A 71,914-nucleotide genomic window follows, 5' to 3' on the forward strand; every position below is an offset into this window, starting at 1 on the left:
CCTCCCTCATTGAGTGTTTTTCCTTCCCTGGAATCTGGTAGTCTGTGATTCAACATGTTGCCACAGGCAGCTGAGTCTGTTTTCACTCCCCCCATAATCCAGTGTGTGAACACACCACACTGTGCGCCTTGCCCTGCCAAAGGGCGCTCGCTCTCCAGCTTGGTAATTATGAGCAAGGCAAGTACGCACATTCCTGCACGGGTTTCTTGGTCTATGGATATATACGCTTGCGTCTCCATACCCTGAATTTGCACTGAATCACCAGCTCCCCAGGTGATTCAGACATAAGAAGCACAGAGATCAGAATCTGCTTTTTAACAAGGTCCCCAGAGTGTCACGTTGGCTTTATTAGTTCACACTCTCGTCCACACGTTATTTTAAATGAAAAAGAAACTAGTTGGGGGGCTGGTGAGGTAGTTAGGGGCTTTGTAAAAGTCTTTACCCCCAAGCCTGACAGAGTTCAATCGTCAGAAAACCCACAAGAGAGAACCAACCCCACAAAGGTGTCCTCTGACCTCCACATACACAGTGTGGCATGCATGTACCCCACACTCCCACATAATAAATAAATAAATAAATAAATAATTTTAAAAAGTGGCTGCTCGGGCTGGTGATGTGGCTCAGTTGGTAGAGCGCTTGCCTAGCATGCCCAAAGCCCTGGGTTCCATCCCCAGCATGGAATGAACTGGTACCTCACAGCTGTAATCTCCAACCCAGGAGATGGAGGCAGTGGGGATCATGAGTTCAAGGCTATCCTTGGCTACCTAGAGACTCCAAAGCCAACCTCAGCTACCGGAGACCTTGTCTCAAAAATAAAGAAACCCCCCCCCCCCATACAGCACAGCTTTTAAGAGAGTAGAGGACATATCCTTAGCTAACAAGGGGAAAAGTGGGGAGCAGGTGTGAGGTGCTTTGTGTGGTCCTCTGGACTTGATTAAATTGCCCTGTCCTCCTCTGTCCCGTCAGCTGAGGTAGGAATGTTTGCTTTCCTTCAAAATCATACCTTGAGAAGGAAAGTGATTAGGTCGTGGGGGTGGGACCCTACTGAATGGATTAGTGTCCTTCTAAAGGAGACCCCAGGGGCAGTGGGCATGCTCAAGGCACATTGTATAAGTGCATGGAATTTTCAAGGAATAATTAAAAATATCATTCAAGGTAAAGAAGAGACGAGAAACACCAGGTGAGGACGAAGTTAGAAGATGTGTCTGTGAGCAGACAATCTTTCCAACATGCCTGCATCTGCCCTGGGGCTTGCTTCAGCCTGACCTCCTGGTCTCTAGACTTATGAGAAAGATCTTCTGTTGTTTGGAAGCTAACCAGTCTATGGCACTTTACTATACCTTACCTAAACAGACTAAGGTGCCCCGCTTAGAATCTAGACGTATTCATCTCAAGGCAGGCCCCTTGCCTGATTTGGGGAGGTGACATCATCACTCCTGGCCTGACAGAACATGGACATCTTGACAGGACAGCAGAGGCAGAGGAGTGGTCGTGCCTAGAGGATGGAAAGAGTTACCACCTACAGAAGTTCACTGTGGGCTAGGGATGGCTTGAAAACACATTTTACTTGTGCTTGTATTTCCAGAATTTGGCTCCCATTGTGTGTGTGTGATGCTGGGAATTGAACCCAGGACCTTACACATTCTAGGCAAGGGCTCTACCACTGAGCTATACTCCCAGCTCCTCCTTAACTTCCCTGAGCCCAGGTTCTTCATCTGTAAAATGTTTTGCTTTTTTTCCTTAAATGTTAAGAGGAAATGTATCTGGCTGGAGAGTTTGCTCAGTGGTTAGAGCACTGGCTTGGCTGCTCTTTCAGAGGATTGGAGTTAGGTTCCCAGCACCCACATGGAGGCTCACAACTGTCTGTAACTCCAGTTCCAGGGGTCCTCTTCTGATCTCCATAGGCACTGCATACATGTGGTGCATAAACATACATGCAGGCAAAACAAACACATGCCTTTTTGTTTGTTTTTGAGACAGAATTTCTCTGTGCAGCCCTGGAACTCCCTCTGCAGATCCGCCTGCCTCTACCTCCTGAGTGCTGGGATTAAAGGCGTGTGCCACTACTGCCTGGCTAAAAATATCTGATTTTAATAAAAAGGAAAATATATGGGAGGGACCAACAGAAACTAATCCAGAATATTAGTTCCCATTCCTGCTGGGACCACCAACCTTCCTCTCCTTGTACTCTAATACTTTCTTCGTCTGTTGTGAAACAGAGAAATAATCGTGGTGAGCTGTCTAATTTTAGTGGGCATATACACTGTGCCAGGCACGCTAGAAATACTTTGGTAAAGAAGTCAGATTTGGGGGTTGGACAGGCGGCTCAGTGGCTGAGCGCTCTTACTGTTCTTGCAGGGGACCTCAGTTTAGTTTCTAACATCACAGGGTGGCTTGTAACCCTCAAGAGCTCCAGGTCCAGGGTGTCCAGTGCCGTCCTCTTCTGGTCTCCACAGGTACTGCATGCACATGGTGCACAGTGGTGCACGCAGTCAAAACACATACACATAAAAGCAAATAAATATTTAAGAAAAAAAAGAGAGCTGGATGGCAGTGGCGCACACCTTTAATCCCAGCACTTGGGAGGCAGAGCCAGGCAGATCTCTGTGAGTTTGAGGCCAGCCTGGTCCACAGAGCAAGATCCAGGACGGGCACCAAAACTCCACAGAGAAACCCTGTCTTGAAAAAACAACAACAACAACAACAAAAAAAAAAAAAAAAAAAAGAAAAAAAAGAAAAAGAAAAGAAAACAAAAAGAAAAAGAAAAAAGAAAAAGAAAAACAAAATCCAAACAAAGCCAAAACCAGGCCTGGCAGGATGGCGTGGTGGTTAAGGCACCTGCTGCCTAGCTTGATAACTTGAATTGGATTTTTCCCTGAGTTGGAGGGCGAGAGCTGCAAATTGTCCTCTGACCACCACTGGGTGCTGTGACGCATGGGAAGCACCCCCACCTACATACACACTGCTGTGGGATAATCCTTCTGTACGCTGTGAATATGTAGCACTCTCATTGGTTGATAATAAAGCTGATTTGGCCAATAGCAAGGCAGAATAAGGCCTGGTGGGAAAGCCAAACTGAAAATACAGAGAGAAGGGTGGAGTCGGAGGGAGAGAGGAACCAGCTGCTGGGGAGGAAGATGCTAGAGGACAGGTACAGCCATGAGCTGTGTGGCAAAATACAGATGAATAGAAATGGGTTAATTTAAGTTGTAAGAGCTAGTTAGTAATAAACCTGAGCTATAGGCTGAACGTTTTATAGTTAATATAAACTTTTGTGTGATTATTTGGGACCCGGCAGTTGGGACAAAAGAAGAGCTCTGCCTCCATTTACACACACAAAATAAATAATTACAAACCCCACATACTTTCCAAGTCACATTCTCAGACCCAAACCATAAACATTAGAGAGCAGAAACAAAACATCCCTTCCCAAATTTGAACTACTTAAAAACTGGGGAACATGGGGGCTGGAGAGATGGCTCAGTAGTTAAGAACACTGCTTGCTCTTCCAGAAGTCCTGAGTTCAATTCCCTGCAACCATCTGTAGTGAGATCTGGTGCCCTCTTCTGGCCTGCAGGCATACATGCAGGTAGAATACTGTATACATAATAAATAAATAAATAAATAAATAAATAAATAACAACAACAACAACAATTCCCCCTCAAAAAAGCTAGGGAACACGGCTTTAGCCCCTGGATTTCATTTCTTCCAAACAACTCCCAATGATAGCAAGGTAGCTGGACATTAGGAGATGACGTTTAATGACATTTAACTTTACAGGTGTGGCCAGGCAGTGGTGGCATACTCCTTTAATCCCAGCACTCGGGAGGCAGAGCCAGGCGGATTTCTGTGAGTCCGAGGCCAGCCTGGTCTACAGAGTGAGATTCAGGACAGGCACCAGAACTACATGGAGAAACCCTGTCTCGAAAAAAACCAAAAAGAAAAAAGAAAAAAGTTACAGGTGTGAATGTGAGGGAAGCAGGCCAATGGATTCCTAATCTTGTATGCTGTGGGATTTCCTGTGTTTTATACACATTAAAATAAGGAAGGCATTATTATTGCTCATATGAAAATAGAGTTTCTGGCCAGGAGCGGAGACCCAGAAGTAATAGGAATTGCTCAGCTATCAAGGACCCGAGAAAACAAAGGAAGGAGACAAACCCAGCTCTAAGGCAGGGCTCTCTGCGAGATTCCAACTTTGCATTTAAGGGTGAGTTGTCCCGTCCCTCACCCCCAGCTTGGCCTTCAACTTGCTACATGCTTCAGGTTAACCTTGAACTTCTGATCCTCCTGCTTCTAATTCCAGACCTCTGAGATCACAAGCATGCACCACGGGGTGGGCGTGGGGATGATGGAGCCAGATCTTCCCCATGTCAGGCCAGCACACTACTGACTCAGCCCAAAACACCACTGTTTTGTGTTTTCCCAGTTTATTACTCAAAACAAATCATCTCTTCAAGTGAGATGATTGCACGACCACTTTTATTAAATGAATTCATGTAGCTGAAGGAAGAAAGTAGGCAGTTCTGGCCATGATGTGACTAAGCAGTCCCACTCCAAGATGCCTTTTTTGGGGTTTTTTGAGACAGGGTTTCTCTGTGTAGCCCTGGCTCTCACTCTGTGTTCTAGAATTCACTCTGTAAACCAGGCTGGCCTCGAACTCACAGAGATCCGCCTGCCTCTGCCTCCCAAGTGCTGGGATTAAAGTCATGTGCCACCACCTCCCAGCTCTAAAATGATTTTTTTTTTTTCTTCTAATAGTGACTGACCTTTCCTTATCTGTCAGTCCTGGCAGACACTGGAACCAGAGACAACATTTAACATCTTTTAACATCTTTGGTCATTCTGGCTTGCTCTTTGTCGCCACCTAATGACCAAATGTCATTTCAATTCAAAAGGGAAGTTTGGATTTCTCTCAGTGTGGCTCTTGCTTCTCAACAAGGTAAGTGCTTCTCTCATTTAGACCCTGAGCAGAGATGGATGTTTAAGAAACCACATCCAAACAAACAAACAAACAAAAAAAAAAAAAAAAAAGAGAAAAAAAAAAGAAAAAAAGAAATCACATTTTAGGAAACCCTGCCGAACCTTACTAGGCTCCTACACCCTATTTACATATAAACAGAAATGTCAGAACCGTCATGAGGTCTGAAGTTTCAAATAACCAGCTGTTATTTGAAACTTCAGACCTCGGCATGACGGTTCTGACACAGCCACATGTTGTGAGCATCTCGAAGGCCTGTAATCCCAGGAGGCCTGTAATCCGAGGAGGCAGAAGGCTAATCCTTCTGGGTCTTGAATTTGAGGCCAGCCTGGGCTACAGAGCGAGACCTTGTCTCAAAAACAAAAAAGACCCCAAACCCCCAAGCCCTGCTGTTCCAAGTTCCCTCTGGTTACGGAACAGTTAAAGGGCTGGGGACAGGGGTACACAGTCTAGGGTGCGTGTGCTGCTCCTGCAGAGGACCCAAGTTTGTCTCCTGGAACCCAAACCAGCTCATAACCACTGATAACTCCAGCTCCAGGGGGATCTGACGCCCTCCCTGGTCTCTCTGGGTACCTGCACTCATGTGCACAAGCTCACGCACACGCGCACGCACACACACACACACACACACACACACACACACACACAATAAATCTTTACAAAATAAACTTCACAACCATTCCCCTCCTTAATCATATCTTGAACTGTAACAGAATATCATTCCTCAGTATATTTTAACTGGGTGGTAGGGCACTGTTCCTTTAGGATGTCCATCTCCAACACTCTCGCTAGAAAATGGTCCGTCACAGATTGGATCTATGGAGGGACAAATAGGGATCTATGTAGTACACAAGTACTGCACACTCTCTGTCTCTCTCTCTGTATAATTCTGGAAAGGGACTCCAGAAAAGCTAAGAAGTACCATCTACTATACAAACTGAATGCAAGAGAAACCCCAAACCCAAACACCTTTATTCCAGTTGGAAAATCAAATCTGGAACATGGAAAGTCAAACTGTAAACAAACAAACGCATCCAGTCCCTAATGCAGTGAATTCCAACTCCTATGGGAACCAGCCTTGCGAACTTTTAAGACAGAGGAACGGCTTGAAGGAGGCATTAGGTAGGTCTCCACGTTGTTTCCCCATTAAAAAATTACATAAACCGTATAAAATACAATTTATTACAAGGGACCAGGAGCCTCTTACAACATTCCTCTTGTCGTTTCTCCGACAGCACCCGTCCCCCTCCAGAATGTATCTGAAGCACTAATCGGGTATGGAATCAGCCGGGCAGAGCAGGGCAGGGTGTGCGGCCCCGTGGATGATGGAGTAAGTCTGCTTGGGCAGTTCTTGTTGAGAGGAGAATATGGGCGGTGCCGTGGTGGCCACGGCGATGCTCTGGCCTCCATCGCTCACCACTGTCACCTCCGCAGTGCCCTCCTGAATCAGGGCGTTAAGGCCTTCGAAGTCCGAGCACGTGATACCCGAACTGGCAATGAACGTCTGGTTTCCCGTGCCTTCCTGGGTCCCGGCTGGGGTGGTGGGGATCAGAGTCTGTTGCAGGGTGGCCCCCGCCGCCTGTTCATGGGTGGTCAGCAGAACAGTTGGCTGACTCAGGGTACCTGCTTCTCCAGGACACCCGGGGGCCTGAGGAGGGGTGATGAGACTGACCTGGCGTAGGATCTGCAGCCGGCCGTTCCCCGGGAGCTCCTCTGGGGTCTGGGCTACCAGGGTGGGGGGCACAATGTTGACAGCGGCGGCGGCCGCTTGGACGATGGTGTTCGCCTGAGGTACCTGATGGCCCACGATGATCTTGACCCTCCCCTCGCTGAACTGAGACACCTGGCCGGACTGGAGGGGGACCTGGAGATGGCCCACGGTGAGGGGCGCAGCCGGCTGCTTGCTGGCGTCAAGGTGAAGCTGCACGACGGTCACATCCGAGTTCTTACTGTCGTGGTACTCACTGTGCTGCCTCTTGTGGCTGCGGAGGGAGTCCTCCCGCATGAAGGAGGCCTCACAGATGTCACAGTGGAACGTCTTCTTGGCATCCAGCTTGGTCACCTGCCGGCTGCTCTGCCTGCCGGTGTCCTTCCTCTCCGGGGCCTCGGTCTTGAGCATGTCGGCGTGGAACTTCTTCATGTGCTTGCTCAGGTTACTGGGCTGCTTGGTGTCGAAGCTGCAGTAGTTGCACTTGAACGGGCGCTCCGTGCAATGGATGCGCTCGTGCACGCGCAGCGCGGCCTTGCTGGAACAGGAGTAGCTGCACTCCGGGCACTTCTCCGGGTGCTCCGACTGGTGCAGGCGGCTGTGCTTCCGCAGGGTGGATTTGCTGTCACCCAGGAAGTCGCAGTGCGGACACTTGAAGTTATTCCCGCTGTGCTTGATGCGGATGTGCGACTTGAGGTTCCCCTTCATGGTGCAGCGGACATTGCAGAACTCGCACTTGAAAGGCTTCTCCCCCGAGTGCACACGCATGTGCCTTTTCAAGTCTGAGCTGATTTTGAACTTGGCACTACAGAGCCAGCACTGGAAGGGGGCGTCCCCTGTCAACACAAGGTGAGTTTCCATAAGAACAGGCAGGTTAAAAACGACAACAAGGATCAACAAGGATCCCCCCGAAGCACACACCAGAAAACGGCTTATAGCAAGGCAGGAGGCTGGCCCCCTCCTCACCGAAGCTCCCAGCGGCCCTTGGGATTCTGTTTGGTATCCAAACCCCAGTCATCACCATGAGTGCTGGCACAGCCCCACCCCTAGAAAACCCAGAAGCGGGGTGGGGTGGTGGTGGTGGGTAGATGGGGGTGGTGATTTTTGAAAAGAGCCATTTAACTGTCCTGAATAGGATCTGCAATTCTACTCCTTACAGCTTTTTATTTTATTTTATTTTATTTTATTTTATTTTTTTTGAGACAGGGTCTATGTAGTCCTGGCTGTCCTAGAACTCACTATGTAGACCAGGCTGGCCTCTAACTCACAGAGATCTGCCTGCCTCTGTCTCCCTAGTGCTGGGATTAAGGGCGTGTGCCACTACACCTGGCTTCCTTATAATTGTCTTTAAAAATGATTTCATTTCTAATTTTACACACACACACACACACACACACACACGCGTGTGCGTATGTGCATGCCAATGCAGGTGTCTGTGGAGGCCAAGAGGACTGGATCTCCTGTGAGCTGCCTGGAGGGCGTGCTGGGAATTGAACCCAGGAAGAGAGACTGCTGAGCCGTCTCTCCAGCCTCTTTCGTAGCCCAGTTGGAAGCCGACGGCTGCATGACTTTGCATCCTTCTGGATTTTGATTGAACTGAGCGTTGTCACAGACTTGTTAACACATTTCCAACGGTCAGTGCCAGGCTGCATCCGTGAGAGGCCCCCACCCCCACGTGACGGATACGCCGAGGATAGTTCTTGCCGATTTTTATTAATAGAGACGTGTTTATTGCACAAGACTTACTTTTCCCTTACTGCCAGCCATGCTCTCTGCTTGGGAAGAAGTTACGGAATCCAGCTGCTTGAGTTTTTGGTTTTTTAATTTGTATTTGCTGAAAGGTCAACGGGGAGAGCGAAACTACAAACACCTCAGTGGATGTGACATCCGGGTCCAGATTAGTGGAGGCAGCGGTCACCAAGCAAGCAGCTTGCTCTCCAGAGTAGTGTTTCCATGTGCACTGCTGTGTACATGCTGTGTGTATGTGTGTGTGTGCACGTGTGTGTGCGTGTGCAAGTGGGTATGTCTAAGGACAACCTGGGGTGACACTCCCAGGAATGCTGTCCACCTCCTTTGAGACAGGGTCTCTCATTGGCCTGGAGTTCACAAACTGGGCCAGGCTGGCCACCAAGCCCCAGGGATCCACCTGTCTCTGCCAGCCCAGTGCTGGGATCACAACGGCGCACCATGGCTGACATTTTCATGGGACATCTAGGAGCCGAGCTATTAGTGAAGCATTTCCCCAGCAATCCAACGATTGTTCAAGCAAGTGAGCTAACAGCGGTTCAGAGGTTAGGTTGGTCCTGGATGGTAGGAGCCATGCCAGGCACACTACAGGGTGGTCTTGTCCTTGCTGGCAACACCCTACAAGGTAGGAGCCCTTACTAACTCTGTTCTGAGCATTGCTATGCAAATGAGTGGCTCCAAGCCACGCTGACTCCAAAGCCAGGCAACGAGTCGTACACGTAACCCGTGCTCACTTTCTCAGGGCGTGCTCTCTGAAGACCGTGATCACGCTTCACGTGTTGGTAGCTGGCCAATGACGTCATCCTGAACTGCCTAATGCATTCAACTAGAGCCTGCAGGGATCAGCTGAACACAGTCCCAGAAGACCAAGATGCCTGAACTGGACGTGGGAAGCTCCAGCCTGGGGCCCAAACCCTGGCCACTGGTGGTTTTATAAATAAAGCTTATTGGACCAGGGCCACTCTCCTCTGCCGAAGACTGAACCCAGGCTTCATCCACGCTAGGGCAGCACAGCTGTTCCAACCTGGTTACTGTCCCACGGCCATTTTCCCGGTTAGTTCTTAGTGTCAACTCGACACAATCCAGAGTCACCTGCGTACCTCAGCTGAAGAATGGCCATGCCTGTGAGGAACTGTCTCACAGAGAATTGATGGGGAGGGCCTGGCATCACTGTCCTAGGCAGGTGAATCTGAACTGTGTAAGAGAGCTAGGAGAAAACAAGCCAGGGAGAGCCGGCCAGCAGCGTCCTCTGCTCTCTGCTTCAGCCCTGGCTTTCCTCAGCGACGGGCTGTGACCTGGGAAGGGCAAGTCCTCTCTCCTCTCAAGCTGCCTCAGACCAGATGTGCATCACAGCGACAGAAAGACAAGGAAAGCGACCACGGGTAGACAGTTGCTGTGTCGGCGGCCACTTGGCCCCTAAAGCCCAAGGTATTTCCTAAGTAGCCTTTTTAATTAATAAAAATGGAGTGTGTGTGGCAGATGTGGACACCAGAGACCAACCTCAAGCACTGTTCCTCAGGAGCGGTCTACTCTGTGTTTTTGTTTTTTTCGAGACAGGGTTTCTATGTAGCCCTGGCTGTCCTGGAACTTGCTCTGCATACCAGGCTGGCCTTGAACTCGGAGATCCACCTTTCTCTGTCTCCCAAGTGCTGGGATTAAAGAGGTGGACTACCACCGCCAGGCCCTACTTTGTGACAGGGTCTCTCATTGGCCTGGGGTAGACTAGGCTAGCTGCCAGTGAGCCTTGGGGATCCTCCTGACTCCGCTCCCATGCCACCATTAGAGGTGTCTGCCACTATGCCACTTCTTACAGGAGTTCTAGCAATCCACTCAGGTCCCCATGCTTGAGTGGTAAGCACAGACTGAACCATATCCCCAGCCCCAAGTGTTTTTCAGTAAACGTTAGCCCCCCCCTCTTCAAACAACATCGTCCCCTTGCGGCAGTTTGTCAAAGCTCACAGAACCCTTCTACAGGAAGCTTCAAATGCACAAAACAAGCTAAAACAAAAACAATAGGAATACAGAAGAAACCAATTGCATTGAGACGGCTGTTAAAACCACTGTAAGAATCACGGAGAGCAACGTGTACCTTAGCGGGGATTACACAGCCACCTAGCGGCGGGTCTCGGAACTACAGCAGCTTCTAGACTGGTTTTCACACAATGTACACTCACCCAACTGCCATGATTGCTTTGAAACCCGAGAGCTCCCCCGGGCGACAAGTTCATAGTATTTGCTCAAAGCGGAATAACAGACATTTCCTTTTGTTCTTCTTTCATCAATTCCATTAGTGACAAAATCCAGAAAACAAAAACAAAAACCCATAACCAAATCTCATAGCTAGGGTGCAGAGTTAACATCACTTTTCTAGAGGTTGAGATCTTTTGAGACAGGGTCTCTTGTAGCTCAGGCTAGCCTCTAACTTCTCATGTAGCTGAATGTGACCTTGAAATTCCTGTTTTCACTCCCCCAAGTGCTGGGATTACAGGTGTGTACCACTGTACCCCGCCTATTCTTTCTTTTTTTAATCACAAATATTTTTTAAAATTATTTGATTATTTTGTGTGTATAGGTGTTGTATCTGCATGTGTGTGTGTGTGCGATGCCCACAGAAGGAGGATCCGGACCCCCAGGACTGGAGTCACATGGTGGTGAGTCACCACATGCACACTGTGGATGAGACCCGGTCCTCCACAAGGGCAGCAGGTGATCCTAACAGCTGGGTCATCAGTCTGACCCCACGACTATTTCCCAGTTTTTCTTTTTAGTATATCTGGATGCTTTAAAATCATACTAGTTACTTATTTATTTACCGATTGAGCGACTCTGTGTGTGTGTGTGTGTGTGTGTGTGTGTGTGTGTGTGTGTGTGTGTGGTGTATGCATGGACATACGACAGCACGTGTGTGGTGCTCAGGACAACTTGTGGGAGTGTGTCTCTCCTCTCACCATGTGGGTCCCGAGGACTGAGCTCATGAAAACAAGCCCTTTCAGCCACGGAGCCATCTCTCTAGACCTAAATTTATCCCTTCCCTCCTTCCTTTTTTTCTTTTCTTTCCTTTTTTTTCTTAGACAAGGTTTCATCGTGTAACCTTGGCTGTCCTGGAACTCGCTCTGTAGTCCAGACTGGCCTCTAGCTTGAAGCAATCCACCTGCCTCAGCTTCCCCAGTGTTGGGATTAAAGGTGTGCGCCACCACTGCCCGGCTCTGAATTTTTTTTTTTTTTTAAAGATTTATTTATTTAGTACAGTGTTCTGTCTGCATGTATGCCTACATGTCAGAAGCGGGCACCAGATCTCATTACAGATGGTTGTGAGCCACCATGTGGTTGCTGGGAATTGAACTCAGGACCCCTGGAAGAGCAGCCAGTGCTCTTAACCTCTGAGCCATCTCTCCAGCCCTCTGAATTTATTTCTTAAATGGAGTGTGCTGGCCAAAGCTCTGGTGTAAGTTCTGCAGTACCAGTGACTGCACCCTCCGCCCCTAGCATCCCACGGAGCAGGGTTTAAGGATGCTGCAGAGTGATTGACAGACAGTTGTAATGAAACTGACAGCGCTTTCCTAACTTTCGGTTGTAACTAAAATGATCGGCGGCACAGAGCCTCAGCCTGGCCGGCAGGTGAAACAGTGCTATTAATGTGAAGTTGTCCAAGTGTCACAAGCAGATAGAAAACAAAATGAATACTCCACGGAGACGACACATAACTGGCACACATTTCAAATGCTAGGAAACACGCCTTCCTACAGCAATCTAAAGATGCCACTAACATGACTGAGTTCCACCCCGTAAGCCCAAGTGGGCCTCTGATGGTGTTGTGTGGATTGGGCACCGCTATGTAGCCCTGGTTGGCTCTGAACTCTTCAATTTCATCTTCTTTTTGTACATATGTTTATTTTTCTTATGTGTGCTCACATGTGTGTGAGTGCACATGGAGGCCGGAGGTTGACGTCAGTGTCTTCCTCCATCACGCTCAGTACGTTTTACTTACTGAGGCAGGGTCTCTGGATGAACTTGAGGCTTGCCTAGTTAGTCTGGCTAGTCAACTTGTCCCAGGGACTCCCCACCTCCTCCCGAGTGCGGGAATCACAGGCAGGCCACCATCCTTACCCACCCTGTGTTATGTCCTTAGCATGGCAAGCAGTTTTTCTACTGAGCTATCTCCTTAGCCCAGGCTATGAACTCTTGATCGTCCTGCCTCAGCTGGGTACTTGGCTTTGGGGTGTGAGCCACCAGGCCTGGAAGAACCAGATTGAGGAAGTGGAGCTGAAAACAGAACAGACTCCAGACAAGAGGCTGGGGACCAGTTATATCAGTGTCTTAGCCTGCTGCAAGAGATCACTCAGATATCCCCCATCTCCCACCTCCCGTTCTTTGTAGCCTCTGAGTCCTAAATTACACAAGCTCTTTGGACAAGGGCAGGGTGATGGGCTGTGACCTACATCAGGCTCAAAGGTCACTGGATTTGGCCAATACTGTTCAGCAGGATCAACCAGACTTGACGCAAAAGTTTATTTGTTGTTGTTGTTGTTTTGTTTGGTAGGGGGTTGCTGAGAAAGGGTCTCATGTAGCCCAGGATGGCCTCAGACTGGTTACATAGCAGAGGCTGACCCTGAACTAATGATCCTCCTGCTTCTACCTCCTGAGTGCTGGGATGACAGAAAACAAGTCCTGACAGGCACTTTGGAATGGCTCTGTCTTTGGGAGTGTCTCGCTCACACATCATGAGAAGGTTGCTTCTGGCTAGCCTGCTGGTCCCAGGAGAATGACGACAGACGTGTGTGCACAGGTAGATCACTCCAGCCCAGGGTGCAGTGACTTCTCGTCACAGCCAGTGGCCTCTCAGACTTAAAACGCACCCGAGGACAGAGAGTTACCTACAGGGGCCTCAGCTGATGCTAACTCAGCATGTGGATGGAGGAGGCTGCTGCATTTATAGAGGTTTCGGGGAGGGGAGGTTACTAGGGAACCAAAACCTTGCCTCAAAAACGTAATTCACACTTTACAGCAAACATCTATCAGTTAAACTTAGTCACCCCGCACACTGGGAAACAGATACCCAGGCAGCTTGGGCTTGGAGGGTACAATCAATGATTGATAGCAGAAGAGACGTTCACTAAAGAGCCCAGTGGGCCCTGAGCAGAGTGTGGAGGGGAAGGCAATGTAAAAAATTTACTTCAGTCAGGCATGGTGGCACACGCCCTTAATCCTAGCACTTGGGAGGCAGAGGCAGGAGGATCTACATGGTGAAACCTTGTTTCCGAACAAAACAGAACACTGGAGTTTTTACTTATGAGTATGTATCTGTGTGTGTATGAAGTGTGTGTGTGTGTGTGTGTGTGTGTGTGTGTGTGTGTGTGTGAACCATGGAGTCCAGATAAGGTCCATGGATTCCCTAAAGCTAGAGTACAGGTGGCCAGTTGCAAGCTGCCCGATGTTTGTGCTAGACTTTGGTTCTCTGGGAGAGTAGCAAGCACCCTAAACCACTGAGTCATCTCTCCAGCTCCCCTAGCTAGGTTTTTATAATTTATTTACTTTCATTTTATGTGCATTGGTATTTTGCCTGCAGGTATGTCTGTGTGAGGGTGTCGGATCTTGACCTTACAGAAGTGAGCTGCCATGTGGGTACTGGGAATTGAACCCGGGTCCTCTGGAAGAGCAGCCAGTGCTTTTAACCACTGAGCTTTCTAGTCTCCCTCCAACTATCTTTTTAAAGTTAGACAAAAGCATGGGGACCAAGATCGTGTCCAAGAAAATAACCTCTAAATGAAGACCAATGAGAAAGTGAGATCCTAACGTCCAAACCTCCAGAGGATTACCCTGGTGCCAGGAGGCCTCCCAGGTCCCTTGATTGTTAGAGGAAGAAATATCTACAGCTGAGTCGAGAAAGAGGAAGGATGCCCGCTCCCCAGCTAGACTTAAATCATATAATTATACAGGAAACCAAAGCATTTTTTCTCCTTTGGGACAAGGTTTCTCTCTGTAGACCAGGCTGGCCTTGAACCGCCTGCCTCTGCCTCCTGAGTGCTGGGATTAAAGGTATGTGCCACCATTCCCAGCTCAGGAAACTCAAAAGTTTCAAAGGCAGATCCAGTAGCAAAAGGGACGCCAGCCTACACTAAAACAAAAGAGAGAAAGCCCCTTCTCTGGCCTTTGCATGCATGTGTACCTGCACAGCGCCCTCTGCAGGCAGCAGGGGCAGTTCCTCCCAAGTCTTTATTCTTTCTTTCTTTCTTTCTTTCTTTCTTTCTTTCTTTCTTTCTTTCTTTCTTTCTTTCTTTCTTTCTTTCTTTCTTTCTTTCTTTCTTTCTTTCTTTCTATCTATCTATCTATCTATCTATCTATCTATCTATCTATCTATCTATCTATCTATTTGGTTTTTTGAGACAGGGTTTCTCTGTGTAGCTTTGTGCCTTTCCTGGATCTCGCTGGCCTCGAACTCCACAGAGATCCGCCTGGCTCTGCCTCCCGAGTGCTGGGATTAAAGGCGTGCACCACCACTGCCCGGTGGTCCTCCCAAGTCTTTAGAAGTGGTCCAGAATGTAACCAGAAAGGATGTCCCAAGTGGGCAGGGCTATGAGCCAGAACTAGACACTACCCACCCCTCAACCAACCCTGAACAAAGGGGGGATATGCCAAGAGAGACTTCAGACATGCGTGGGACCAGTCACAGGTAGGGCTCTCACCTTCCCCATTCCCAAAACCAGAATTATTGTCAATGTTGGGGCTCCAGAATGTCACAACCAGACCTCTTATCCTTTTCTGACCTGACGGGCCTCACTCAATCCCTGATCCTATGGCTGGGTGAGATTTATGGGGGTCCTGGAGATGGTGTGAATGTCAGAAATGAGCCTGATGGTGGGACAAACGTGGTCTGTGACTGTTTGCATGAATGGTCCTAAATCTTCATCCCTCTCCTCTCCCTAACCTTTGCCATGCAGTCTTGTTGTGGAATATTAGTTGAAGATGTGTTACATTTGCTTATGCTGTGGAACACTGTTTTAATGATGCAAAGATGTGTTTATGTTGCATTTGTTTAACTCTGTGAAGCTGTGTTACTGTGCCTGTCTAAAACACCTGATGGTCTAATAAGGAGCTGAATGGCCAATAGCAAGGCAGGAGAAAGGATAGGTGGGGCTGGCAGGAAGAGAGAATAAATAAGGAGGAGAAATCTGGGAGGAAAAGATCGAGGAATGAGAAAAGGAGGAGAGGAGAACTCCAGGGGCCAGCCATCCAGCTACACAGCAAGTCACGGAGTAAGAAGTAAAGAAAGAAAAAAAAAAAAAAGTAAAGAAAGGTATGCAGAAATAGAGAAAGACAGAGAAAGCTAAAAGCCCAGAGGCAAAAGATAGATGGATAGTTTAAGAAAAGCTGACTAGAAACAAGCCAAGCTAAGGTGGGACATTTATAAGAAATAATACACCTCCATGTGTAATTTATTTGGGAGCTGGGTGGTGGGCCCCCCAAAGAGCCAAGGAGTAAAAACCACCAACTACATAATCTGGTGGTGGCTTGTCCCCTGGGTGAGCTCAGTTCCATCCCTGACACCAGATCCAACCTGTGACTCACTTTAGGCACCAATGTGCTGATTGTGGACACATGCAATCAGAGGCTTCTTCAGTGGGCCTCCACATTGGGCTTGCCTGCCTGTTCCTCTGTGGAGATCATGACAAAGCCAAGCCTGGGCTAGCCCATGGGTCGGAGAAGAGAATCAGAAATAGATGGGGTGCAGCCTGATCACCTCAGGCGAGACCAGTGCATAGCCAAGAAACCCACATTCGGCTGCAGACACCTCCTCACGTGCGGTTAAGCTGAGCCAACCTAATAGCAACACCAACCTGCTGACCCGAAGCCTGTGAGTAACCTTGGCTGCCATACCCCATCGGGACAGGGGATGGCCCTTACGAAGCACCACTGTGCCATTCACTTGCTGATAGACATGCCAAAAAACTCCCACTATTACCTAACCTTAGCGGCCTGCTCTGCTCTGCTGTCTTTGCTGTGTGTGCATGTTTTGCAGTGCTGTGGAGACAACCCAGGACCTCCCACGCGCAGGGAAGAGCCTTACCCTAGTCCTTGCTGTGTGCTTTCTGATCAAGGCGCACTATTCTGAACACGTCCGTTCATCATTTAAAAATGACTGAACTAACTGACTGTAACTCGGACGATTGTTAAAAACGCATTGTCTGTATCTATTTCTTGGGATACATTCCCTCAACCCCGCGGGTATACAGTTACGTAAAAACACAGGAGGTGGCCAGCGGCCTGACAACCGCCTGGTGTCACTGGGACAGGCTCTTTCAGCAGATGCAAAGGAAAAACAAAACGTCGGTTGACTACCCCTGCTCCTTTAAAATTGTTTCTTTAAGACAGGGTCCCATGTAGCCCAGGCTGGCCCAGGCTGGCCTGGTACTCTGTATGCAGCTGAGGATGACCTTGAACTCCGGATCCTCCGGCCTCCACCTCTTGAATGTTGGGGTAACAAGTTCTTGCCCACCATGCCTGGTTTATGTGGTACTGGGGACTGAACCCAGGGTTTCACACATGCTAGGTAAGTGCTCTACCAAAGGAGCCACATCCCCAGCCAGAATTAAAAATTATAATAATAACAACAATAATGATTTTTTTTTTTCCAATTTAGTTTTTTAGAAACAGGGTTTCCTACAGCCCAGGTTGGCCTTGAACCTGATATGTGGCTGAGGATGATCTGAACTCCTGATCCTCCTGCCTCCACCTCTCCAGTGCTGAAATTTCAGGTTCTCCACACCTGGTTGATGTGGTACTGGGGATGGAACCCAGGACTTCATACTGTCAAATCAGTCACACCTCTAGGTCACGAATTAAAAAGAATTTACAAAGGTCAGTTAAGAGACCAGGTTGCATATAGCCCAGATTGTCCTCAAACTCCTGATTCTCCTTGCCTCCACTTCTCCAGCGTTGGGGTTACAGCCCTATGTATGCTGGGCAAATGCTCTACCCACCAGCCACACCCCCAGCTTTTCTCCCCGCTGCCCACGGACTGGCAGGTGCCCGCGCTGGGATTCGAGGCGGCAGAGCACGGCTTACCTGTGTGCGAGCGCAGGTGCACGGTGAGCTGGCTGGAGTTGCGGCTGGCGTAGGGGCAGATCTGGCACTTGAAGGGCCGCTCGTCCGAGTGGATGCGCAGGTGCTTGTTGAGGCTGCTGCTGTCCGCCGCCGCGTAGTCGCACGTCTTGCACTTGTAGGGCTTGACGCCCGTGTGGCAGCGCATGTGCGTCTTCAGCTTGTCCTTCCGGCTGAAGCACTTCCCGCACACCTCGCACTTGTGGGGTTTGTCACCTTTGGCGCACACGCAAGCCGCGGCGGGAAACAAGATTGGAGAGTTAACTTTTACGCCTGACACCTTCGGAGAGGACCAACCTGCAGGCTGCCCCAGGGGTGGTTTAGAAACCCCGGGGCATGGGGTGGAGTGGTGGTTCCTGCCGCTTTGCTTATTAGACTTTTCAAACAATCTTTCCCTAAGATGGATATGAATTCCTTATTAACTAAGACACACAGCAAGTAAAAAAATAAAACATTTTGTTGTTTCTGGACAGGGATCCCTATAGCTCAGGCTGGCCTCAAACTTGTTATGTAGCCCAGGCTGGCATTGAACTTCACTAGCCCCTCAATTTCTGAGTGCTGGTATTACGGGCATGCCTCACTACGCCAGACTTTAAAATAAGAATGTGGTAGTCTTTCTGCTTACCTTCTGGCTATTCTGCCCCCTTTACTTGCTCCCTGAGCCTTACAGGGCTGAGCACTCATCCGCCCGACTTCTATCATCTTATTAATTTTGATTGTGTTTTTTTTTTTTTTGAGACAGGATCTCACTACATAGCTGTCACTGTTCTGGAGCTTGCTCTGTAGACCAAGCTGGCCTTGAACTTATAAAGATCCTCCTGCCTCTGCCTCCCAAGAGCTGGGGTTAAAGGTGTGTGTCACTATACTTTTATCATATTTTCTTTTACCGCATTTTTTGATATTTAAATCGTTCCAATATTTTTCCCTTTTATTTTATTTTACAATACCATTTAGTTCTATCGTTCCAATATTAATGTATTATTTCATACTACAGACACAGACACTAATGTAATGTGAAGCAGCCCTCTCGTCTATCCATTCCTTTTACAGCCTGGGGCCAGAGTGGCCTGCCTTCTGAACGGCCTGAGCCCTCACAGTGGCCTGGGTGCTGTTTAGGTCTCCCGGCTAAGGCAGTGTAATCCAACCCCGGATGACACAGGTGAGCACGTGACCAAACTCACTTTTGATCTGGAGCACCCCTATTATTAAGTGGGTGTGTACTGTCATTTCTCTGTGTGGGCATGTGCATGCCACGGCACGTGTGGAGATCAGGGGGCAACTCGCACGCGTTGGTTCTCTCCCTCTACCGTGAGGGTCTTGGGAATTGAACTCGTTTATAATGTCTTTAGGCTTATCAGCAAGCACCTTTACCCACGAGCCAACTCGCCAGCCCGGTATTGTGTGTGTGTGTGTGTGTGTGAGCATATGTGTACATGAGTGTGTGTGTGTGGTGTGTGTGTAGAGAATAAACTAGGGTCTCGGGATTGCTAGGCAAGTGTTCTATAACTGGGCTACAGTCTCACCTCTTTTTAATCAATTTATCTTGGTGTATGTGTGTATTTTTCCTTTAGGACAAAAACCTCTGCCAGCTAATGTCTTTTTCTTTCCTTTTGACACAGAGTCTCAGGTTGGCTTTGAACTCGCTATGACCCTGAACTTCTGTCTCTACCTGCAGAGCACCGGGAATGCCAGCATGCACCACCGCGTCCCACTGATGCCAACCTGGGGGGAACCCAGAAGTTCGTGCATGGTAGGCGAGTGCTCTACCACTGAGCCACGCCCCAGCCCCTCACACTGATCCGGACACTCCACTCTTTGAATATCCTGCCCGTGGATCCTTTATTTCATCCTCTTTACAAAGCTGGGACTGGAATCCAGGGCCTCCTGCTTTCCTGGCAGGTTCTCCACCACTCCCCGCTGGCTTCCTTTGCTCATAGTCATTTCTGTCTTTTCCACATCATTAACAGCTAAGGTGGAGTGATTTTATTTTATGGATGGGCCATAAATTACTGAATCCATTTCCCACTGGCCAGGAAAAAGAATGGAGCGCGCGCGCACACACACACACACACACACACACACACACACACACACACACACTCACATGTGTGCGCACACACATGCGTGACTGCACAAAGACAGGTAATACTGAGATGGCTGTAGGGACTAAAGGCATCTATCTACCATCAAGTCTGAGGACCCCAGTTTAATTTCTGGGACCCACACGTGGCAGCAAAGAACAGATTATGATAGTTGACCTCTGACCTTCACAGGGACATGGTGTGCATGTGAGCATGTGCACACACACATGCACAAAATAAAGCTTAAAAATAATAAAGACATACAATATTAAATGGGAACAAGAATACCTTATTTACCTAGTAGGAGATGATAAAATTGTTTGTCTGGAGCTGGGCACAGTGGTTCATGCCTTTAATCCCAGCACTTAGGAGGCAGAGGCAGGCAGAACTCTGTGAGTTTGAGGCCAGCCTGGTCTATAGAGTGAATTTTAGGGCAGTGAGAGCTATATAGTGAGACTCTGACTCCCAAAAGCCCACCAAAAACAAACAAACAAAACCCCAAAATAAGTCTTAGGCCCTATATCTGCAGGCAAAAATTGAGAATATTGCAGCGTAGACTATAAAGGTGCCTTTGAGGTATACATTAGGAAGTGAGATGTCATTAGTAGGATCTTTACTCCTACCCTTCCTTCTGTTTTTGTCTTTTTTTGGGGCGGGGAGAGGAGGAGGGGACAGGATCTCTTTCCATAGCCCTGGCTGTCCTGAAACCCACTATGTAGACCAGGCCAGTCTTGAACTCACAGAGATCTACGTGCCTCTGCCTCTTAAGTGTTGGGATAACCACACCACTGAGATTTTCACTTTATCCTCTGTAGATCAAGTATGTACAGAGCCCGGCGCTGACACAGTGTGTCAAAGCTAATCACTATCATGTCAGAGTAAGGTTTGGCATTTAAGAATGCATCTTAATAAAGATGGGGGTAGGGGGTGGAGAGATGGCGCAGGGGTTAAGAGTACCACTGGCTACCCTTCAGAGGTCCTGAGTCCAATTCCTGGCAACCCACGGTGGCTCACAACCATCTGTAATGAAATCTGGTGCCCTCTATTGGCATTCAGGCATACATGCAAGCAGAACATTTTATACATAAAGAAGGAAAATATATCTGACAATTTCTTTTTTTTTTTCAGAGTTGAGGACCAAACCCAGGGCCTTGCGCTTGCTAGGCAAGTGCTCTACCACTGAACTAAATCCCCACCCCCTGATAATTTCTTAAAGACGGTCATTTTGTTGAGCTGGGCTCTAACTCGGCTGGTAGAGCACTTGCCTTGCATGCACACGGCCCAGGGTTTGACCCTCAACATTGCAAAAATAAAATCATTTTATCGAAACTGTTAGCAGTTGAGTTACAGATTCCTGGCTGGGTCATCTCGCAGCACTGTCTGCTGCCTGGTGCTGCCTGTGCCCACTGGATTGTCAGTTTGCACCAGGGGTGGTGCCTGTGGGTGGTGCAGGGGCCGGGTTCCAGCAGCTCTGCTGGGCAGAAACCGCATGGCTTCCTCGCCACCAGCCCCAACCACCCTCCTCAAAAGTGGCCAGTGAGACCCTCAGGTCGCCCTGCTGTCCAGCGGTGCCTTCAGAAGATGCATAGGGATGGACCTGTGATTGCTGCACCATGCGACTTCATCTCCACTGTCTTAGCTAGGAGAAAGCTAGGAGCCGCCTCTGAGCATGTCTGTAGAGAGGTTTAACTGAACGGGCATGGCACCATCCCTGGTCCTGAACTAAACAAAAAAGTGAGCTAAGCATCAGTGTTCATCTCTCTGCTTCCTGACTGTGGATGCCCTGTGACCAGCAGCCTCATGATCCTGCCACCATGGACTGTACCCTCAAGCCAGGAGCCAAAACAAATCCATCCTTCCTTCTTTTCTTCCTTCCTTCAAGTGGCATTGTTGGACGTCTCACAGCAACAATAAAGTAATGAATATGCCTTCGTTTACACTCTGACCTAGTTTTCCCAATTGACATGGATAATGAGAGCAATTTACTTGAGGAAATCTTAGCCCCCTGAGCCCATATGGGGGGGAGTCACTACTTGCTTATGAAATTTGGGTAATCAGAATAAATCCACGGGACCTGGCAGTGTGAGGTCCAGTGGACAGGATGGGGACCCCAGTGCCACCCATGGGTCACAGCTGATAACTGTTAGCTATGTGAGTTTCCACACAGCAGATGAAATATGAGAGGACCCGTTACTCCCTGGCTTCTGCATGCTTCCCTTTTGAATTTACACCCCTGTGTCAATTGACCAGGAACCTCTCAGACTTTCTCTAAAGCCGCCCGGCAGCAATTCTTTCTCTATCCAAAACATCTGGAAAACATCAGCATGCAAGCTGGCCTCTCTATCTCTAGGGGCCTGCAACTGTGCATCCAACTGGCTCCGGATCAAACAATATTTGAAGCATAAGCAATAGCCGCATTGAGAAGACTGAGGAGCTCTGTGTGCGGTTGGCATTCTGGCAGGATGGGGCAGCCAGCCACAGTGCAGCGCGGTGTCTGGAGGGCAAATGTGGGCCCTGTGCAGACACCGCTTCACCGTCTCTAGGGATGTTCACATTCTTAGTTTCTGGCATCTTTGGGGACCAGGGGCTCCCTGAAAGCAATCCCCTGAGGATCTAAAAGGATGACCGTATTAAGAAAATTAAAATACCCCACTTCATTTTCCTTTTTCTTTGCATTGATGTTTTCTCTCCTTTAAAAATCTGATTACATGCGGTGGTGGCGGCGGCGCACGCCTTTAATCCCAGCACTCAGGAGGCAGAGCCAGGCGGATCTCTGTGAGTTCGAGGCCAGCCTGGTCTCCAAAAGTGAGTTCCAGGAAAGGCGCAAAGCTACATAGAGAAACCCTGTCTCGAAAAACCAAAAAAAAACAAAAAACAAAAAAAACAAAAACAAAAACAAAAAAAAAATCTGATTACATTAAAAACTGTGTGTGTGTGGTGTGTCTGTGTGCTTGTGTTCACACTTGAGCATGTGGGTCACAAAGTGCACATGGAGGTCAGAGAACAATGCCCTAAAGTTCCAAAGTTGGTTCTCTCCTTCCAGCACATGGGTCCCCGGGAGTGAGCTCAGGGCATCAGGCTTGGTGGTACACTCCTTTTCCTGCTGAGCCCTCCCTCTGTTCTACAACAAACCACATCCTGCTCCGCTTTTGATATCGCAAAGATAACACACAGCCTTTGTGTCACAGGTAAAGACGGCAGATGTATGGGAGCTGCTCTCCTTGACCAGGTGTGGTGGTGTGCACCCAGGACCCCAGTGAGGCACGGGTATGGAGAAGTGGAAGCAAGCCTAGGCTACACAGTGGGTTCTAGTCTAGCCTATGCTACATAGTGAGATCTTTTCTAAACAATTAACATCAACAACAAATCAAACAAACAACCCAAACAAAACGTGTATCCTCTGGTTTGATCCCCAGCACTGAAAACAAACAAATAAAACAAAACCTTCTTCTCTCTCTACTAATGTGATGTGCCTACACAGACGTTTACATTTCCAACATGGATGCCGTCTGCATCTGGCGCTAATTAATCATGGCATGTCACTTCTCACATGGCTATGGCCAGTCACATGGCTATGGCAGTTCCTGGCCTTCCGGCTTAGCACTCACTTTCTCCACTGGCGGGTTTTTATTGCTTTGGATATGTTTCCGCCAAAACCACGTGTACAAACAGTATCTTTATCTACTTTCTACCCTTGTTCCTTTGACCTCTGTGAGGCTTGGCCCTTGTCATATGTCCGACATCTCTGGGTCCCCAGCTCCTTGCTGGGTGGGTGTTCAGGGTACCCTAGCTAATGACATGTCACTTACCCGTGTGGATCTTCAGATGTCGCTCCATGTCCTTCATGCCGTAGGCAGTCTTGAACTGGCAACCTGAAAAAGTCAAGAGAAGATAAAGTCCAGAGGGATTTGAAGTGGCAGAGACTTGCCTCACCACAGCGAGATGGCCAGCAACACAGGAAAGACACTGATGTCACATGCCAGACACAGTACAGCATCGCTGTGGCACAACCTCAAAACCGAAAGGAGCCATCAGAATGACGCATGAACTTACACTTTACAACAGTGGTTCTCAGCCTGTGGGTCACGACCCCGTGTGTGTGTGTGTGTGTGTGTGTGTGTGTGTGTGTGTGTGTGTGTGGTCAGTCACATATCAGATATTTACATTACGATTCATCACAGTAGCAAAGGTACAGTTATGAAGTAGCAGAGAGACAATTTTACGGTTGGGGGTCAGCACAGCATGAGGAACTGTATTAAAGGGTCGCAGCGTTAGGAAGGCTGAGAACCCCTGCTTTACAACATGGCCCGTAGGCTAGAAAGATGCTGTCGTGAACGGAAGAGACAGACAAATGCTTGACGGTCCTGTTCAGAGAAGACTGAAGATCCGTAAGAACCAGTGTAAGGAGGGCCGGAGATGGTGCAGCGGTTAGCGCACTGGCTGCTTTTCCGGAGGACCCAGGTTTGGTGCGCAGCACCCACACAGAGGCTCACAACCACCTGTGACTCTAGTCCCAGGGGGTTCCATGCCCTCTTCTGAGTACCAGTGGGTACCAGTCACATGGGGGGTATAGACTTTCATGCAGGTGAAACACTCATAAATTTTAAAGAATAAAGAGAATTCACAAAGAAGCTGGGTATTGGTGCTTAGGCCTCCGGTTCTAACACTAGGAGGCTGAGGCAGGAGAATCATGAGTTTGAGGCCCACCAAAGCTGTATGGTGAATCCCAGGTCTGCTTGAGCTACAGAGTGAGGACCCAGTCTCCCCAACATTAAATCCTAAGCACCCTGTCTGTACTCAGCACAGAGCCCCCTTTACCCGGATAGCAGCAGCCCAGCCTCTTCTGCGCAGGCGGTGTGGTGGGCTTTTTGGTGCGTGACTTGGCGGGGAGAGAGATCACGGTGGCTGTCTGGTTTTCATTGCTCTCCGCGGGCAGGTAGGTTTGATAGCCATGTTCAAAGACGAATTCTGGAGCTGAAACTAAAGGGTGCAGTGGTCATTAATTGCCACAGGATGACGCAATGCACCCCAGCTAGTGAGGCACACGGTCTGTGGAAAGAATTTCCTTTCTCATTCAAAAGTCAAGTGTGTGAACTGTAGGGGTGGCTCAGTGGTTAAGAACACTGGCAGCTGCTCTTCCAGAGGACCCAGGTTCAATTCCCAGCACCCACACAGTGTGGCTCACAACCTTCTATAACTCCAGTTCCAGGGCATAGGAGGCCCATTTCTGGTCTCCTTTGATACCAGGCAGGCTTGTGATACATAGACATACGCAGGGAAAAATACATACATTAAAAAAAAAATCCTGGGCTGGAGAGATGGCTCAGAGGTTAAGAGCACTGAATGCTCTTCCAGAGGTCCCGAGTTCAATTCCCAGCACCCACGTGGTGGCTCACAACCATCTGCAATGAGATCTGGTGCCCTCTTCTGTATACATAATAAATAAATAAATCTTTAAAAAAAAAAAAAGAAGAAGAAATCCTTTAAAATTGGTTAATTTTGGTATGTGACAGTTTTTATTTGCACTTAAAAAAAAAACTATTAAAGTTAATAAAAAAAAATCCAGTGGCCAGGTGTGGTGGTGTACACTTTTAATCCCAGCACTTAGGGAGCAGAGGCAGGTGGATCTCTGTGAGTTCCAGGTCAGCCTGGTCTAAATATGGAGTTCCAGACGGCTACATCTATAAACAGGGACCCTGCCTCAACCCTCAATCTCCTAGTAAACACAAGCGCTTTAATTCCAGCACTCAGAGTTCAAGGCCAGCCTGGTCTACACTGTGAGTTCCAGGCAGTCAGAGCTACTCATTTAGCTATGAGGCATTGTTAACTGCAGGCAGATGTACAAGGCACTTCGCTAAGAGCCTCAGAGTCCTAAAAATCCAGGACTTCTCTCAAAAGACACTGGCACCCTGGAAGTCTCACGGCAATTTGGAGGTAAAAAGAAACAACAAACAAACAAAAAATGTAAACACAAAAGAAAACAAAAAGACTCCAGATGAGCTATCATTAAAAAGATAAGAGAGGTAGTCTTGAACTTTTTTCTGCTTATAATTTTTTTGTGTGCCCATTTTGTGAACAGCGTTCTTGGTTTAGGACTTGTAAAGAAAGGTCTTGACTCCTTTGCTAAGATGGCGCTTGCCCATGGGAGGCCTAGTTCCAAGTGAAGGCAATCTATGTTCACCGGAGACAGGCAAGGCAGAGGGGTCCCGTCTTTACCACTTTATTTCCAGAATATATTGACTTGAATCAACCCAGACTGCCATCACTACATAGCTCTATTTGCCAAAGAAACTCACACCATAGGTCATTTCCCTCCAAGCCCACAGACCCAGCTAAATGAGAAACAGCAGACAAACCACAGCAGAAGTCGGTTGGCAAAATATTCACTTCAGCCCGGTGGTGGTGGTGGTAGGCAGAGGCAAGTGGGTCTCTGTGAGTTCAAGGCCAGCCTGGTCTATATTGTGAGTTCCAGGACCACCAGGGCTACATAGAGAAACCCTGTATTGAAAAAACCAAAAAACTTCACCTCCGAAACCGTCCAGGTCATTGAAAATGAAACCTGAGAAACTGCCACAGTCCGGAGGGATCTAAGGAGCCGTCACAATACAGAGCAGTGTCCTGAACCTTCACAGTTAAAGATTTATTTATATTTTATGTATGTGAATGTTTTACTTGCATGCATGTCTGTGCAGCATGTGTGTGCCTGGTGCCATTGCAGGTCACTGGATCCCATGGAATGTGGAATTACAAATGGTTGTGAACCACCACGTGGGTGCTGGGAACTGAACCCTGGTCCTCTGTCTGTAAGAGTAGCCAGTGCTCTTAACCACTGAGCCATCCCTCCAGACATTGATTTTAACATGTGGTTTCCTCCTCCTCCTCCTCCTCCTCCTCCTCCTCCTCCTCCTCCTCCTCCTCCTCCTCCTCCTCCTCCTCCTCAGGATGGTTTTCTTGAAGGGTAGCTGGCCTGGCTTGATTTTTGTCTTTAAATCATGCCTCCTCATCAAGGTCCTCAGCTTCACTTCCGGTGCCCACAGCATCCCATTCTGGGTTCCTTACCAGGAAAAATCAGTTACCAATATGGACTTCAATCTGCACTCCTGAAACCATCTGGGGAGACATGGTTTCAGCTGAATCCCAGCAGTGGCCAGGTGGACCCCTTTAAAAAAATCATGAGGGGGCCAGAGAGATGGCTCAGTGGTTAAGAACACTGACTGCTCTGGCAGAGGACCTGGGTTCAGTTCCCAGCACCCACGCGTCGGCTCACAACCATCCGTAATTGCAGTTCTAGGGGTATGCATACAGTATAAACTCAGAGGCACACATATGTGCACATTAATACACGACAAATAAATAAAACTCCTGTTAAAAACCTGTGCGTGCAACACTCAGCTCCCAGCACACCTCCTCCCCACGGTCACATTTCTGAAACACACACTCTGATCTCTAGTGAGAGTCCAGGGAGGCTCACCTAGACCTTTCTAGCATCCTCATGACGCTGTCACTGATTTGTGTCGGATGACACCCGGGTTCTGACAGTTTTTGGCATCTGAGCAAACTCAGTTTCCAGTTTTCTCAATGGGGAAATGTCGTGGGACGTCTGGCCAGTTAAAGCCAGCCGTTGGGTCCTGACAACCACTGCCCCATCTCCACGCCCAGGCTCTCTGAGCAGCCCACCAGCCTGTGTGCTCATGGCTACAAAAGCCAGTCAGTGTTCAGAGCTCAGTGAGCTGATCTGTGGCTCTGTAGGAGCTGGGAAGGTAAGAATGTTGCGAGCAGGGTAGACGGTGGAGGCCTGGCTCGTCAAGTTTCAGAGGGAAGCCAAGACTTTCCCGGGCTTTTGTGTGAAGATTCTGTGGTTCTGGTTAGCGGGGCTGAAGAATCAGCTGTGATTGGTAAGGGACCGGAACCATTATAGTGAAACCTTTGCTTTGCTGGGATGCTCGATGCTGGTCGGCTGGAGCTGAAAATTCAGCAGTGATTAAGAAGAGACCAGCATGGTTGAGGTGAAAACTTCTGGGAAGTGTTCCCTCAGGGTCCGCACACAGAAGCTGTGTTCCAGACACGGCCAAGGTTGTACCTTGTGCTGACCGGTGAACTTGGTAGTGTTAGGAGTCACCTAGGCGCGCAGATGGTTTTGAAGGTGTGAAGGGGTCATGGAGAGCAGCTGAGACTTGGCTCCGTGTGGTAGGGCTGGAGTCCCTGAAGAGAGCCCAGGAGAGGCTATTGAAAGTGCAGCCCAGTAGCAGCAGAAGACTCCAGCATTTTGGAGACACCAGTGCCATGGGATGACCACCAAGAACAGCAGCAGCAGTGGAGTGTTACCAGCCGGAGCCTAGAGGACGAGCTGTGTGTGCTGTAGAGGGCGGAGCTGGAGAAGTGACCCAAGCCCCTTGGAGGAGCCCAGAAGATCGTGAGTGAATCCCAGACAATTGGACATGGAGTTATTTACAGTGCTGGAGTTTGGGTTTGCTTTGTCAGATTGTGACTGTGCCCTGGTTCTTCCCTGTAGTGGTATTTGCCCTGCCCATGACCTTGGGCTAAAGGGCCCATAGGAGGCGGTACTTCCTGCTGTTGGTCGTGACCTCTGATAAGGGGTTGGAGAAGGGTCACGTGCTCCTTCTCCCTGCTCCTGCCTGCGAGGTGGGTTCCCTCCTGGTCAGATCAGAGGACGACTTCAGCTGTGTACTCCGTTCTGTATTCGTGAGTGTATTTCCTCAATTTATGTCTTAATAAATTATGTTAGCCATTTAATAGACTCATGTGGATTGATCATAATACTTCCCTCTTGAAAGTATTTAACTTAATTTTGATTTTTTTGGTTGTCCACTTCCCTCCCCACCCAGACCAGGCTGGCCTTGAACTCACAGAGGTCCGCCGGCCCCCTGTGCCTCCACCTCCTTTAATGCTGGGATTAAAGGTGTGTGCCACCACGGCCCAGCTTAATTTTGATTTTTACAGGAGTCCACAGCTGAAAGAAAGACTTTGAATTTTTATTTTAAAAGTTTTGGGATTTTGAAAGAGATTTGGGATTTTGAAAGAGATTGAACTTTTATTGTGTTTGAATTTGTAAGGACTGTGGGACTTCTAAAGTTATCTATGTTTTATATTGTGATATTAATATTAATGAGTTACCTTGGGGATAAATGATAAAGGAAAGGTTCTAAATGTGTCTGTGTGTCAAGGTGACAGGGGTCAGTCGTACTGGCTGGTGACATGTCAACTTAACACCAGCTAGAGTCATCAGAGAGGAGGAAGCCTCAACTGAGAAAATGCCTCCAGACTGGGCGGTAAGCAAGCCTGTAGGGCATTTTCTTAATTAGTGACTGATGGGGGTGGGCACATTGTGGGTGGTGCCATGCCCGGGCTGGTGGTCCTGGTTCTAGAACAGCGGTTCTCAACCTTCCTAATGCTGCGGCCCTTTAATACAGTTCCCCATGTTGCGGTGACCCCCAACCATACAATTATTTTTGTTGCTACTTCATAACTGTAATTTTGCTATTGTAATGAATTGTAATGTAAATAAGTATCTGTGTTTTCTAATGATCATAGGTGATCCTGAGAAAGGGGTCACAACCCACAGGATGAGAACCACTGTTCTCTGAGCTTGCAGGCTGAGCAAACCATGAGGAGCAAGCCGGTAAGCAGAATTCCTCCATGGCTTCTGCACCAGCTTCTGCCTCCAGGGTCCTGCCCTGCTTGAGTTCCTGTCCTGACTTCTTTAATGATGAACTGTGATGTGGCAGCGTAACCCGAATAAACCCTTTCCTTCCCAAGTTGCTTTGGTCGTGGTGTTTCATCACAGCAACAGAAACCGTAAGATACCGAGCCTCAGTTTACTCCCCTGTCAATGGGAACATCTCCATGTTCACTTCACAAGGTTGAATCTGGTGGCTCCTTTTGTGACCAGCAGCTCCAGCCACTAAAACTGGACTGATCTGGACTTGGACTGCCTTTCGCTAAACTCCCAACTGGATCTGGTGGGGGGAGGGGTGGGTAGGAATCCTCCCCATCTGCGGGACTGAGGGTTTCCCTGAGACATGGAACTAACACCAGGCTGGTGGGGCTTGCTACTGTGACCTCCCACTTTTGTCCCACAGCCGTCCGAACTGGGAGGCCCCTGTGGTGGAAAAATCCCCAGAGTGGGGTGAGTAGGGCAGTGTATGTGTGACCTCCACAGGTCAGCTGACAGGATGCTTGAAACCCTCTTGAAAGGCAAGCATGGGCCTCCTGAGTCGGGGCTTCTCCTAACTGTCCCTCTCTTCTGAGGAACCTTCCAGTTTCTCAGGGGGGACATGGCGATATTCTAGCTATGACCCCTTCTTGGAGTCATAGTTTGAACATCTTCTCTCTCATTCCAGAGACCACTCTTCCATTCTCATGTGGCCACTGCTGCTCTCTGAATGTCAAGATTAGATGCGGATGGAAGCATGGGAGGTGGGGGCGGGGGATGGGCAGGTAAAACCCAGCAGGGACAGCTGGGCACAGCTGGGCACAGCTGGGTTCATTCTGGGGATGGCGCTAATCATATGAGATTCATGAGTCACCTAGAGGCACAGTCACAGGCTAAAAAGAGTCTGCAAGTGTGAGCTGTGGGGCTCGCTTTCTTTCCTTTTCTTTATTACATTTCTTATTTGTGTGTGTATGTATGTGCTGCTGTATATGTGGAGAAGTCAGAGGATAACCTGTGCGGATTAGTTTTCTCCTCCCACCGTGTGGGTCCACAGGGTTAAATTCAGGTTGTCAGGCTTGACAGTGGTGCCTTTACCTATTTTGCTGGCCCTGGCCTCAGTGTTTTTTGTCTGGAGAATGGGCCTTTTCCTTCCTATCTCGTGGGGTGGCTGGGAGGGTTAGAGACGAGGTGTGGAAAGCTGCTAATGCACTTGTCACTTGTCACGTGACTCCATGGCTCCCGGGCAGCAAGGGACTGCCAAGAGAAAGCGTGGCTTCGTCAAGGGAAGCATCAGATGAGGGCACGGGAGCCTTCAGGAACCATCCCTGACGAGGGTAGGACTGAGGCCCTGGGCCAAGTGAGTGACTCCCCAACCTGCCAGAGCCGTGGGTCCCCCTGGGAGCTTATTATGGTGATGCTGGAGTCTCCACCCCAGAATCCTAATTCCTCCCGAGGTGGAGCCTGGGTGCTGGTGTCTAATAAGTTCCCCAAGGACCCCGATCTAGTAAGCGGGTCTCAGAACTGACAGCTAACGGAGCAGCCAAGTCCAAAGTGGTGGTGGGGGGTGAGTGGAGTCTAGAAAAGTGTGGCAGAGAAAGGCAAGCAGGGTCCCTTTGGTTGTCTGGAGAGGGACAGCTAAGTTGGGCAGAGGCCAGACACTTGAGGTTATTAGCAGCACATCAGCCAGTGGCCGGCCACTTTATCTGTGAGACTGCACCGTGAACAAGGGCTCCCAGACCCCGGCAGCCATCCTGCCCTCTAGTGGTCTATCACAGAATTCCTGTGGCAGCCCAGGCATGGGGCTGTGGCCAGAGCTATCTGACTGTAGGTGGGATATGAGACTTGCAGTCTGTCTCCGGGGCTTAGATTGTCATCTGCACCATTCAGGAGATGTCTCCCTGAGCTGGGTCCCAAGAGGACCCCATGCCTGGCCTGAGACCACACAGGGACAGTTCCAGGCAGAGGAGCACCATCTGCCAGGGCGCTAGGGTGCTAAGAAATGGGGTTCACTGGGAAAACTGCAAGGGAAAACGTGTGCACCCTGGGTGCACATGTGTGTGCCAGGGAGCCTGTGTGTGTAGACTGTCACCAGGTGGCACCAGCCAGGCAAGGCTGGGAAAGGCATTTTCAGCAGAAGGAACAGAGAAGCAAACGGCTCAGAGGTCAGTGTTGAAAAACAGCAGGCAGAGTGTAGTCCAAATCCTTCCTCGCGCACTGCAGAGTCCCTCAGAGTTTCTCTTGCAATTCTTCCTGGGGCCTCGTGTTTTGAAGTCAGGAGGCTAAACTCTCTTCAGGGAGATGCCCATGAGGAAAAGGGATGAAACACTTGTTCCAGGACAGCCCCGGATCTGTGGGTCTTCCTGGACCCCCCTCTTCCCTACAGGCAGTCTCTCCTTGTCTAGCTGAGATACAAGCAGGTCACAGCAGGCCACTAGCAAGGTGATTTCTTTCTTTTTCTTTTTCGAGACAGGGTTCCTCTGTATAGTAGTTCTGGCTGTCCTGGACCAGGCTGGCCTCAAGCTTGGAGAGATCTGTCTGTCTGTGCCTCCCTGGTGCTGGGATTAAAGGTGTGTGCCACTGCCTGCTGGTTTCCAAGGTGATTTCTAGTCTCCACATTTTCTTGATCACTTCCTTTAAGGTTTAATTTATTTTCCTATTCTAAAATCTCTCCAGACGCATATTTTGGGAGCATTAAAAATACTCAAGTAATCCTGCTTATTGCCCAAAACTGTTTTATATGTTTGTGTGTACGTCTGAGTGTAGTATATGTGCCATGTTCAGGCATGTGTGTGGGCTTGAGTGTAGTATATGTGCTATGTTCAGGCATGTGTGTGGGCCTGAGTGCAATATGTGTGCATGTTTGTGCACATGCCCTCAGAAAGGCAGAGGGAGGGAACTGGATCCCCTGGAACTGGTCAGATAGGTGCGATCTGCCATGTGAGTGCTGGTCTTCCACAAGAGCAGCCAGTGCTCTTAACTGCTGAGACATCCCTCTAGCCTCAAGCCCCAAATTTTAAACAGTACACAAATGATTTATAAAGAGGGAAGTTGGCTGGTCCTCAGCTCCAGCTGGTAAATGGTCTTTGAGAGTAAGCTAGAAGCCTGTAGGCTCGGTCAGGCTGATTGATGTATTTTGTTCGGCTAATGATGTCTTAAAAACTGAGACCATTTGGGCTGTAGAGACGGTTCAGCTGGTACAGGTGCTCGCTGCCACGCCTGACCTCCTGGGTTCCATCCCCAGTACTCACATGGTAGAGAGAACCAACTCTACAGTTGTCCTCTCACTTTTCACGTGTGATATGGCACGCATGCATGGACACACACAGAAATAAACATTTTAACTTTTGTTTTAATTGGGAAAACTCATATCTTTTTTCAGCTAAAAAAATCAAAAGACATGCCGGGCGGTGGTGGCGCACGCCTTTAATCCCAGCACTCGGGAGGCAGAGCCAGGTGGATCTCTGTGAGTTTGAGGCCAGCCTGGGCTACCAAGTGAGCTCCAGGAAAGGCGCAAAGCTACGCAGAGAAACCCTGTCTCGAAAAACCAAAACAGAAAAAAATAAAAAAAAATAAAAAAATATCAGAAGACAGAATTGGCCAGACCCAAAGAACAGCTGCTCTGTGCATGATCTTTCCAGTTGACCACAGTCTGTGCCTTGCCCTAACACCCCTACAGGCTCTCACTGACTGCACCTCTTGTTCAGAAGCTCTTATTGGGTGTGACACTGTTCCACGTGCACACACCTGTCCTGCTCTCACAGGGACATGGTCCCTCTTTCTGAGGCTCGGGTACATTGCACTGTATGATGTCTGACATGGTTTACCCATCTCTCTCCTAAGCATCACATATAAAACTGACTGTCTCCACAGGATAAACTGTAATGAACAGTCTTTATTTGCTATCAAGTGTTACAGGATAAACACTTAGAAATACGGGCTGGAGAGATGGCTCAGAGGTTAAGAGCACCGACTGCTCTTCCAGAGGTCCTGAGTTCAATTCCCACATGGTGGCTCACAAATATCTCTAAGAAGATCTGGTGCCCTCTTCTGTATACATAATAAATAAATACTTAGAAATACACCCATTAAATGCATTTAGGTGTATTTTATTAATGAATTCTTTCACATTTATTTGTGTGTGTATGTACGTGCACGTACACACATCACAGTGCGTGTGTGTGGAGGTCAGAAGACAATCCTCGGGAGTGGATTCTTCCCTTTTGCCAAGATCAGACTCAAGGCATCAGGCTTGCCAGCCACCTCAGCCCGCTGAGCCATCTCTTCTGCTCAGTATTCCAGTAAATTTTAAGACAGAGATCTAAAATTGAGGAATTAATTTGAAAGGTATCACAAAACCGTCAGGGTATAGGAATTCGCATCCTCAGAGCACGCATGCCTGGTTTTAATCTGCTTCGCTCTCGTCCCGCGGGGACCACCGTCCTGATGTGCTCGGCATTCCCTCTATGTCATCTGCCGTCCTTTCCCGACTCTTTGCTTGCTTCTTTTCCTCTGCTTTTGTTGGTTTTTAAACATTCTTTATATAAGAAGGACGTTTATATGTGTGAGCTGCCAACTTTTTTCAACATGCTCATCTTTAGATTCTATTTCTGGGGGAGAAAATAAGTAACCTCATTGCAGTCACATTTAGAATTCTCTTTCTCTGGGGAGGGTAGTCCAATCATGAAGGAATGTGTTATCTAATTCCTGGAGCACCCAGCATCTCAGAGACCGGCACTTTTTTTTTTCTTTTTTTTTTTTGGTTTTTCAAGACAGGGTTTCTCTGTGTACCAGTTGTCTTGGAACTTACTCTCTAGACCAGGCTGGTCTCGAACTTAGAGATCCACTCTGCCTCCTGAGTGCTGGGATTAAAGGCATGCGCCACCACTGTTTGGCCGGTACTTTACATTTTTAAAGTTGCCACCTGTCCCTTTAAGGTGGGTTATATATGTGTTAAGTGTAGGTAGGGGTGTGTATGTGTGTACTTGTCACTGTGTGGATAATATGTACTCTAGAACATAAAATATAAATATTTTTATTTATATATTTGTCAGTGTGTGTGTGTGTGTGTGTGTGTGTGTGTGTGTGTGTGTGTATACACACACACATGCGTGCAGGTGCCCTTCGAGGCCAGAAGAGGGCTTTGGATCCCCTGGAGCTGGAGTTAACCGGCACTTACAAGCTGTCCACAGTGGGCCCCCTGCAAGAGCAGCAAGCACTCCTAGCCACTGAGCCATCTCTCAGCCCCCTACTCCAGATCTGTAAAATACATTTTTTTTCTCTTTTTGATTTTTCCTGAGACAGGGTTTCTCTGTGTAGCCCTTGCTGTCCTTGGACTCACAGATATCCACCTGCCTCTGCCTCCTAAGTGCTGGGATTAAAGACACCACCGCTGGGCTGTAGAATACATTTGTTTAATTGATTTTCCCCCAGACTGGTCTTGAACTCACTGTATAGCCAGAGATGACCTTGAACTCCCAATGCTCCTACTGGGAGCCTAGGCCCCGTACGTGGCTATATTCAACCTTCTGACGCCTCTGTAACTTGACAAAATGCGTGGACAGAAGAGCACGTGCTTTTCGCATTCTTGGTAGAAGAAGGAGGGGAGACACATACTCACTTTCAGATTAAAAAACAAAATAAGGGCATGGTGGTGCACACCTTTAATCTCTGTAGACCAGCCTGAGCTACAGAGTGAAATCCAGGACAGCCAGGGCTACACAGAGAAACCCTGTCTCAAAACAAAGCAAAAACAAAAACAAAAACAAAACAAAACAAAAAACAAAAACCCAAACCCAAACAAGGAAAACCCATGATATTTCTGTTTTTTCACAGAAATGATGCCAAGCCAGGGCTCGCATGCATACTCACCCCAAATATCTGCGAGAACCTGCTTCTCAGAGTCCAGAGGTTTGGCTTAGAAACCTGGCCTTTGTCTGTTTTGCTTACACACATGACTTTTCTCACTATCTACACTCATAGTTTCAACTCCAAACCCAGCCCAGCAGCTGCTTCCCAGCGGGCGGGTTAAAAATAACAAATTGTCGATTGAGGGACTGGGCCCTGGGCAGGCCTTCCTAACAGAGGTGGCGGATGCAGCCAGCCACCTGTGCCCATTCCTGCCCCACCCCCGCCTGGCTGTACCTGTGATGGTCTGCGTCTCCGAGCTGATGGTCCTTGTGGTGGTCTGGGTGGCAGGCACCGTCTCCTCCGACACAAACTGGACCGTGCTGGGGGCTGTCACGGGTGTGCTGGTCAGCTGGCAGCCACTCTGTTTGTGGGCTACGAAGGCATCCAGGTTGCTGAACTGCTGCTTACAGATACCACAGATGTGGATGTCTGGTGTCAGCTCTACCAGGACCGTGGTGCCTCCTGGGACTCCATGGGACAAAGGGAAAGTCACATTTTAATTCCAGACCAGTATCATGGCAAGAGGCAGACATGGCTAGTGGACGGCCTATGTCCCTTCTTTCTTGGAAACCTATTCCAAATTCTGTGCAAGCAGCTGTGTCCCCATAGGCCAGGGGTGTATGTTTTACAAGAAAGTTCTTTCGGAGCTGGGGAGACAGTGTAAATGGAAGTTTCTTGTCCCGACCGCCTGTTCCCAAATAACCTCTCTGAGGCTTATATTAGTTGTAAATGCTCGGCCAATAGCTCAGGCTTATAACTAACTAGCCCTTATATTTTAAGTTAACCCTAGCCCTTATATTTTAAGTTAACCCATATTCCTTATTTATGCCCTGCCATGTGGTGGTCCCTTTATTAGCATGGCACTTTCATCTCCTGCTCCCTCTGTATTCTGGCAACTTGTGACTCTGCCCTTCTCCTTCTCATCAAGTTTGGTTGCCCCACCCATACTTCCTGCCTGGCTACTGGCCAATCAGCATTTTATTAAACCAACTGGAGTGACAAATCTTTACCGTGTATAAGAAGATTATCCCACAGCAAGAGAGTCCACAAATTGCCTTGCATACATGAAGCCCTGAGTTCAATCCCTAGAACCCATGTAAAAAGCTGGGTGTGGGGTGTGAGGTTGTAATCTCAGCCTAGGGGAGGAGGCAGGAGGATTCCAGTGCTTGCTGGCCAGGTGGCCTAGCCTACTTGGCAAGTTTCAGGCTAGGGAGAAACCCTATCTCACAACACTCTGAGTGTTGTCTGAGGAACACCAGCAGGGTTGTCCTCTGGCCTCCACACATATGTGTGCACACACAAGGATGTGCACTCCAGTACATCCACATCCACACAACCAATAAAAAAGAAAGCTCTTCTGATGTGCAGGACTGCCCAGCCCTTCCCAGGCCCTGAGGCCATCTCCTGCCCCAACAGAAAGGTCATTATGAAAACTACCCCCATCTCAAGACATATTTCCAAATGCCTCATCACCTTGGAACCCATAGTTCACCACAGTGGTCCCTGACTACAGTGGTCCCTGACAATGGTGGTCCCTGACTACTGTGGTCCCTGACTACAGTGGTCCCTGACAATGGTGGTCCCTGACTGATGTGTGGACTCTTCCAGCACACACACCACAAAGGGGGCAGGAAAGGCCAGCTGTTGCTTCTTTATCTGTTGACACTGATGTGATGCCGGCACTTCTGCAGACACTTTAGAACTACGAGGAAAATGCTAGAACCCCTGATTCTTGTTCTCACTTTCCTGGTCCCTGAATGCAACCCCAGTATAAATGAATTAGAATGGTTCAGGTTTTTCTGACACTTGTAGACTAAATTCACTCTTAACTGACAGGAACATCATTTTTCTATAGCAATGAGAGAGAGTTAATATTATATTGAGAGTTTCAAGGCAACTAACACAGTACCTGGTTCTATATTAGAAAGCAATATAGCTTCAGATGCATCTCAGTGGGTAGAGGGCTCGCCTTACATATCTAAGGCCCCAAGTTCAATCCCCAGTACCTCCTAAAAATGGAGTGGTGTAGGCATGCAGGCCAGTAATGCAATCCCAGCCACTCCAGAGGTGGAGGCTGGAGGACTAACTCCTGGGTCTTGACCACTTTGAAACATCTAGACCTTGACTCAGAACAACAGCAAAAGAAAACATTATATAAATATCTGTTAAATAAGGTAACAATTGGGCAGAAGAGATGGCTGTTCTTCCAGAGGTCCTGAGTTCAATTCCCAGCAACCACATGGTGGCTCACAACCATCTACAATGGGATCCAATGCCTTCTTCTGGCATGCAGGCCATACATGCAGACAGAGCATGCATATACATAAATAAATAAATCTTAAAAAAATAAGATAATAATTGGTAAGTCTCAACATGAGAAATTTAATTTTTATTCTTAAATTTTTTCTTTTGCGAAGTTGTAGGGATGGCTCAGTATTACTGCTCTTGGAGAGGATATGAGTTCAATTTCCAGAACTCATTCATACTCAGCAGCTCATAACCAGCAAGTCCAGCTCCAGGGGATCTGACGCCCTCTTCTGGCCTCCATAAGCACTTGCACTCAAAAGCACATACCTATCCCTATATACACATAATTAAAAATAGAAATAAAATCTTAAATTTTTTCTCTTGGATTATAATAAAACACAAAATAAAACCTGGAAGAAATAGTAAGAACTGGCAGGAAAAAAAACTCATAATGTTTTCATTTGTACCTTTCATGGACATTACAAACACATTTTCTACTATTTATGCTTAAAATTTCAATTTTTTCATTTTATTGTGAAGCTAATCTTTTCCCTACATAATACCACATAAGCATTAACATTCTTCATACATGTAATTGTTTAGTGGGAACATGTCCATGTATCATATGATAATGCCTGTAACCAGTGAAGTTAAACACTACCAGACACAGTGTCTGTACAATGCAATTTTCTGAAAATTATAAGCTGTTTTGCTTCTGTCCAGTTTCTTTCAGGACTAAGACAAGGCATTTGTGTGTTGTGGTGTCCTGTGGTAGACGTCCCAGGGAAAGTGATGCTGGGGGAGGGACACTTTGTAAGTCACCTTGCAGAAGCCTTTAGAAGTCAACAGATGGCAGGCCCAAGGCCTTCCTCCTCTGGACTGCTGCAGCCCGGTGGCTACAGGGACAGTTCCAATACTACGAAAACAGTGAGAATGTAGCCATATTTACACAGCTAAGGGCGTCTTCGTGGTGGAATAGTATTGGTGTCCAGGGTGAAGCAGTTTCGGTACTAAGTTATGCTTCTGGTACTCACAAAAGGAACAAGTCACAACGGGGTCTTTTCTTAGCATCAACAGTGACTTTAGCCCTGGGTTTTCCAATGAGGGTTAAGATGAGTCTCTCCTTAGGGCCCCTGAAGATGAACTGAGCTAATGCCTGTATGGGGGCAGATTCCCGGATGCAAAGCAGGTCACGTGGTGGGGTTCTCCCTCTTTAAACACAACCTTAAGTGCATGTCACTGGGGGACACTGAGACACGATGGGGTGGGGGCTGGGGTTCAGGGAAACCTCTCCGTTTCATACGTCATGCAGGGCACACCCAGGCAAGTTGGGAGCCAGTGGCTCCAAGAACAGCAGTTAGCAAACTGAGTCAGGTGTCTGCAAACCCTGGCCAGGGCTTTTCAAACTTCTGGTGCTCCAGGCAGCAGGGGAAGACCTCAGATTCTGGCCCCACCCCCGGAGACCTGCGGGGGCGGACCCAGCAGCCTGGTTTTAAACATGCTGGCGCTCCAGGTGGTTACCTCCCGATAGGTTCTTGGCCCAACTCTGGGAAACAAAGGCACACGGGGACACTAAGAACTTGGAGGGGGTAAAATAAAAGCTGATGTGATGCCAGGAAAATGACAGAGAACCCCAAACTCAGAGCAAGCCACCCCAGCGTGGTCTTCCTTACATCCCCCCACCCGGAGTGCAGGGAGAGCTTTGCAAACCCTCCCGCAAGCCTTTCAGCGATGTTCCAACTTGAGCCACTGAGGCAGAAGTTTCCCTACCAGGTCACCCCACTTTCTCCTTCCCTCCACTGTGCCCCAAACTCTGCCAGGCGGGTTGGGGAGGAGGTGACGGTCTCTGCATCGCGTGGCCTCCCCAGGCCATGCCTCCCGGGCGGGGGGGTGCAGCAGGAGTTCCGCTCCCAGCCCAGCGGCTGTCTGGGATGGGGTTGGGGAGGGGCGTGCAAGGTGCGCGGTCACCAGGATCCCGGAGCCCCGGGCCTGCTGGTTGCGCCCAGGGCCCGGCACCAGCTACATCCGCCCAGCACTTACTTTGCACTGATCCTGAGAAGCTGTCGCTCGCGTTCATGGCCGCAGACCTGGGGCGCCGCTCCCGGGCCCCCTGGCTCGCTCTACATGGTGCAAAGACTTTGCTCTTGCATTTCCCCCCCCTGTACACCCCCCCAACCCTGCCTGTCTGCTCCCAACTCTGCGAGGCGGGGACGGATGTACAGCCCGCGCCACTTCCGCTGCCTAGAGGGCGCTGGCCCCGTGAGCCCAGAGAGCCCAGCCGGGTTCCCATGCTGTGCTCTCCCGGGGACACGGGGAGGGACCTGGGCGCCCAGGTCCGAGAGCCCCGATCCCATCACTCTACCCCAGGCACTCTGGGGGCTCTGTGGCCACCCTGCGCTTTTGCACCTTGCCCTCCTGGGAACCCTCATTTTGTCACAGATACCAGGAGAATGAACCGCCGGCCTAGGAGAGGGGCGCTCAGGACCAGGGCGCCCCCCTTGTGCAGATCCAACAGTTTAGCACCGGGGCGGGGCCTCTGCTCTGCTTGGGGATGAACAAGGTGGGGATGGGGCCCAGTGAGATGGCTCTGTGGGAGTCGGAGGGCACAAGTCTCCAAGCCTGACTTCCCGCCATTTCTGGTACTCTCTTGATACAGACTCATGCATCCACACATGTATAATACACACATATTTTAAAAAAGAGATTAGTGATGGAATGGATTGGAGAAGTCACTGGGGCCTCTGTTTCTGGGGGCTTCCAACTTCATCCTGTATAGAGAAAGCCTGGAGGGTGTGTTAGAATTGCTTGCGGGGGTGCGGGGGCTGCGGGGAGACCTGGAGAGAAAGGCGAGAGGTTAAGAGCATGTGTTACTTTTGCAAGAGGACCCAAGTTCTGGTCCCACTACCCACGTTGGGTGGCTTACAACTGTGACTCCAGCTCCAGGGAATCCAGCACCCTCTTCTGGCCTCAGTGGGTACCCACATCATGTACTGCAAGGAAGAACTGAAGAACTGACCGCTAAACCCACCCTGGAGGTTCCGGTGTGGCTGGTGTCAGTATCCCACTTTCCTTATTTCTTAATGCTCTCTCACCCTCCGCTTCGGCAGGTTTTCTCCCTGTGTGACCTAATCCTTTCCCAGCTTACCTGGATGGGTACCTCATACTCTCCCAGGGAACTTGCTGAGGCCACCCAGATGTGCTGGAACGGAACATCAGGGCCTGTGGTCCAGGCATGTATAGAACAGAGACATGCCCCAGGTTACTCTAGCTGGAATCTTGAATGAGGATCAAGGGAAATTCCCCTTCTAAAACGGATTTGCTAATGTTTAGCAAAGGCTTGTAATCTTCACATTAACATAAATGTCAGCAAAGACACATTTGAAACTTAAAATCACGGCTAAGCCCCTGTAATGGGAATGATCAAGACTGAACCTGGGGGCCACTGGGCAGTTGGGTACACAACCACTTATTTTCCTGAGAGCTGGCCTGGAGTCTCGCCTGGCATCAAACTCGGTCGGGGTAATACAGCTGTGGTGTTCAGTATGGTCGTCAGATGACTTCACACAAAGCAGACATGCACAAGCCAGCCTCTCTTTTGTAAGGCTAATGAACATGGAAATACCCAAACCTTACCATGGGACACACAGTGAAAAGCAAGTTCTTCTCCACTGTTTCCCAGCACCTCTCCCCTCCCTCGCCCCGGTTTTCCTGTGTTATACTGACTGGGACCCCAGATTCTCTCCCAGGAATCAAATCTTGATATCAGTTTCTTTTTTTTTTCCCTTCCCCTCCCTTACGCTGACCAGTTTCTTAGGTGTGCCTTAAAACTCTCTTACAGATACACAGAGGCCATATGCAAATTCAGTTTTTTTTTTTTTAAACCAAATGACTACAATGAGGAGAGATTCCCCTCTGTGCTTTTTTCTTTCTTTCTTTTTTTCATGACAACGAGACCAGGGAAACAATCCCAAGCGATTCTAGCTTTGCCTCAAGTTGTCAAGGAGAATTTAGATTTCTCTCTTGCAGTCTCTAATCTGTGGCCGTCAGAGGACATCTTACAGGTTGCTTTGGGGATCCCATGACCCCACCTCTGAGGCTGGAACTCCAAATGAATCTCCATACCCATCCTCAAGCTTTCACACTTAACCAACCGCTGAGCAATCTCTCCAACTGATTTAAAGGTGTAGCCCAGGCTGGCCTCAAAGTCATGATCCTCCTGCCTCTGCTTCTTAACATATTCTGCTGGCATGATCCATCACAACTGCCATACTGTTGTATATTGTGCTCTTAAAATAGAAAAAAGTCAAAGAGAAAGTTTTAGAAGTGAATAATAATGCCACATCACAAAACTTCTAGTTGCAAAATGCCAGGTTCACCATTTTTTTTTCTTTTTGGTTTGGTTATTTTGAGATGTTGCCTCACTGTGTGGTCCAGGTTAGCCTCAAATTTGCAATCCCTCTACCTCAGCATCCCCAGGGCTGGGCTTACGGGTGTGTGCCATCACTCTTAGCTCAACATGCCAGAGGCTACCATGAGAACTGACTCTTGTTTCCATGGACGCATCTTTCCCGGTCAGATTTGATGCTTGGCGTGACTGGGCATTTCTTGGTTGATGATCTTGTAACCTTTTCAACGAGCACCATCAATGAGAGGCAGGCTAGCACAGAAAGGCTGTGTAAAACCAGGAAGCTGCTTTTGGAACACTCTTCCATAGCCATCAAGCATGAACATTTCTTTAAAATTTATTTCTATTTTATGTGCATTGGTGTTTTGCCTGAATGTACGTCTGTGTGACAGTGTTGGATCCCCTGGAACTGGAGTTACAGACAGTTGTGAGCTGCCACGTGGGTGCTGGGAATTGAACCTGGGTCCTCTGGAAGAGCAGTCAGTGCTCTTAACCGCTGAGCCATCTCTCCAGCCCCTGAACATTTCTTTAGAAAGATCTACAAGTGGACGTGTCCTGTGCTTTCACTGACAAACGCTGGAATTTCTTGTCGTCACTCATATAGTTGCAAATCCAGTCAGACCTACAGATAGAATATCATGTATTCACCATAACGGTGCTGCTGGTACTGGAAGACATGACAGCGTGATTACGCATGCTCTGTAGCTAGCTCCCATATCCTAAAAGGGCACAGATGTGAGTGTACAGAAATAACTAGGCGACATTGAGCCAGACATTGGGACATCTATCACCAGTTACAACCAGGCCCCCGACCAGGGCCTCCATGGGCCTCCATGGTCTGGGAACCATTTTCCTTGGCGGCTGGAACACAACCCCCTCCAGCAGCTCCACTGACCTCCACCACTGTATCCAATGAATCTCCATGTTCTCCCTCTGTGGGCCCCTCCTGCAGGTGGGCCACTTTTGACCACACCCAATGCAGGGGACACTGTCAGTGCTGCTCAGGGGAGGACCCCACCTGAAGATTGATACTGATGTTTGGATGGAGTGGCCGTAGTTAGTCTGTGTGCCAGGATTCTTTATAAAAAAAATATATATTTTTTGTTGTCGGGCAGAGGTGACTCAGGCATGCCTTTAATCCCAGGAGGCATCGGCAGGCAGATCTCAGAGTTTGAGGCCAGCCTCGTCTACAGAGTGAGTTCCAGGACAGCCAGAGCTACACAGAGAAACCCTGTCTCGAAAAACCAAAACCAAAACCAAAAACCACCAAAACCAAAACAAAACACAAAACAAAACAAAAAACTGTTAGCTGGAAACAGTATCATCCACCTTTAATCCCATGCTTGGGAGGCAGAGGAAGACAGATCTCTGGTCTACCTTGTGAGTTCCAGGATAGCCAGGGCTACACAGTAAGACCCTATTGATAAGTAAACAGTGCTGGTTGGTAGTGCTGGTTACCGGCACAAAAGTCATGAGCCATGTCACGAGCCACAGCCATGACTACTAGAGTTACAGAAAGCTTTATTAGAAGGGAAAGCGAGGGAGAGAGAGGGGAGCCAGGCCTGGAGGTGGGGAGGGAGAGATGGCGGGAGTGGAGCAGAGAGGGAACAGAGAGAGAGGGTGGGGTCCTTGTCTAGCTTTCTTAAGGTGCAGATTGTGTGACCACGCCACATGCACTTAGTTGTCAGCACCCCTTGATGATGTAAGATGCAAGACCCTGAGCTGTGCATGTGCTGGAGTGAGGGCAGGATCCTAACACCTATCTCAGAAAAAAAAAGTTAAAATGTTTTAATTAATGTATATTGAGTATACATTATAGTGGATTTCATTGTGACAGTTTCATACACATGCATATAACATAGTTTGACTTTATTTACCCTCCTTCCCCTATCCTGCTGATCCCCTGCCTCCTCCCAATCACCCCTCTTCAAGTCTCCCGTTTTTGTTTTTTTTTTGAAGGTGGCATCCAATGACCTTCATTAGTGTTGCTTACAGCAGGTGGGTGAGAAGTTATTTACAGGAGCATGTACACCTTACCAGTGTCTACAACACTGGATAAAATATTTCTCCCAACTCAGCAACTTAACTGCCTGAACATCCTCAGGGAGGGGTTGGGCCTCATGAGCTCTCCCCATATCCACATTGAAATGTTGAGGGGGTCAGTCTTGGACAGGCAGCTGCAGCTGCTGTGTGCTCAAGAGTGTGAGGGTGGACCATTGGTTGGTGGTGGCGGCGGCGGCGGCGGCGGCGGCGGCGGCCTTTAATCCCAAGCTCTTGCAGAGCCAGGCGGATCTCTGTGAGTTTGAGGCCAGCCTGGTCTACACAGAGATCCAGAACAGGCTCCAAAAGCTACACAGAGTAACCCTGTCTCAGGGTTGGGGTGGGGTGTGAGGGAGAGTGTAAGGACCACATCACACCCAGAAGACTGCATCCTCCACACTGCCCATCCTCTTCCCTCTCTTAGGATCTTTCTCCCCGCTCATCTGTTAAGTTCCTGCCTTGGATGCAGTTGCTAGAGGGAGGCCCAAGTTTAAACTGGTTTTGTACAACGGAGGGAACTTGCAGTTCTACTAAAGTGTCAGAGATGGCTCCAGGTATGATATCATAGGAATGACACTTTCTTAGTTCTGATTTAGAAAAACAGAGGCTCCATCACGGTCAACATTTAAATTTAGTTTCAACCTTCACCTGTGTTCAAAGGGCACCCAGTTTAAAGGAGTCCTCTAGATGTTATGAAAAAAGGGGTTTTTCCACTCTCAATTCTCCGACCTCAAAGGAATTACAGGGTATTTTTTAGACAAACATTCAGTGTTTGCATCACGCAAACAGTGGTGCCGGCTGAGCCAGAGCGTGTGTTCTGATGACTTGTCCTTCGAGTGATACTTCTCGTTTCCACTGGAGTTGACGACATCTTGTTTGTTTGCTTATTTTCTGTGCAGTTATTCATTTGAATCACTCACCGCTGGTTGTGCAAACGTCTCTCACCGTATCCAAACACAAGCTAGTATCTGTTGATTTTGTGTTTTTAATAAAGCCAGTTCTGTAGCTGGAAGTTTCTCTGGTCCTGCCTAGCTTTCCTTTTAAGAAGTCTCCTATAAGGACAGGAAGCACCACCTCCTTTGGGCCCTATAGCCCAAGATCACGGGCAGAGCAAATACCACTACACAGTTCCTTAGTCTAGAGAGGGCAGTTGAGTGGCATTTGTCTTGGGATACTGTTTTCAGCATCACCGTGAAGTTTCTATTTATTTAATGTGTGTGTGTGTGTGTGTGTGTGTGTGTGTGTGTGTGTGTATACGTGTTTACATGTGCATGTATATATGTGAGTGTGTATCTGTGTGTGTGCCCATGTGTGTGCCTGTCTATCTGTATGTATGTACTTATGTATGTATGTGTACCATGTGGGGACAGGTACTCACAGAGGCCCGAAGAGGGAGTTGAATCCCCTAGAGCGAAGTTACAGGTAGTTGTGAGGCACCCAACATGGGAACACACTGGGAAATGAACTCAGGTCCTCTGGAGCAGCAAACCCATCCCCTGCCCCCACAGTCCATGGAGGCTTTTTATATATGTGTTTTACGTCTACAGAAAAAGAGTCCCAGGATTTTCCCTCCTGTGTGTTTTCTCAGCTGAGGTTGTCGGTGCAGTGAAGCCGAACTGACCGGATGGGAGCAGGGTGTTCTGCCATTTTTCTAGGTCTTCGAGTTGCACATCAAATCGAGGGCTTATCACTCCACACTTGTTCAACCTGCCTGGGAGGTTCATGACAATTTTCCCAGCTCTGTGGTCACCAGTGATTTGAAAATTCACTGATGTAACCATGCTTCATCATCACAGTTAGGAACCCAACGATGACTTGGAGCCGGGCCTGACGAGGACCCGACATTTGCCTCTCTTCTCAGCATTATGATGCTCTTGAGAGCACCAGGCAGGACATTCCTGTGCACTATGGCACAGAAAGATGGCGGAAAGGGGGTGGGAGTGCCAAATGCACACACTCTTAACCATTGAGCTCTCTCTTCAGCCCCTGCTTTCACATTTCAAGAGTTAGCATCTTATTTAAGAGTTAGCTCCTATTCTGTGGGCGTGGAGTTTAATCTCTCTGAGGTTGCTCAAGTGCTGGGGGTCCTCACCTATCCAGTGTGCTCTGGCTTCCTCCCTGTGATCTGACTTGCACCCGTGGGGTCTTTGGCCTTTGCCTTTCAGGGGCCCTCAAGGTCCTGTGCACCTGTCCGGTCTTATTTTAGAAAACAGCTGCAAGGAGGTGATTGACAGTTCTGAGAACACGATGAGTGTGTGGTGGGGGTGTTAATGTCAAGCCTGGGCATTGGCGAAGGGGGACCAATTCCAGCTTGTCTCTTCCTTATATAGTTTTCCTTTTTTATATTTGTTTGTTTGTTTGTTTGTTTATTTATTTATTTATTTATTTATTTTGAGACAGGGTTTCTCTGTGTAAACAATCCTGGCTGTCCTGGAACTCACTTTGTAGACCAGGCTGGCCATGAACTCACAGAGGTATTTTATTGATTTACTTAGTGTGTGTATGTGAATTCATGGGGGCCATGGTGCACATACGGAGGTCAGAGGTCAACTTTTAGGGGTTCTCTCCCTCTACCATGTGGGTCCCAGGGATTGAAATTAGATGGTTTGTATCACGAATTGCTAAACAGTCTTATTACTAAAAACCCAGAGCCAGATATTGGAGTGAAAGCTGAAAGATCAGAGAAACAAAACAAACAAGCCACAAGTTCTTACCCCTACGAAATCCTCTGCCAAAAGAGAGCGAGTTCCTGTTTCCTCACACCTTATATACCTTTCTCTGTCTGCCCTGCCATATTACTCCTTCCCAAGCAAAGGCATGAGATTTCAAGTGCTGGAATTAAAGGGGTGTGCCACTACTGCCTGACCTCTATATCTAATCTAGTGGCTGGCTCTGTTCTCTGATCCTCAGGCAAGTTTATTAGAATACACAATATATCACCACACTGTTTAAATGAACAGATATGATGGGAAGAAAATTAAAAAGATACTTTGAAAATTTAGAAGCCCGGGGTTGGGGATTTAACTCAGTGGTAGAGCACTTGCCTAACAAGCGCAAGGCCCTGGGTTTGGTCCTCAGATCTGAAAAAAAAAAAAAAAAAGAAAAAAAAAGAAAGAAAAGAAAAAGAAAAAGAAAATTTAGAAGCCCAAGAGCGAACCTATGCTCTGTGTGGTATGATGCTGAAAACCAGGAGATTCTGCAAAATAAAAATTTAATAATGACCGGGCCATATTTTCAGTCTCCCGTAGTAGGAGAATGAAAAAAGCCCAGATATGGGCTGGAGAGATGGAGAGACGGCTCAGTGGTTAAGAGCACTGGCTGCTTGTCCAGAGGTCCTGAATTCAATTCCCAGCAACCGCAAGGTGGCTCATCTGTAATGAGATCTGGTGCCCTCTTCTGGCGTGCAGGCATACACGCAGGCAGAACCCTATATGAATAATAAATAAATCTAAAAAAAAAAAAAAAAAAAAAACCTCTAAGAAAAAGGCTCAGATTAAAGGCAGAGTAGTCTCTATATCAAGTTATTAAAAGTGGAATTTTGCAGTTATTTTTATGATGACAGGAAAGGTACACTTTATGGGTTTATGATCAGACAGTTAACATACCATGAAACATCTTATGGTCGGTCACTCAGAACAATGGAAACAATTTGCAGTGTGTAATTCACAAGATTATTGAGGAAGAACCAGTGAAAAAAGTTAACCTCTAGCTGAGGACGTGACCGAAGTCTAACACTGTTTAACTAAAAAAGAAAATGGAGTCAGCTGTCCCTTAACGTGTGGAGGCCAGGTTTAGGGCTAAAAGGAGGGGTGTACCAGTGGGGATCCATGCCCAGGCTCCTTCTCTGACACAGTACCAAAGGCTAGACCATTTCCTGTTGCTCGTCCTCCCTCCAAGAAGCGAAGAACGTTATCTGTCAAGGTCTGCGTGCTGGGAGCTGCTGATTATATCATCCCACTTTGCCGAATGGACTCGGCACACGCGTGGAACCCCAGCACTCAGTGGGCTGAGAGGACCGGGAGGTCCAGGCCAGGCTAATATGTATGTATGTATGTGTTTAGTTGCCTTCAGTGTCATTACAAGGCTCTTCAGAGGTGAGTGAGGGAAGCCGGGGAGATGACTCGACAGACATGGGAGACAGAAGGCAGGAGGTGGGAAGAGGAGAGGGAGGAGGGGAGAAGACCAGATGCGCCTCAACCTCTTCCTCCTTATCCAAACCCTGCCCCTCAGAAAGCCCGCCAAGAAGCAGCTCCTCCCCGTGAGCTCAAAGACCGTGCCTGCAGGGTAGACCTGCATAGACCCACCATGTGATTTTTCCTCCTTCTTTTTCCTGAGATACCTGGGAATGCTTTGCTCGGATTAAACCTGGTCCTTTACCCTTTAATTCGGCTCTATTTGGCTTATTGCATCTGCGGAGAAACCTAATACCGGGTATTCAAAATACTTATCATCTGGTACTGAGCCCGGGTAGGGTGGGTTCGGTGGGTTCTCCCCGGTGGGTTGCCAGTCGCGTGGGTTCATTCCCGGCAGGGCTCCCAGCAATGTGAAAAAACCACTCTACCTCCCACCCCGCCTCTGCCCCACTGGACCGACTTTTGCTCGGTAAGTCACCCATTCCCAAACCAAAAAAGCCTGTAAGGGATCCCGGATCTCTCCCGAGTCTTTTAACCCCTTCTGAGTCAAAGGCTTCCGGGGTTACCCGTGGGTCGAGGAAGGGCAGGGTAACTCCGGCCTGCTTCGGGAGCAGGGACAGTCCCTGCTGTTAGTTATTGGGGCGTGTTATGAATCCACCACCTGCTCCTTAGGGTTCCCCTGTGTGGGAGATGTTCTGCACGGAGGGCAATCCCATATACCGCTCCTGGACGTAAGTTTATAGAACCGGATGCAGTCCTGTATCCTTCCGTGTCGGGAAAAAGGCTTGTGAATGGGGACTTGCACGTCCAAGGTTGATCCCTAGAGACCCTTGAGGCGTCTCCTACAAAATTTATCCAAAATTGGGGCTGTCTCACACCATACGTTGGTTTGAGCTTCCGCATCCAGGGAGATTTGCATTCGGTCCCTTTTCCTGTTCGCCGTTTGTCTGCATCTCCGCCCCTCCCACCCTGTTCGCTTGCCTCGCTGCTTCCCATGCCTTCGCTCCACCTTTCTCCGTGATGACCTTTGCAAGTCACTTTCCCCGTTTCCCCGATGCACTGCCCTTTTCTCTTAGTGGCACACCTAGGCAGGGCCGGCCGAAGGGTGCCCCCACTTTGACTTTACTCCCCAGGGCTTCCCTGGTGTTTGGTCTGGCCATGCTGGGATTCTTCCCACAATAGATCCTTTCTCTCTGTTCCTACCGGCGCTTCCACCCTAAACTGCATCAACGTTGGCTTTCATTTACACATTGTAACAAATGGAAGAACAAGATTCGTGATTCATGCCCAGCGCATGGCTGTTGGCTCGGTTCTCCCAACAGCCTAGGAGACCCACAGCTTAAGCTCCGGCCGGTGGTATTCTCCACATGGCTCTGGCTCTTTTAGCCTGCAGACCCACATTCCAGGGTCTCTACGGTTCTACTTCCTCACTCCTAAGGTGTCTTTCATTCCTATGGTTTCTTACATGCTACGTTATACTGTAAACCCTTACTTCAGGGCCCTGTCTGTCTGTGTCACTGTGCATGAGGAGGAGAAGCCCTTCCGACCTGACTAGCGTGAGGCACATGGAGGGAGCAAATGAAATGAAAGCTCCTACCTTAGCTGGAAAATCTCTTCCCATTAGGTACCCCTGAAAGTACAACTAAGTGGTAAGGTCTGGTGGGAAAAGCCGGCTGTCCCCCTACCCTGACAATAGGGAAACGATAAGGAGAAGTGGGACCCCAAAACTCCCTCAGGACTGAGTAAGTGGCTCGGTGTCCAAACGGAAGGACATGGATCGTCCCCATATTGCAGTGGCTACCCTGGTGCCCTGTGGACCTGTGACCAAGCCTAGGAGGGCTGCTGAGGTCTTTATTTGATGTTCCCATGCCACAAGGTGCCTGAGGACAGTCAGCTGACCAGTGTCCCTCTCAGTGGCACTTTGAACAAGTCTCAGTTGATGGCCCGCGTGGAGTAGGGCAAGAATAAGCCCATGTGGCCTTTTCTAGCATACTTAAAACAGGGACGTGGAAGCCTTTATGCAGCTGCTCAGATAGCGTGGGCCAGCATTTGGCAATTCTGTTCATGGGCTTTCTCATCTTCCCATGGTACCTTAAATGCTACAGCTGAGACATCTGCCTGCAGGGTCAGGGGCCCCTTCTCCAGATGCTTAAGTTAGCTCTGATGTCGGGAAGCTCTGGGAGACATGAGACAGATTTTATTCCGTATCTTGAATTTTTTTTTTTTTAAGCTTTTGGTAGTTTGCTAGTTTTAGGGCAGCCTATGGAGGCCCGCCAGGAGGCAAGTTATAAAGTGGTCTTTAGCTAGAGAGCCATCCAGATTATTATAATCCTAATGTGGGTCCTGATTGTAAACTCATTTGCGTGCATCCTAGCCTGTTTCCAGACCTGTCTTGCTTCTCTGGGCAGCTGAGAATGGGTGGCAGTCAGAGTGGAGGTGGGGGCCAGAGTCGGGCAGGAGCAGCCCACCTGATCCCGGAGAGCGGAGGTCAGATAAGTGGAGGTTCTTTGGAGTCAGAGATTCCTCAGGTTCAGGTTGCACGTGGGCAGGAGAGAAGACTCAGAAAGGGAGGGTTCGGAGCTTAGGTAAAAGTGTGAGGATAAGGTAACTCTTTTCATTTGCCTGTTCGCTGGCAGAAGTTAGATAATTCCCATGAAATATTGGGCTCCAAGCAGCCAATATGTGGCCATATTTAGTGGTATCTAGGGATATTTAAGGCATTTCTCAGAGGAGGAGTATGACCAAGAGGAGGAAGCCTTTATGTCCCATGACTGCAGCTGAGAGAAAAAATAAAAAATTAAAATAACAAATAGGATCCAAGACCCCAGTCTCAGGCGTCCCTGAGGCTAGGGAAGGATCTGTAAATCAGTACAAGTTACCCCACCCTTCATGAAGAGGTGGGTAAGGGCTGGAGGTGTACATACCCAGAGGACCCCCCAGGTGTGGTGATAATTTATTTGTACTGAGATGTGGTGATATTTTATTTGTGCATTAATAAATAAAGCTTGCCTAGAGATCAAGGGGAAAAGGCCAGGCATTTTAAATAAACAAAGAAATCAGGTAGCACATGCCCTTAGCAGGCAGGATCTCTGTGTGTTCAAGACCACACCAGGGAACAGAGCCAAGTGGGGTGACACATGCCTTTAATCCCAGTACCAACCATAGAGACTTGGAGGTCGTACAGGCAGACAGACAGTAACAGCTGTATAGAAAGAGGAAGTGAGGTAGCTGGGCTAAGAGCCCATGAAAGGGCAGAAAAACAAGGCATATAAGCCTGGGTAGACAGGAAGTTATCTCCTTTGAAAGCTGCGGAGTTGGTGAGGTGAGGTTAGCTCGTGGCTTTCCATATTTCCCTGATCTCTCTAAGGCTTTAACCCAAATTTCTGGCTCTGTGTTTTTTATTTAATAAGACCATTTAGAAATTTGGTTATACCCGGGGGTCTGACAGCATTCAATGCTTCGTCAAGAAAGAATAAATTGTGGTTTATGCAGGACCCCCTGGGGGTCTGACATCGAGAAATATACCTCAGGCGACAGTCGTGGAAAATGGTGAGGGATTGGAAAGGGAAAACTCACCAATCTGAGCAGCCAGTGTTGTGCAGAGTAGTCCGTTGTTGGGCAAATGAAAAAGTGGGCAGTTGTAGACAGAGCAAAACCTCAGTGCAGGGTTCCGGATACAGAGTGCTGGAAGAGCCTGCTTTGCATGGTACCATTGTTGGTTTTAATGCAGCAGCGCTGTGTTATTCATCAAGCAGCACTCTTACCATGCGAGAAAGGCCACAAGCCACGACAGAACCCACTATCAGAGCTTTATTAGAAGAGAGGGACAGAAGAGAGTGTGACCAGGCCTGTGGAAGAGACATGTGTGTGGGGGCAGAAGCGGGGAGGAGTCTGTGATCTGATTCTTATGGATTCCCCTGCACATGTACATGCAAATGATGTGATCACACAGGGCACAGATTACGTAGGATGTAAGGCCCCTTACTTGGCTACTGAACTGCGCATGTGCAGTCAGGTAGCTGGGGGAGTGGCCAGGAATTCCAATAGGTTTAATGAGGTATTAAAGCTGAACTTCCATGTATTCATGTACTGGGACGTTATCTTGCTGGCAGCCAGATTTTGTAATATAAGAGTAATCCCCTTGGTATTGATTTTAGAAACACTAAATTGTTAATGCTGTGAAAACTGGGTTTTGCCTTCTAGAGATACTAAACTGCTTATGCCTAACAGATGATGATTCTCCTGATCCTCAAATGCTTCAGAGATCTGAGAACAGAGCATTAAAAAAAAAAAGGCTTCTCATGATAGAGACATGCCAGCTCCTGGCAGCATCCCCTATCTCCTCCAAGGAAGATGGATGGCCTCAAAAGAACTTCCACCTGGAGCTTGCTTTAAATGTAGCAAAGCCAGTCACAGAGTGGAAAACTGCCTTGCACCTTAACTGTTGCCAAGACCCTGTCCAGACTTTGGATAAGCAGGACACTGGGGACTGATTGTCCGGCTTTGCCAAGACAAGGTAGGCCAGTCTCCCCCAATTTCCTACTCCACAGGAAAGTCTGTCAGATCTTCTGGGCCTGGCTGCTGAAGACTGATACTGCCTTGGGACCTCTGGCCCCAGTGACCATGGAGAAACCTGGGTAGCTGCCTAGGTACGTGGAAAGTTGTCTTACTTATGCTTACTAAAGTAAAATTTATCCTTCTCAGATCTGATGGTGTTTGATGATGAGGGTACTGATAGATTTACCAATTTAACAGCTCTTCCCCCAACCCCAGGGCTGCAACCATCTTGGTAGCTCATTAGTTCATCAGTTAAGTTTTCCTCTTAAAAATACAGACAGGTTTGCCTTGTTCACAGTTTATAAGTAATATAAGTGTCTGAGTGATTATTTTATACATGGATTGTGGGACTGTGGGGCTTGGTGGAACCTGGAGAAAAGCCCTCCAGCAACAAGGAACAGTAGCAACAGAATGCCCCTCCCTTCTGGATTATTCAGAAGGTGTGGTAAAGGCAAACTTTGGACTAACGAATGTATCAACAAGGGACAGGCAAGATGATCCTTTGCCTTTGCCATCAGGAAACTCCCTGAGGGGCCTCTTGCAGGCCCCCATGGCAAATTCAGTTCAATCCTTTCCTGCCATCATAGAAGAAACCCCTTTCCAGAGCAATTAAATAACCAAATGCCTATTGTAAAAAACCATGCTGCTTGGGGTGATAGAACAGCTATAGCAGAGAGAACAGAAAATTCAAGAGAAACCATAAAGGATTTTTTTTGGCAAACTTCTATAAATGAATAGAGATCAAAATAAAAAATACGAATAAATGACATTGAGGGTCTTGTAGACATAGGTGCGGATGTAACAATAATCGCATCAGAATCTTGGCATCCAAATTGGCCTCTTCAGGAGATAAATGTTCAGCTTTTAGGGATTGGAACATTATCTCAAGTGAAACAGAGTGCAAGATGGGTCAAATGTATAGAACCAGAAGCACAGAGAAGAAAATTAAAACCATAAGTGGCTAATATAGCTATGAATTTACGAGGTCAGACCTATTACAACAATAGAACACCCAGATTAACATTCCTCCAACCTCAGAAACAAACCATAAACTAACACATGTTTCTGAGAGAAATATTAGAAGATATAAAGAACAGTCACTGGCCATCCACATTGTACAAGAACAGGGCACAACAGCTGCTGATCTTTCTAAGACACCAACAGCTCTACCTTTAAAATGGTTAACAGACAAGCCTGTATGGGTTCAGCAATGGCCTCTAACAACAGAGAAACTGCAGGCCTTAGAATAGCTGGTACAAGGGCAGTTAATGCTCATCATATTGAAGAATCAACTAATCCTTGGAATTCTCCTGTATTTGTTATTAAAAAGAAATCTGGTAACAGACCAGTGGAGAATGGTAACAGACCTAAGAGCAATTAACAAAGTAATTCAGCGAACTGGCTCCCTACAATCTGGAATTTCTTTGCTTACTCTGTTACCTAAAGGATGGTTTTTTATAGTTACCGATTTAAAAGACTGTTTCTTTTCAATAACCCTTACAAGAAAAAGATTGCCTTCATGGTCCCCACTTATAATAATTCTCAGCCAGTGAAGAGATATCAATGAAGGGTTCTCCCATAGGGAATGTTAAATAGCTCAACCCAATATTTTGTACAACAGCCATTGGAAGTAATACATAAACAATTTCCTGAATCTGTAATTTATCATTTCATGGACGATACATTTTTTTTTTTCCAAGACAGGATTTCTCTGTGTAGTTTTGGTGCCTGTCCTGGATCTCACTCTGTAGACCAGGCTGGCCTCAAACTCACAGATATCTGCCTCCTGAGTGCTGGGATTAAAGGCATGTGCCACCACGCCTGACACATGGATGAAATTTTACTAGCAGATTCAAATGCAGATACCTTAGAAAGAATGTTTGAAGAAGTAAAGAAAATTTTGCCTTGCTTGGGATTAAAAATTGCTCCTGAAAAGATACAGAAGAGATTCTATTAATTATTTAGGATATAAAATAGGTCTACAAAAAATTAGACCCCAAATGGTGCAAATTAGGAGAGATTGATTACGGACTCTTAATGACTTTCAAAGATTATTTGGAAACGTTTCTCATCTACAAGCTATTGTTGTGGTAAAAAATGATGAACTGAGTAATTTGTTCAAAACTTTAGAAGGTGACAAGGACTTAAATAGTCCAACAGAATTGTCACCTGAAGCTGAGAGAGAATTGGCCTAGGTAGAAAAGAAAGTACATGAAGGGCATGTGGATCGTATTGATCCAAAGCTTGATTGCATTTTGGTTATTTTACCCTCTAGGCATTCTCCTCCAGGAATTTTAATGCAGAGTGAAGATATTATATTGGAATGAATATTTCTACCAAATAAACAGAGTAAAAAATTAAAAACTTATGTGGAAAAGATCTTTGAGTTGATTTTAAAAGGAAAATTGAGACTTCATCAATTAGCAGGAATAGACCCAGCAGAACTTGTCGTACCTTTAACTAAGGATGAAATTGACAAGTTATGGGCAGAAATTGAACCTTGGCAAAGAGCTTGTAGTAATTTTTTGGGAGAGAATAACAGCAAATATCCCCAAAACAATAGAATTCAATTTTTTTTTCAAGACAGGGTTTCTATGTGTAGTTTTGAAGCCTGTCCTGGAATTTGCTCTGTAGACCAGGTTGGCCTTGAACTCACAGAAACCTGCCTGCTTCTGCCTCCCAAGTGCTGGGTTTAATACACCAATATCTGGAGCCCTTACATTCTATACAGATGCAAACAAACAAGAAAAGGCAGGTTACAAATAAGAAAATTTAAGTAAAGTGGTTCAAAGTCCTTAAAATTTGGTTAAAAAATCAGAATTATATTTTATTCTAAAGGTATTAATGAACTTTTCAGAACCTCTCAACATAGTTACTGACTCTCAGTATGCTGAAAGCGTGGTCTTACTTATTGAGACTACAGAATTTATCCCTAATGAGTCAGAATTAACTTTGTTATTTATTCAGTTATATGATATAATCAGATAGGAATCATCCCTCATCTATAACTCACATCCAATCCCATATGGGTCTGCCAGGCCCTCTAGCACAAGTTAATGATGAGATCAATAAACTATTGATAGGAAATGTGCTGAAGGCCTCAGAATTTCATAAAAATCTGTCAATAGTAAGGGTTTAAAAAGGATTTTTCCATAACCTGGCAACAAGCCAAGGAAATTGTAAGGAAATGTCCAATTTGTTTTTTTTTTTACAATCAGACTCCACTACCACCATGATGTAAGCCAAAGGGTACTCAGGAATGAAATCTGGCAAATGGATGTATTTCACTTTGCAGAATTTGGAAAATTGAAATATATACACCACACCATTGATACTTATTCAGAATTTCAATGGGCAACTGCTCTGAGTTCAGAAAAGGCTGATTCTGTAATCACGCATTTGCTAGAAGTTACGACCATCTTGGGTATACCTGCACAAGTTAAAACTGACAATGCTCCAGCATATGTCTCTGGTAAAATGAAACAATTTTTTTGCTTATTGCAATATAAAGCATATTACAGGTATGCCATACAATCCTACAGGCCAAGCAGTCATAGAAAGATCAAATTGAACTCTAAAGGATATGCTAAATAAACAGAAAGGGGTAACAAAAACCCCCAGAAATAAATTACATAATGCTCTTTTAACTTTGAATTTTCTCAGTGCTAATGAGAAAGGAACAACAGCTGTGGAGAGACATTGGATAATAGAAAAAAACTACAGAATTAAATCAGCCTATATACGTTAAGGATGTACTGACCTCATAATGAAAACCAGGATATGTATCATGTTGGGGACGAGGTTTTGCTTTTGTCTCTACAGGAAAAGAAAAGATGTCAATATCATCAAAATTGATAAATGTTCGATTTGAACAAGAGATACCTCTTAATTAGAAGAGGTGATAGTTTATTAACCAGCACGACCATTCAATTTAAATTAATTTATACAACTAACAATTGCTTTTCATTTAATCAGATATAACTTGCCAAAAGGGAACCTCCCCAAAGTTAGTCTTGGGGAATGGTTTTTATTTTTGTCTTTTAGAAGAATGAAGGCTAAGGAATCTGAAGAACACTGGACATATGAGACATCTTAAGGAAAAGGAAAAATTATCCAGAAAAAAGTCCCAAGAAAAAGAGTAAATTGGCCTATTGGTATATCACCTATAAAATTTCATAAGTCTTCCTAAATGTGAGTTTCTGGTCTACAGACACATAACACAAATGGTCTTTATGTAGTCCCAGTTCAATTAAAAATTAAAGCTATCTTTGGAGTTGGAATGTGACTCTCTCCTTCTCTAAACCCAAGCATGCTTCTTACAAGGAAAACCCAAAATCTCTGTATCATGTCAGAAGAGCCATCAGATATGGGACAGGAGAAAACGAAAAAAAAATTAAGGGACTATTCTATTGCCACTAATCTCAGTTCTTTGGTCCTATTTTGATTCTTTAAAACTTTACTTAAGGTATGAATTTTATATAAAAATTTATAAGATTAATATATATTTTAAACTTCTGTCATGATATTAATGGTCATGTAGAGAGTACTGACTAATTCTAGAAAAAAAGGCTTCATCTAGCTGCCTGTACGTATTTTTGTGTTTGAGTCTCTATCAGTTTTCTGCAAGGAATCAAGACCTAGCCTAACAGTAAATTTAAAGTCTCCAAAAAGATGATGGGGCCCCACAACGATGATTCCATCAGAATGATGATAATACCACTAAGCTGACAAACATCACCCAAAGGTCAACTTTGGACTACAAACTGCTCAAGACTATTTTGAGATGGCTAGCTGAGATGATCCAGCCTCACAGACTACTCAAACAAGGACTTGAGATAAGCCCTGCACTTTCACATTATGCAGAGACTAGACAACAAATGATATAGCTACCTCTCCCAGAACTTGATAATTAACCCCAAGTTTTTTTTTTTCAGGATCCCCTAAAGATTCCTTTACCCCCAAACAACAGAAAGTAATTTTAGGAAAACAACATCCACATTCCCAAGAGGTGGGGTGGGTGTTTTTTGGTCATTCTATGGGTTTTGGATCATTGTCATTGTTTAGGATGGTTGGTTACAAGTTGTTATTGTTAAGGTCAGGAAAAAAGCTGAACAAAGGAAATTAGATTCAGAGTTCTTGTTTGAAAAAAAAAAAGATTTAGATAAAAGATAGATTATTGAATCTTCTTTGAAAAAAAAGATATAGAGATGATAGATAAAGGGTAGATTATTGAATCTACTCTGAAAAGAAAAAAGAGAGAATATGGATATGATAAGATAATAAGGTAGATTATTGAATCTACTTTTAAATGGCAACAACTAGTTTTAAAATATTTTACATTAGATTGGATTTTTGTATATTGTATACAAATTATGTATATTGGTACAAATTTGAGGTTGATTTATATAGATATGATATGATAAACAGGTACATTGTTAAGCTGGGCAGTGGTGGTGCACGTCTTTAATCCCAGTACTTGGAGGCAGAGGCAGGCAGATCTCTGTGAGTTCGAGGCCAACCTGGGCTACAAAGTGAGTCCAGGAAAGGCGCAAAGCTACACAGAGAAACCTTGTCTCAAAAAAGCAAAAAAAAAAAAAAAAAAAAAAAAGTAGATTATTGAATCTACTTTTAAAAGGCAACTACTAGTTTTAAATTGGATTGGATTTTTGTATATTGTATACAAATTATGTATGTTGATACCAATTTGAGATTGTTTTTGCTAGAAAATACTGATTAGAAAATTAGATATATTTCTAATCTTGTTCAAGGTATTATACCTATACTGTTCATTTAACAATGTAATGCAATTTGCTAATCCTTGAGCATTATTATTACCAACTAATTAGGATACAAAGAAATGAAAGTTAGTAGTTAGTCATTACAATCAAACTTGTAGTCATATTAGGTATGTTTTCAAGGTCAAAGAGAGATAGATATATTTTAGATAGATAGGTCATCTTCAAACCCTTCAGAGATCTATGGAATATGGCATTTAAGATGTTTTAATAACATAGATTTTTTTTCATTTTTTCTATGACTGTTGGACATGTCTGCTTCTGACAGCACCAATCTACTTCAGAGAAGATGATGAACATTGAAGAAACTCCATGTGGAGTTTACTTTTATTGTGGCAAAAGTTAGCCACTGGGCAAGAAAGTGCCCTTGCCTTGACTGCTGATAGTATGCTGTCCAAAATGGACAAGCAGGACACAAAACAAAGGACTGCTGATCCCTGCCAAGAGAAGGTAGGAAGGCTCTTTAGAAAATCCTGCTTCACAGATGAGTCTGTCAGATATGCTAAGCCTGTAGGCTGAAGATGATGCCCCAACATTTGCAGAGAAACCTCAGGTGATTGTCCAGGCAGCCAGCTGTTTCTGTCATAACTCAAATTTTTTGGAAGTTGCTTGTTTACACTTCCTTTCTTACTAGGTAATATTATTTCCTTCTCGGGTCTCTGAGGGACTTGAGGATTAGATAGTTATAGTTTTCCTTGTTAACAATTTCAGAAAGAAACTCAAAAGAGGTGTAAAGTGTATAAGTTTGAAAGACATCAAAAGATAGTCTTGGGTTGTTAATGCAAATTAGATAGAAGTTGAATTAGACACAATCCTTTGGATTCACAAAAATAGCATAGATAATGGAATATTTTCTCTGAATTCGTTAAATGAAATGGACTAGACATTATTGATGTATTTTTTTGCTTGTATATATTGTATATAGTTATTGTACTTATTGTATATAGTTTTTCTTATATTAGAAGTCTGGCAGTGGTAGCACAGGCCTTTTATCCTAGCATTTGGGAGGCAGAGATCTATCCAGATCTCTGAGTTCAAGGCCACACTGGGGAACAGAGCCAGGCATGGTGGCACACACCTTTAATCCCAGCACTATCCTTAGAGGTCTGGAGGTCTGTACAGACAGGAAGTGATGTAGCTGGGTGGAGAGAGGAAGTGAGATGGCAGAACAGAAAGATGTATAGGCATGTGTATACAGGAAGTAGGTCTCTCTGGAAGCTGAGGAGTTGATGAGGTGAGGTTGGCTGTGGCTTGTCCTATTCCTCCAATTTCTCAGTTTTTCACCCCAATATCTGGCTCCAGGGTTTTTATTAATAAGACTGTTTAGCAATTCATCTTACACACAGTCTATGCTATGACACCAAGGTATAATTCTGTTCCAGCTGTTTTACAGGCACATGTTCCTGGGGAGAGTTCTGCTACTGTACCAAGAAATCTGGCTTTGTGGAAATTAATATCAGTCTCTAGAGCCTCTCTTTGACCCCACCCATGTTCAAGCCCATATTTTACAGGTCCACTCCTGCCAGATGTGTGTCAAGACCAACCCACAGGATGCCCTCCAGGTACGCCAGCCCCTGCACCAGTTCTGAGGACACCAACTGAGTGAGTCTTGGTAGGCTGACTTCACCCACATGCCCACTCATAAAAAGATTCCTCTTGTTGACACCTTTATAGGATGGAGGCACTTCCCACCTCTGGAGAAATAGCAGATGTGATGGCTCAGGTACTCCTGGAATTCATCACCCCCCGATTTGGTCTGCTATCCCCCCAAGGTCCTGGGACATCAATGCTGGTACCATCTCTCCAGGCACCTATCCAGGATACATGGTCTGTCCAGTAACCAGGACACTCCAGTTTTCCAAATTGTCCCAATGAAGGGCCTGTCTGCGATTCTGCCTTCCTCACTCATCTTTGTCAGTACCACCAGGGCACATCTCCGTCCCATTCTTACTGGCCATCTCCACTGTCCCCATGGCTAGTCCCATTCATGGGGCTGGTAATAACAATCTATCTTTTCTCCTAGCAACTTGTCTTCTCAGCTTCCTCAAGAAGCAGATCTCTGAGGTCTGCAGTATGGCAGTTTACTAAATGCTTCTTCACCCATACCTCCTGCTGAGCATGAGCCCACAGACTCCTGGATCCCCCTCCCCATGGTGCCCCTTGCCAACAGGAAGCAGCCAGACTTGAACTGGTGCCCATATATCTAAGAAGGTTGGGATGTTTCCGTTGGAAGCTCTGTCTCAGCCTCCTGCTCCCTCTCCAAACCCTGCCCCTCAGGAAACCTGCAAAGTGTCAGCTCCTCCCCTGGAGCTGTTCAAGCCTAGGCTACATGGTACTTAAGCCCTGGTCCATAGACTCGACATGTGACTTCTCCTCTTCCTCTTGGGAATGCTTTGCTCAGATTAAACCTGGTCCTTTACTTTTAATTTGGCTTGATTTGGCTTATTGCATCAGTGGAGAAACCCATTACTGGGGATTCAAAATACTTAGCAGCACCCTTGTAGGATTTGATGCTGCTGAGGGACCAGGAGCCGAGGGAAGCAGGCAACCTGTAGAAGCTGGGAAAGGCAGACTTCTTCTAGACCTTTAGGAGGAACTGCGCCATGCCATCCGGCCAACCCTTGCTCTGACCCTCTGACCTCTGCACCTATGAGGGAATGAGCGGCCAAGTGCTCTACAGATGTGAACGCAAACCTATTTGGAGCACATAGTTCAATGTTTCTCGTCTATAATGTCTGTTATTTGGATTCGCTTCTGAATTGAGCCCGTGACCTGCTGGAGGAACCAGCTCCACTGATACCATGAGTTTAGGCAGATGAGTCTGATTTTGGACTTCTGACTTCTGGGGCTGAAGCACAATAGCAAATCTGTGTTGCTTCAAGCTTCCGTGTTCAGGGTCATTTTTTACAGTAAACCACAAAACAACAACAAAAATAAAAAAATAACAAAGACAAAAACAAAAACAAAACAAAAATCTAGAAAACAAAAACAAAAATCCTCAAACCAAAACTAAACGAAACAAAGCCCTGAATTCCCCGGGGACTGGAGAGGTAGTTCAGCCCTTAAGAGCACTTGCGGCTCTTCCAGTGGATCAGAGGTTGACTCCTGCCTGTAACTCTTGCTCCAAGGATTGTAGTACCCTCTTCTGGCCTCCAGGGGCAGAAGCATGCGCATGTACATGCCCCCACACAAACATACATGCATAAGAATGAAAATTCAAGCTATTGTGGTGTCCCACATAGGTAGGATATGCTGGAGACGTGGACCCAAGAGGATCACAAGTTTGAGGCTAACCTGGGTCACCCCTTTAAAGGACTGAAGAAATGATTCAGTACTTAAGAGCCCTTGCTGTGAGGGGCATGGTGGCACATATCTTTAATTTCAGCTCTTGGGAGGCAGAGGCAGGCAGATCTCTGAGTTCAAGGCCAGCCTGGTCCACACAGAGGGAGGACAAGAACCCTTCCTGTTCTTCCAGAAGACTTAGGTTAGGTTCCCAGCACCCATAGGACCACTCACAAATGCCTGTAATTTCAGACTCACTCAGTAGTGTACACACATACACACACATACAGGCAAACACTCCTACAATCAACCAAACAATAAAAAGTAAAATGAGTTTCTCAGAATGGGAGTGGGGCCCCATGTTTTTCATCCCGGCACTCAGATGGAAGAGGCGGGTGGATTTCTATGAGTTCAGCTTGGTCTGCATAGAAAATTCTGGGCCAGCCAGGGCTATATAGTGAGACCCTGTTTTACAAGAAGAAAACCTTAAACACAAACCCTAATACTTTCCCTCTGTTTGGGGATACAAAGGAAATTTTAGTGGCAGGACCCAAAACGAAAAGATTGCTGCGGAGATAATTGAATAACTCACCTACGATAAAAAACTCAGAGGGAAGCCCTCCACCTGAGCCAGCTTTTATTGTACTGGGACCACTTATGTAGTTTTAAATAATGTACTGAGCTCCCTGAATTCCTATTAATATGACAGATTTTGCCCTGAAAGCACAAGACACAAAGATCTGGTTGGGTCAGCATTCCTGTCTGGCTGTGGGACACCGACGGTTGTCCTTACCTCCTGTGGCCAAGGGAGAGAAGGTTGGCGCTAATGAGGTCATGTTCAGCAGGTGCCAGAGGCTGGGCAGAGCAGCCAGGGAGGGCCCCTGACTTTATTCTCTTTTCCTGTTTTGCAAAGATGACATCCTAGCTGAACTATCAGAGTCTACTCCTGTTCTGAGTCCCTCTGTTCATTTTTGGGTTTTGTAAGCAGATTTGCCATACTCCCACCCCCACCCCATTTTTTCCTTAAAAATCTTACTCAGGGTGGAGAGATGGCTCAGTAGTTAAGAGCACTTGCACTTGTGGAAGATCTGTATTTGGTTCCCAGCACCCATGACAGCTCCCAACTGCCTGTAACTCCAGTTCCAGGGGATCTGATGCCCTCTTCTGGCCTCTGTGGGCACTGCATAGATGTGCAGGTAAACAGTCACACACCTAAAGTAAACAAATCTTTAAAAAAATCTTGTTTAGCAGTTTAAGCTGTACACTATTCTTTAATCTTGTGTCTTGGCCTGTGTGGCTCAAGATAAGGAATAACAAAAAACCCCAGGTCTGTCTGGAGTCAGAAGGTAAGAAGGGAAGAAAATGAGATAGAAGGAGAACCCGAATTAGGCCCCCAGCAGCTTGGTGCTGGCTAAACTTCCATGTATTTATTACCCACTCATTCCCTGTTTTCCTCTGTGACACCTGTGTTAGTTACTTTTCTCTTCCCATGTCTGAATCACCTGACGTGAATACCCAAAGGAGGAAGGAATTATTTGAGCTGGTTTATAATGATCTGTTCACCATGGCAGGAAGACATGAAGGATCGTCCCAGCTGACCAGGAAGGGGAGGAAGCAGGAAGTAAATAATATACCCCAAGGACCTGTCCCCAGCAGCTACTTCCTCCAATTAGACTCCGCCTCCCAAAGTTTCTACAGTCTTCAAAAAGCATTTCCACCATCTCAGGACCAAGCGTCCAAACAGGAGCCCATGGGGGACATTTCATTTCCAGTCCACAACCCTCCTACCAAGAACTGCTCACGGAGATTTGTGTGCCTGGTTTTGGGGGACAGCTTCTCTTATGTTGTCTATAGCGCCTTCCCTAAAGAAGATGAGTTTCCAACCCTCTTAGCTGTGGATGTGGATGTGAATGTCTTGGTTTGTTTTTCTGGTTCCTGAGATAAAATACTCTGATAAAGGTAACTTAAAAGGATAATAACTTATTCTCACAGTTCTGGATCACAGCCCAAGTCACAGGGGCAAGAGGTCAAGAAAGCAGGTCACGTGGTGTCTATAGCCAAGAAGCAGAGAATGGGCCTGGAGTGATGGTTCACCGATTAAGATCAAGTACTGCTCTCCCAGAAGACTTGAGTTTGATTCCTGTGCCCACACTGGGCATCTCACAACCTACTCATGATCATCTGTAACTTCAGCTCCTGGCAGATCCCACACCTCTGGTCTCCAAGGGCACCTGCACTCACATGCATATACATAATCATAATTAAAAATAAATCTTAAGAAAAGGAAGCAGAGAGCAATGAGTTTGTGTGCTCAGCTCTCTTTTTTCATTTAGAAATAGGATTTATTATTCAAATTCTCCTGTTTTCCATTATGCTTCAAAGAAATCAGCTCTCTTTCATTCAGTCCAGGCCCAGCTCATGAAATGATGCTGCTGTGGTAGTTTCAATGTAATTGGCCCCATAATCTCATAGGGAGTGGCATTATCAGGAGGTGTGACTTTGTTGGAGTGGGTGCGGTGTTGGAGGAAGTGTGTCACTGTGGGGTTGGGCCTTGAGATTTCCTATGCTCAAGATACCGCCCAGTGAATCAATCAACTTCCTGTTGTCTGCAAGCCAAGATGTAGCCAGCACATCTACCTGCATGCCACCATGTTCTCTGCCATGCTCCCCGCCATGATGATAATGGACTGAACCTCTGAAACTGTAAGCGAGCCACCCCAATGAAATGTTTTCTTATAAGTTGCCATAGTCATGGTGTCTCTTCACAGAAATAATAAACCCTAACTAAGACAGAAGTCAACACTAAGACTGGGACTTCCCACCTCAACCCACCTGATTAGTGAAATCCCTCAGAGGTATGTCTGCAGGCCAGCCTAATCCATACAGTCTCTCATTGAGACTCGCTGCCTAGGCGATTCTAATTTCTGCCCCTTTAATAACAAACACTGCCTGCCACAGTGACCTTATTTGGAAATAGGATCTTTGCACACATCATTGAGATGTAAGCTGAGATGAAGTCCCACTGGAATAGTGTGTGTCCTTAATCCAACACAACTGGTGTTTGTACAAGAAAAAAAAAGATACATAGTGGAGGAGGCACAGATATTGGAAGGATGCTGCTATGGGCCCATCAAAGATGCCAGTATCTTTAGATGCTAAGAAAGAAATCAGAGAATAAGCTCTATCCCAGAACCTTCAGGGAGCACTGGTGACACCTTCATTTCAGACTTCTGGCTGCTAGAACTGCAGACAATAACCTTCTGTTACATTAAGTCTCTCAGCCATTGGCATTTTGTTACAGCAGCTTTAGGAAACTCATAGTTTCTCAACTTTGGTACTATTGATGCTTGGGAGCTGAATGGTTTTCCTTATGGGGGCTACACAGAACATGTAAGATGTTTAGTCAAAATCCTGGTCTCCACCCATGGAAGGCAGTAGGATTCACCCACTGGTGCCAATCTAAACTGTCCTTTGGCACTGTTATGTCTTCCATGGGTGGCAGAAGAATTCACTGAGATTTGGTTTAAGAGCCAGCAAGGTCAAGGACACCATGAGAACATGACCCACAGGATTAGAGGGATCACAGGGACTCACAGGGACTGAAGGGACAATCAGGGACCCTGTATGGGTCTGAGCCAGGTCCTCTGCATATATGTTATGGTTGTGTAGCTTGGTGTTCTTGTGGGACTCCTAACAGTGGGAGTGGGGGTGTCTTTGACTCTTTTGCCTGCTCTTGGGACCTTTTCCTCCTGCTGGGTTGCCTCTAGCCTTGATATGAGGGTTTGTCCCTAATCTCATTGTAATTTGTTACGCCATGTTCAGTTGATATCTCTGGAGGCCTGCTCTTTTTTTTGAACAGAAATGGAGGAGGAGTGGATCTTGGGGAGAAAGGAGGCAGCCTGGGGGGACTGGAATAATTGGAGGGAGGGGAAACTGCAGTCAGGATGTAATGTATAAGAGAAGAATAAGAAAATAATTATAAAAGAGTCTTTTGCCCATGGAAAAACATAGCCAGGAGCACTGATTGTAATCAGCTGATCCTCTTGACTCAGCCTGCCTCTAGTTTCTGATCATGCTTTGTGAAATATTTATTTCTCAAGTGTCATATTCAAGATATGAATTTCTTTTGGATGTTTTTTCTCTCTCTCTGGCAGTTGCCACACTTGGGTTGTCTGGGTTCCTCTCTTTGGGCTGTAGAGGATCCTATCAGGGTTCAAGATACAGGACAGCATCTATTTTTGCATGGTTCAAACCCCTGTCCATCATCAACTCAGGTGTTGTAATGATGATAATGAAGCTGTTGGGGCACAGGATGTGAGCCTGAGACCTGGGCTGTACGTTCCCAGCAGACTCTTTAGCCAGTTCTGACATACTTGATATTTGTGAGCTACTACTCATAAAAATGATGTCAGGATGTGCATGGCGGTTCAGGCATGTAACCCTAGCTACTCCAGCAGTAGAGGCAGGAGGATCACAAGTTCAAAGCCTGCTTGGAAGACTTAGCAAGATGGTGTGGACTGTGTGGTGACCATTGCTGCTTGACAAAGTTTCAGCATTTTGACACTGCAGACTGCACATCTCCAGCACCTTTTTACTTTCATTTTTAATGATTCTCGATAGTAATGCCTTTCCCTTTGGGAAATTTTGTATGGGCTTTGGTAAAAGATAAAAATGTGTACAATGTAGCTTCTCTAAACAAAATAAATTTTTGGAAAAAGATTCCCACCACCATGGAACCAGGAATTCCATTGCGCCCTCCTAATTCCATTAAGAATAGGAAAATTAGAGATTTACTAGACACATCTGATCCTAAGGATGAAATGTCTTCAATTCAGATCTAGAGCCTGAGGCCATTAAAGGCAAGAGTTCAGTTAAAAAGTGCAGAGAAATCAGAATGGTACAGTATAATGGGAAAAGAGTAAGATATCAGGACCTTCCCTTTTGGGAACATTAGGAGGGGAACAGGCCCATATGGTAAGACTAAGAAATTGTAGTATAATGTATGTTCCCTAGAAGAAGTCCTTTCCCCAAGGTCAGGCATTTGGATAAGCATCTCCATTTCCTCCAGTCATTCTCCTTATATCTGGCAAGAGGGACTTGTGGCCCTTTCATTAACACAGGACTGGTGCCTATTGTCAAGGTCAATGCTGGATTCCTCAATTCCTGATCTCAAGCCACACCCCAACTTAAATGCCCCTTGTCTCCTGTTTAATCCTATAAATTAGAGTATAAAGAGCAACTATAGAGTATAGAAGGTATAGTCTTTTTTCAATTAAAGGCTGCTGGCAGCCATCCTGTTCACCCTCAGATCCTATTCATCTTCCCCCACTTCCTGCCAACTCCACACATCCTCTTTGGGACCTGAATCCCCACTGAAGCACGTCTGCTGTGGGATATGTTTCTGTATGCTGTGAATATATGTCATTCCCACTGGTTAGTAAATAAAGCTGTTTTGGACTGTGACAAGAAAGCTTACAGCCAGGCGGGAAATCCAAGGAGAGATACAGAGAGAAGAAGGATGGGGTGGGGGAGATGTCAGCCACTGCCCAAGGAGTAGCAAGATGCCAGCAGACCGGTAATGCCATGGCCACGTGGCAACTTATAGATGAATAGAAATGGGATAAGTTATAAGAGTTAGCTAGCAAGAAGCTTGAGCCACAGGCCATCCAGTTCATAATTAATATAAGCCTCTGCATGTTTACTTGGGTCTGAGCGGTTGCAGGACTGGGTGGGACACAGGAAAACTTTTGATTACACAGGTCTCTGGTAGTGAGACCTTGTCTCAAAATAAAGAATACAAAAAGTGGAGATGTAGCTCAGTGGTAGAGCCCTTGGCTAGAATGTGTGGTAGTTTGAATGAGATGTCCCCATAGTATCTGGCATTTGAACACTTGGTCCCCAGTTGGTGGTGCTGTTTGGGGAGGCTTAGGAGGTGCGGCCTTGTATCCCCAAATAGTAACTCAGAAACTTATTACTAATAATGAAAGCTTTAGCTTAGGCTTATTCCCAACTATCTCTTATAACTTAAATTAACCTGTTTCTATTAATCTACCTTCTGCCATGTGACTTTTTACCTGTCTTTCATTCTGTATGTCTGGCTCCCTCTGTGTCTCACTGGCAACTCTGGCGAGCCTAGATTCATCCCCCTGGTTTCCTTTCTCTCCCGGAAGTCCTGCCTAACCACTTCCTGTCTAGCTATTGACCATTCAGCTTTTTATTAAACCAATCAGAAGGTGCCTTGGCAAAGACACATCTTCACAGGGTACAAGAAGATTGTCCCACTACATGGCCTTCCTGGAGGAAGTATGGCACTGGTGGGATTCAAGTATGTCTCTTGGAGAGTTCAAGCAGTTTTCTCTCTGATTCCTGCTTGTGATTCAAGATGTGACTCCAGCTCCAGTTACAGGTCTGCCTGTCTGCTGCCATGCTCCCTGCCATGATGGTGATGGACTCTTACCCTCTGGAACCATGAGCCCAAATAAACTTTTCTAGAAGTTGCATTGGTCATGGTGATTTATCACAGCAACAGAAAAGTAACTGATGTACTGTGTAAAGCCCTAGATTCAATTCCTAGTGAAAGGAGGGTCAGAGAACAACATGAATTTCTATGTGGTTCAGGCTTACAGGCAGAATATTTCCAGAAATTTCTCCCTTTCTTACAGGTCATCCAGTTTGTTAGCATGTATTATCCACAGTAGTCTCTTATAATCCCTTTTATTTCTGTGGCATCAAATGTAACATCTCCCATTTCATATCTCATTTTATTTTATTTTTTTTTGTGTGTGGCATATGTATGTTCGCAGGTGTGTAGGTGCATATGCATGCATGTGTGTGTGTGTGTAGGTCAGAGGGTAATGTTAGGTACCTCCTCTGAATGCCCCTCACTTTGTTTATGGAAGAATGATCTCTCACTGAACCCTATTCTAGCTAGCCAGCTTGCCCTGGTGCCTGCCCTCCATCTCTGCCTTCTGAGTGCTGGACTTATAGGTGGTCCACTAAGCACCCCCCCGGTTTTATGTAGGTGCTGGGGGGGGTCAGAGCTCCACTTCTCATGGCTATGTGTCAAATGATTTATTCACTGAACCATACCGCCAGTTCACTTGATTTTGTTTTTAATTTGGGTCTCCTCTCAAAGTCCAACTCTTAATTTCATTGATTTTCTCCCATTCTCTATTTTATTTAACTCTGCTATAATCTTTTTTATTTCCTTCCCTATGCTAACTTTGGGCTTTCGTTGATTTTTTTTCTTTCCCCTATGCATAAAATAGATTTCCTTCCTACTTTAAATGTAAGAGTCCACACTCAGATTCTGTCTTCCCACTGTTCTTGCAACGTCTTCTCACTTCAGTGTATCGTGGTTTTGTTTTCGTTTGGCTTTCTGCTCTTTGAGATTCAGTCTTCCACCATTGCTGTTCAAGAGTGAGACCTTGATTTCCATATATTTGTTAATGTGGTGGTTATGTTTAAATGTGAATTTGCCACAACTTAGAATCACCTCAGAAGAGAGGCTCAGATGAAGAATTGTTTAGATCGGTTTGGTCTGTCTTGTTGGAAGAATGATCCAAATGGGAGATGTTACATTTGATGCCACAGAAATAAAAGGGATTATAAGAGACTACTGTGGATAATTACATGCTAACAAATTGTCTTGATTTTCTTTTGAAAATGTAGCCCTTGTTGGCCTAAAACTCACTGTGTAGACCATGCTGGCCTCAAACTTCTAGAGATCCGCCTGCCTCTGCCTTTCAGGTACTAGGATGAAAGGTGTACACCACTGTGCCTGACTTGATTGTCTTGATTGTTAATTGGTTTAGGAAGACTCATCCATTGTGGGCAGCACCATCCCCTAGGCTGGGGTTCTGAACTCTATAGGACAGGAGAAAGCTAGCAAAAATGAGCAGTCAGCATGGGCGCACTCTGTTTCTGCTCTTGACTGTGAATATGATGTGCCTAGATGCTTAAATTTCTGCCTTGACTTCCTCAAAATGATGGACTGAAACCTTGGACTGTAAGCCAAATAAATCTTTTCTTCTCCTAAGTTGCCTTTTTTTCTGTTAGAGCCGACTGGCTGTTGTGTAAGTCCTCTGTCACCTTATTGATCTATCTGGTTGGTTTATGCATTTTATAGCCATGAAAGGATTTTAAAACAATAGAAACTTGATTTCAGTTGTGTATACAGCCTCTATGAGGGCCGAGGGAAGGAACTTGTCTGGGGTCACATGACTGCAACAGCAATTCCAATCATGTGTGAAGTTCAAATGTGCAGCTGATGAGAGCATTGGGGCAGTGTCCAGCGAGCACCAAAGACATTTATTTCTCCTGGTTCCGGAGTTTGAGAAACCATGAGCCAGTCCGTTTGGTTCCTGGAGAAAGCCATCTTTCTGCCTCTTCCTGTGTGTAGTCTTATATATTCCTTGTCCCAACAACAGTGCACATTTTGGAACATTCTGGCAAAAAACCAATGATTGTTAATTTTCAGTAAAGGGATTCTGTTAAATGAATAGTCAGCTACCCCCTGATATGTGTAATTAGGATTATCCTTCCCTTGGATTTGATGAACCCATTTGGATCCCTCCAAAGTGCTCTGTGGACACTTCATGTCATGTTTATGCAACAATCATAAAAATCAAGGGCTTTTCTTCTGGAGTTCACTCACAAATCCCACCTTATTGACAGGTACACATCAAAGCAGGACTGAGCAATGATGATAATTTTATAACAGCAAAGATGTGTCAAGTTAATTATGTCAAAACAGCAATTTGTCTGCTTCCTCTCTAAAATGTGTAATTATTATTTTGGGGGAGGGCATGGGATATGCCAGCCATGTTGTCAGAGCCAAGGCTCATCTTCTAGAGCAAAGTTTTCATTTTCTTTTGAGAAGTATTATTTGAGAGTTTACATTTGACAGGATCTGTTACATGGTTGCCCTCCAAAAATCTTTTTAAACAATCTCAAAAAGTTCTAGAATGTTGTCTCAAGTGGAAATACTCTCAGAGTATTCTCTTCTGTTCTTAACTTGTCTGTCAGGATCTCTGTCCAGTTAAGAAGGGAAGCACATGAGAGTTTCTTTCATCATTTTTTTAAAGATGACTTATTTACTTTTATTTTTCATGTGCATTGGTGTTTTTTTCTGCATGTATGTCTGTGTGAAAGTATCATATCCCTTGGAACTGGAGTTTCAGACAGTTGTGAGCTACCATATGGGTGCTGGGAATTGAACCTGGGTCCTCTGGAAGAGCAGACTGCGCTCTTAACCCCTGAGCCATCTCTCCAGCCCTTCTCTCATTTCTTAAATGTCACCTTAAAAATATACACTCAGAGACTCTTCCTCAGTTTATTATTATTTATTTCCACATAGGTGGATGTATATGTTTGCATGAGTGTGCACTGACCAGAGGTCAGCCTCATGTATTGTTCCTTAGACACTGTCCCACCTTGTTTTTTGAGACAGGGTCTCTCACTGGCCTGGAGTTCACCGATCCACTTAAGCTAGTTGGCCGGCAAGCCTCAGAGATTCCCCTGTCTCCACTTATCCAGTGCTGAGGTTATTAGCCTGGGCTACCACATTTGGCTTTTTATGTAGGTTTTGGGGTTCAGCCTTAGGTCCTTGTGTTTATGTGGCAAGTGCTTTACTGAGTTCTCTCTGAAGCCCTGAGGCTGAACTTTATTTATTTATTTTGGTTTTTCAAGACAGGGTTTCTCTGTATAGCTTTGTGCCTTTCCTGGAACTCACTTTGTAGGCCAGGCTGGCCTCGAACTCACAGAGATCCACCTGCCTCTGCTGGGATTAAAGGCATGCACCACAACCGCCCGGCCTTGAACTTTATTTATTTACTTACTTTTAGATTTATGTGTGTGTTTTGCCTGTGTACATGGATGTGCACTATGTGCACACAATGTCCTGGGAGACCAGAAAAGGACATGGGATCCCTTGGAACTGGAGTTACAGGCAGTTCTGAACTGCATGTGGGTGCTGGGAACTGAACTAGGGTCTCCAGAAAGAACAACAGTGCTCTTAACTGCTGAGCCATTTCTCAAGCCCCAGGGCTGAACATTAAAAATAAAACTTTAGCCGGGCGTTGGTGGCGCACGCCTTTAATCCCAGCACTCGGGAGGCAGAGCCAGGCGGATCTCTGTGAGTTCGAGGCCAGCCTGGGCTACCAAGTGAGCTCCAGGAAAGGCGCAAAGCTACACAGAGAAACCCTGTCTCGAAAAACCCAAAAAAAAAAAAAAAAAAAATAAATAAATAAATAAATAAA

General features: G+C 46.6%; 1 protein-coding gene across 1 annotated transcript; it reads right to left on the bottom strand.

The window, feature by feature from the left end:
* Nucleotides 1-5,933: 5,933 nt before the first annotated feature.
* On the bottom strand, nucleotides 5,934-39,639 carry Zfp64 (ZFP64 zinc finger protein). The gene is made up of 6 exons (XM_016007456.3): nucleotides 39,484-39,639; nucleotides 35,431-35,664; nucleotides 24,435-24,596; nucleotides 23,426-23,488; nucleotides 17,500-17,751; nucleotides 5,934-7,526 (listed from the first exon to the last, which is right to left on the bottom strand). Exons 1-6 carry the CDS (start codon nucleotides 39,518-39,520, stop codon nucleotides 6,250-6,252), a joined length of 2,025 nt encoding a protein of 674 aa, XP_015862942.1. The 5' UTR covers nucleotides 39,521-39,639; the 3' UTR covers nucleotides 5,934-6,249.
* Between the last annotated feature and the right edge of the window lie 32,275 nt (nucleotides 39,640-71,914).

Source organism: Peromyscus maniculatus, chromosome 4 (genome assembly GCF_049852395.1).
Source record: "Peromyscus maniculatus bairdii isolate BWxNUB_F1_BW_parent chromosome 4, HU_Pman_BW_mat_3.1, whole genome shotgun sequence".
NCBI lineage: Eukaryota > Metazoa > Chordata > Mammalia > Rodentia > Cricetidae > Peromyscus > Peromyscus maniculatus.

Excerpts from the sequence above, each read along its gene's own strand:
- Zfp64 (XM_016007456.3), bottom strand. The coding sequence starts at position 39,520 with ATGAACGCGAGCGACAGCTTCTCAGGATCAGTGCAAA. Across the intron at positions 35,665-39,483 it reads CTTCTCAGGATCAGTGCAAA|TCCCAGGAGGCACCACGGTC; the intron begins GTAAGTGCTGGG and ends TGTCCCATGGAG. Across the intron at positions 17,752-23,425 it reads ACATCTGAAGATCCACACGG|GTGACAAACCCCACAAGTGC; the intron begins GTAAGTGACATG and ends TGTGCGCCAAAG.